This window comes from Eubalaena glacialis, chromosome 3 (genome assembly GCF_028564815.1).
Source record: "Eubalaena glacialis isolate mEubGla1 chromosome 3, mEubGla1.1.hap2.+ XY, whole genome shotgun sequence".
Classification (NCBI taxonomy): Eukaryota; Metazoa; Chordata; class Mammalia; order Artiodactyla; family Balaenidae; genus Eubalaena; species Eubalaena glacialis.
In genome coordinates, this window is record NC_083718.1 from 99575254 (window position 1) to 99647342 (window position 72089).

The 72089-nt window shown below is 39.1% G+C and overlaps 1 protein-coding gene and 1 pseudogene across 1 annotated transcript; one reads left to right on the forward strand and one right to left on the reverse strand.

The window, feature by feature from the left end:
• Window positions 1–14823: 14823 nt before the first annotated feature.
• LOC133088355 (mitochondrial adenyl nucleotide antiporter SLC25A24) lies at window positions 14824–58533 on the forward strand. Its single transcript, XM_061186241.1, has 10 exons — window positions 14824–15347; window positions 27668–27794; window positions 31069–31156; window positions 35738–35849; window positions 37820–37978; window positions 40246–40398; window positions 46825–46932; window positions 48421–48588; window positions 55618–55768; window positions 57044–58533. The coding sequence occupies exons 1-10, from the start codon at window positions 15165–15167 to the stop codon at window positions 57226–57228; spliced, it is 1434 nt and encodes a 477-aa protein (XP_061042224.1). The 5' UTR covers window positions 14824–15164; the 3' UTR covers window positions 57229–58533.
• An 11019-nt stretch (window positions 58534–69552) lies between these two features.
• LOC133087114 (protein LTO1 homolog) lies at window positions 69553–70550 on the reverse strand (annotated as a pseudogene).
• Window positions 70551–72089: the final 1539 nt, after the last annotated feature.

The following is a 72089-nucleotide window of genomic DNA, read 5'->3' on the forward strand; positions in this document are numbered from 1 at the left end:
ATCTTGGTTTCTAATACCAGTCTCCAATAAAGGAAGCAGGACTCCTTGTGGAATTAACTGATTCTAGGACTGGGGAAGTAAATACCTATGATAAGCCTGAAGTGTCTTGTAATGCCAGAAAGTAAAGTGCTCACAAATCCAAATAAAACAAGAAACCCACCCACACACACACATTGAAGGAGATGTGTCAAAGGGGCACAGGAGCCCATAGAAAGTGTTCCAAATCACCAAAGCTGGAAAAATATGAGCAAAAAAATGAAGTAGTATTGGATTATAACCCAATATAAGATATTCATGAGTCCATACTAATGTAAATTAATGATTGAATAAATAAATAAATGGGGGAGACTAGACAAATCTCCTTTGCAGAAGAATTCCACGTAATTTATGTAGATACTTCTCCCTCAACTCCCCACTCATTAAGTGTGGGCTATGCATAGTGACTTCCAAGGAGAGTAATATGGAAAGGGGGAAAAAGTTACTTAGCTTTATTGGAGAAATCTGACAAACATTGCCTCAGTCAGGTAATCAAAGTCAATATAGACTAAGTTATATTGATAATATGTACTACTGATACCACGTGATGAGAATGGCACTTTACCTCTGTGTCTTCCTTCCAAAAATCCCATAATTATGAGAAAAAACATCAGAGAAATCCCAATTGAGAGGCAGTTTGCAAAATTCTTGGTTAGTACTCCACAAAACTGTCAAGGTCATCAAAAACAAGGAAAGTCTGAGAACTCTCACAGCTAAGCCAAGAGAAAGTTAAGGAGACATGATGACTGAATAGAATGGTATCTTGGGTGGGATCCTGGAAACTAAAAAGGACAGTAGGTTAAAAACTAAAGAAATGTGAATAAAGTATGGGTTTTAGTTGATAGTAGTTTATCAGTATTTCTTCTCTGTGACACATGTACCTTACTAATTGCAAATGCTAATAATAGGGGGAAACTGGGCATGGGGTACCTGGGTATTCTCTGTATTATCTTCACAACTTTCCTGTAAATCAAATCCTATTCTAAAGTTAATTTTTTATTAAAAAATAATTTTAAAATTCTCTCACAAATTTCCAAGTTGCTTCCTAGGAGCTGGTATTACTCTTATTGAACACCTACTGAGTTAGTCCCATACTTTAAGCTCTGATGTCTTCCCTCTCCATGCTCACTTAGAAAATTTGAAGGTAAGATGGAATGCATACACATTTTTTAAAGGAATAGCTAAGGACACTGTTTCACTTGCCATGGGGTTTGTGTGAAATATTTTTACTAGATAATTTGATTTTCTGCCCAGTACATAATTGTAGTGATGATACTATTAATTATATTAATAATATTGATGATGGGATATTAATAACAAACTACAGAGTGGGGTAGGGAGCAACTCCTGAATAGTTGAGAGTAATACACTTGGGGTAGGATTTTCAGACCTATTACTGGAAAGACAAGGGAAAACTGTCATTGGTGTGATTTTCCTGTAAGCAATTAGTGTAGTTGACTTTCCTTGCTGTCTAGAGTAGAAACTGAGCTTTAAGAAAAGCAATATTGTTTTGTTAGAGTACATACTGATGCCAGCCCCAGCAGATTTTTTTTTCTTAGCAAAGGTAGTTGATCTATAATCAGAAAGGAAAAGCCTTAAGAGGAAGGAATGAATTTCTGACCTGACATCTGCTATATCTCCTTTAAAATAACTATAATCACTGAAAATACCAGGAAGGAAAGGACATAAAAAAGCCCCTTCTATAAAAGCTATGGGTTCTGTGAATGACTAAAAAAAGTCTGGTTAAGGAAGACACAGGGCTGTTTGAAAATGTCAACTTTCACCTTATCACTGGAAAAGTCAAACCAATAGAACACTGGCATAAGAAAGTAGAAGATTATGTCAAGGGAAGGACCATATGAGTGTAATAACCTCATAGTACAGTAGCCACACCAGGGAAGGATAGAATAAGCATACCAAGAAGTAGTGGTGCAGCAGACACACTCTGAAGCAGAAGGTAATATAGAGACTTCAGTGGAACAGCTTATACATGTGATCCTAGAAAGAAAAGCCTACTCTAAATTTTGTGGGTCTCTAAAGTTTTTTTAAGGCATTGCGGCACTTTAGCCTGCTATAATTTTTCTTTTGCAAAAATATATATTGCTTAATGCTTTTTTTAAAAAATAAAACTTCCTACAGATTTTTGCTCATAAATTAAGGAGTTAATTTCAGAATATTGAACTATCCAGAGGAAAAATTTTCCTCAGGTTTCTTCATAGTACTGAGTTAGAGATGTCTAGCTGTCCAAAAAGTATACAATCTCCCCTTCTTCCTTGAAATACGCCTAAAGATTTCTCAGCACCCCTGGTAATTAGGGTGGACATGTGACAAAGTTCTTTCCAATGGAATGTGAGTGGAAATGATGTGTACAATTTCTGGGCCTGAAGTTAGATTTCCTGGAACTGCATGGAGGAGAGCTACCTGTGACTGGAACACCTGTGTAGTACTATTATGTGAGTGAGAAATAATTACTTTTAAATTTGGGCAGTTACAGTTTTGGGCCTATTTGTTAATGCAAGATAGCCTATCAATACATGTTTGTTGTTGAGTATTTAGTGAATTAATGAAAGAAAAATCATTTATAGGGCTAATACCCTTTTAAGATGTGGGCATTTTATGTAGGAAATATTCACTTAATGCAAGAGAAAGCAGTAAAGGAAGAGAGGAACAAAAAGGACACAAGACACCTAGAAAACACAAGTGGTAGGTGTAAATTCAGCTCTATCATTAATAACATTAATATGAATGAAACAATCAAAGCCAGAGATTATTAGACTGAATTTTCAAAAAAGATCCAACTATATACTGTCTAAAAGGAGAAATGCATTAGATCAAAAGATAACAAATAGGTTGAAAGTAAAATAATGGAAAAAGAGGCATTACATAAATAGCAATCAAGAAAGCTAAAGGGGTTATACTAATATCAGACAAAATAGACTTTAAAACAACAAATAGTAATAGAGATAAAGAGGACCATTTATAATAAATAGGTCAATTTATCAGGATGCTAGAACAATCAAAAACATATATGCACCTAACAACAGAGGCCCAAAAGATATGAAACAAAAATTGTCAGAACTGAAGAGACATAGGCAATTCAACCATAATAGTTGGACACTTTAATGCACACTTTCAATAAAGGATATAAAAACTAAGCAGATCAACAAGGGAACAGAACACTTGAACATTATACACAAACTAGACCTAACATATATAGAACACTCCACTCAAAAACAGCAGAATACACATTCTTTTTTTTAAAAATTTACTTATTTTCTTAATTTTTTTGGCTGCATCGGGTCTTAGTTGCAGCATGCTGGATCTTTGTTGAGGCGTGCGGGATCGTTCGTTGTGGCGCTCAAGCTTCTCTCTAGTTGTGGCACACGGGCTCCAGGGTGCATGAGCTCTGTAGTTTTGCGGCACAAGGGCTCTCTCGTTGAGGCGCACGAGCTCAGTAGTTGTGGTGGGCGGGTTTAGTTGCCCCGCGGCATGTGGGATCTTAGCTCCCCGACCAGGGATCGAACCTGCATCCCCTGCATTGGAAGGTGGATTCTTTACCACTGGATCACCAGGGAAGTCCCAAGATACACATTCTTAAGTGCACATGCACCTTCTCCAGGATACAGCATATGCTAGGTCATAAAATAGGTCAATAACTTGAAAAGGATTAAAATTATACAAAGTATGTTCTCTGATCTCAGTGGAGTGAAACTCGAAATTTCACTCCATTGTGAATATCCTAGGCTATCCTGAAAAATTTTGAAGAACAAAGTTTGAGGACTCATACTATGTGATTTAAAAACTACTCTAAAGCTACAGTGACAAGACAGGGTGATATTGGCATAAGGATAGGTATTCAGATTAATGAAACAAATTAGAGATCCTAGAAATAGACCTACACATATATGGTCAATTGACTCTTGATAAAGTGCCAAGGTAATTCAATGGGGGAAAGGACAGTCTCCTTAACAAATGGCTCTAGAACAATTGGATATTCATATGGAATAATATGAACCTCAATGCCCCTACCTTACATGATACACAAAAAGTTAGTTGAAGTAGATGACAGCTTTATGTAAAAGCTAAAACAATATTACTCAATGTATTGTGGATTAAAGTAAGACACAGATTTCACCTCTTTAATTATGGAAGTTTATAATATTCTAATACCCAGTACTTGCATTTTTTAATTAAATAATCTCATACACTGTCTATGGAAATGTAAATTAGTCCAAACTTACTGAAGGACCATTTGACAATACTTAGCAAAAGCAGAAAAAGCCATAACTGAGCAATTTCATTTCTAGAAATTTATCCTAAGGAAACCATCATGGCTGTTAAAAAAGATTTATCTTTTAGAGTGTTTATATTTTCCATTGTTTATAATAGTGAAGAATTGTAATAATGAATATATTTAACAAAATATTAGTTTAAATCTAACACAGTACAGTATTAAACAGTTCTTTGAAATAATGATATAGGAGAATGTTAATGACATGGGAAAATGTCTATACTATATTAACTAGGAAAAGCAGTATTCAAAATAGTATATATAATCTGAGATTATTTTAATAAAAAATGGAATACGCAGGGACTTCCCTGGTGGCACAGTGGTTAAGAATCCACCTGCCAATGCAGGGAACACAGGTTTGAGCCCTGGTTGGGGAAGATCCCACATGCCGCAGAGCAACTAAGCCCCATGCGCCACAACTACTGAGCCTGCGCTCTAGAGCCCGTGAGCCACAACTACTGAGCCCATGTGCCGCAACTACTGAAGCCCGCGTGCCTAGAGCCCATGCTCCACAACAACAGAAGCCACTGCAATGAGAATCCCTCACACCGCAACAAAGAGTAGCCCCTGCTCACCGCAACTAGAGAAAGCACATGAGCAGCAACGGAGACCCAATGCAGCCAAAAATAAATAAATTTATTTAAAAAAATGGAATATGCAGTAAAGCAGTTATACAAAAAAGAAGAGAGAGAGAGAGAGAAAGTGAAAGGTTTCACATCTAAATTAAATCTCTGGATAGTGAGATCATGTGTATTTTTTTTCTTCTGTGATTTTCTGTATTTTCCATACAATAAACATGTATCATTTTGTAATCAGAAATCAAAGTGTATAGGTCATTTAAAAATAGCAAAAGAAATTGGTATAAAGGAGAGAATTTTAAGATGGCTGAAAAAATTTTAGTATAACACAGGTAGCTAATGAAGCCTTGCATTTAAGATTAAATGCCTTAATGCATTTAAACAGAATAAAAATGTAAGACTAAAATAGGCATATTTTAATACATTTTTAAAAACTTAGTAATTTTATAATAGTTGATTTTCTTAGTCATTCTCTCTTTCTTATGAATAACCTTTGTTTTCCTAGGGAGAGGATGGTAATGCCTCAATGCAAGTTGAAGTGTTGTTTATAATGTTGTTTAGTTACTCACCCTGTCAGATCACAAAAGGCTACCAGGAAGTCGGTGCAGGATGTTGTGTGGGCAGCAGGAAGTTCTTCTGAGGTTTAACAAATTTGGCCAAAGAAAATTCAAACAGGGGTACAGTGGCCAGCCTTACTCCACTTCATTCATGTGCAATCTGGATTACTTCAGCCAAGATAATTAGGTTGGGCATGATTTGTATAATCCAAATACATTTTTTGATTCAATGAAACAAATGAAAAGGAATGGTTTCCATTCTCTACTTCTGTTTTTTCCTGGTAGTGGCGTTATGTTTTTAGACCAATAAATTTATATTTAAAGCAAGCATTTCCATTTTGAAATTTTTTTCAGAGAAGATAAAATGACTTTTAGTGTAGTTTATCACAAGCAATTTATGAGTATGATTTATGATCCCCCCATATGATTACCTCCAATACAATTCTTCTGTCTGCAGAAGAAGGAAGAATAATGTATTGTTCCTCTCCTCTTTGTAGTGTATTATCTCATGATTCTTCCAATAACCCTGGAAGGAGGGAGAACAGGCATTTTTAATCCAATCCTGGCCACAAAGAAACTAGAGATCAGAGATTTCAGATAAATTTGCTGCAAGTTAAAGACGTTTCTAAGATGCATATGGGAACTAGGGTGATATTTAGAAAGGACATGATTGTTGGAACCAGATAAACATGAATATGAATCATGACTCTGTTATTTGGGAAAGTCACTCAATCTTCTTGATAGTCAGGTTTCACATATGTAAAAAGAAGGGAGTTATTAATTCCTACTTTGGAGGATTGTTATGAGACTTAAATGAGAATAATATATGTAAAGCATCTAGAATTTAGGATGTTTCTCTAACAACTGCCTCCATTCATTTTGAAACCAAGCAGGACCCTGCAGGGCCCTCCCAGATACAGCCCTTCCATGTCCCCTGCCTCTTATTTGTAGAAAATCTGTAGTCTCCCAGGCCTCCTCTGAGTCACAAAAAACAGGCTCAAGCAGTTAATGATTAGGCAATAGAGTCACAGACTCTTTAGTTCCTCCCTGAAGGACATAGATAAGTGTCTGATGCACATTCCTGCGTTGCTTTGCAGTTACTATAACTGCCACCAGAGAGAAAAAGCTAACTGCATGATGACCAGACTGTAACCATGACATAAGCTTGTCCATCTTGCATAATTCCAAGAACTGGCCTCAAGAAAATGGAAACAAACCAACCCTAGAATTGAAGATTTTGCTTGAAACAATCAGGGTGATGCTTATCAGGCCACAGCATGACCAATTTCAAGATGATTGTTGGATCTGATTGTACTGCTCTGCATGAAGCCCCCCACCCCACCTGTGTACCCCTGAAACTCCCCTTTAAAAGCTCTTGCCCCCTGATTGGCAGTTGGGATTTTGTTCTTTGGGACATGAGTCCACCTCCTCCCCAGGATTGTGGTTTCCTCATTAAAGCTATCTTTCCTTTCACCCAACTCTTGTCTCTCAGTATTGGATTCTTGAGTGATGAGCAGCTGAACCTGAGTTTGGCAGCAATTCCTCTTAAATATTATACAGTCTCTGAGATAGTTGTAGCTGAATATTTTTAAAATTTATTTTTTATTGAGGTAACATTGGTTTATAACACTATATAAGTTTCATGTGTACAACATTATATTTCTACTTCTTTATGCACTATAATGTGCTCTTCATCAAAATTTAGTTTCCATCTATCACCATACAGTTGATCCCCTTTACCCATCTCACTCTCCCCACACCCACTTCCCCTCTGGTAAACACTACTCTGTTCCCTGTATCCATATGTTTTTGTTTGGTTTGGTTTGTTGAATTATTTTATTTGTTTGTTTGTTTACACTCCACATATGAGTGAAATCATATGGTATTTGTCTTTCTCTGTCTGACTTATTTCACTTAGCATAATACATCCATGTTGTTGCAACTGGCAAGATTTCATCTTTTTATGGCTGAGTAGTATTCCACTGTATATATATACACCACATCTTCTTTATCCATTCATCCACTGATAGGCATTCAGGTTGTTTCCATATCTTGGCTATTGTAAATAATGCTGCAATGAACATAAGGGTGCATGTATCTTTTTGGATTGGTGTTTTTATATTCTTTGGATAAATACCAAAAAGTGGGATAACTGGGTCATACGGTAGTTCTATTCTTAGTTTTTTTGAGGAATTCCATACTGTTTTCCTTAGTGGCTGCACTAGTTTACATTCCCACTAATAGTGCATGAGGGTTCCCTTTTCTCCACACCCTAACCAACACACGTTATTCTTGCCTTTTTGATAATAGCCATTCTAACAGGTGTGAGGTGATATTGTAGCTGAGTATTTTAAGTATGGAAACAAGCATAACTTGTGGGATGTAATTACTAGAGTTTTGTAACTGTTTCCCAGAGTCACTCTGAACTCATTTTGTGAGGCTGGTTCTTCCCTTGTTCTAGATGAAATTTAGGGCAGATCGCACAACTTACCACTTTCAGTTAATGAAAGGTTCTTCAAGGAAGTAATTAGTATGTTTGGCCCAGTGTAGTCATCAAAACGTCAATCTCAATTTAAAGCTAAAATTTCTTCCTCTACCTCTGCTCAGGCCTGTTGCAGACAAAAGGCCTGTGAGGAGACAGATGGGCATTTTGGGCTTTTCTTTTTTTCCTTCTAGGATTCATTTTCTCTAGTTTGCTAATCCCATCAGAGTCACAATAGAATAGAAAGGAGAGGAAAGGGCCAGTGGGCCAGTTCTTACCTAAGACCGTTGTGAGCAGCACTGAGTTTTCTGCCTTGATATCTTGTGAAACTCTTTCTTTCTCTTATCAGGTCTTTTGCAGGTTCTTTGGAGACCCACCAGTTACTAGGAAACTCTTTTCTGTAGTTTCTTGGTGGATATCATGTATTCTCCCTGGTTGGTCACTTATGTCTCCTTCTTCAATCTCTAGACATCTGTTGGTGCCTCCTCCTTTTTTTCTGCTGAAGTTCATTTATCTCTTCAGACAGCCCTTTAACCCTTTTAGACAGGATCTAAGACAACTCCACCTTGGCTTTCTTTTCACAGCCCACATCTTTTCACAGGGGAAATATTCACATATTCCTTGTTTCAACAAACTCTGAGAGTGTAACTTGCCTAAGGCAGCAGCTTCTTTCACTTTATTGTGAGAATGGTGAGCACACATTTCCTAAGCATGAATCAGATACCAGTTCACTGTGTCTTCAAAACCGATGAGATTTATATCAAACTTTTCAGGTAGTCTCACTAAAGTTCCTTGCCCTAGGCTGCAGGTGAGGGACAGGTACCCTTTTCCCTGGGTGGGAGGTGGGGCTGAGTCAAAGGGGCACTCAGTGCAGCAGCAGCTCTCTCTCAAAATCCTCTTCTAATTGAACCCCTTTTACCCTCAATGTGCGTGAGAGGGGTTCAAGGGCCACAAAACTGACTTCTACTACTACTTCCTTTGAAAATTCTGCTTTATGGCCTTGCATTTAATTTTGTCTTAGGATATATGCTGTCTTGGTATCTTAGTTAAATTTCTATTTAACAGCCTGTTAATTCTGCATTACTTTATATAAAATGTATGTTCCTACAAAGTTGCTTATAAATTTGGTTTTTAATTGAATCCCATTTTGCTATTGACTTAAATAAGTCAGTTTCAGAGATGCTTTATTTTTCTGATTTGTTTTCAAGTGGAACTGACTTTTGAACATTTGACAAATTATATATAATCTGATACACTGAAACCTAAGTCAATTAAATTTAATAAGACAAATCTATTTGTACATCTAGATCCTCTTCCAGAAAATGCACTTCTCCACTTTCTTATTTGGATTCACTGGGAACTGCAATGCATTGACATAATCCTGGGCCCATGGACATTGTTAATTTCTCCAGTGGTGAGCACCTAACCTAACCTAAGTCAAGGAGTCCCTCCTGAGGATTTAGAGAACTTAGTACCAGAAAGAGCATTACAAAAGGCTGTCTCTGGTGCCTGAGGTAGTAAGATATAAAACTGGGAGCTGTTAGTTACAACCATGTTTCCTACTATGTGAGGAAAACTGATCTGCACTGTGGGAGAAGACAGAAGCAGGAGCACAGATGGGAGCAGAGACACAACGTTCAGAATCTTGAGGCTGTTCCAGTTCGTGCTTCTTGTTTTACCTGAGTTCCAGCTGTAGTCCTTCTCTTCTTGCATAAGTTAGCTCAGACTGGGTTTCTGGCAGTTGGAGTCTCCAAACACCTTCTCTTTAGAGCCTCCTAAGTTTCCTCAAATATTTTTTTTGAAAATAGAAAATATGAAATTAGGGTATAATATGACTAAATTTATGTACACACACATAATATAATGACTTATACAGACTCAACATCTAGAAGATGTTTGAAGACATTAAAGGGGAAGGTTAATTAAAATGAACAACAATAACAAAGAAGAATCAACACTACAACAACTTTAAAAAGCAGTACATTTTGACAACAGAAGGTTTCAAGGTTTACAAAATGAACTTTAACCATCCCTTGCCCTTTTTTTTGTAGCACAGTTACATTATATACTTCAGGGCTTAAATAGATGATTGAGTCACTGAGAAATCATTCACAGGGATTATAAAGTTCCTGACTCCATACAAAACTTTGACTTTGTTATTGATAGTAGGATGCTGATGCAATAGATTGTGTTTGCAACATATAAAATAATTTTTAAGATAAATACATTACATTTTTTCTGTTGATTTACTTTAGTTTTATTGGAGAGCATAGTGAGTGAATATGGACAGAGAATATTTTTTAAAAAAGAAAAAAATATGTTGTGTTATACCCAGGTTTTAAATAATATTGTAGTTCTGTATTTTTTTGTGAGTATATTTTAGGAATCCATAACTATTATATTGATGACTAAAAAAGTAAAGACCCACTAATCTTCCTTCTTTCCTTTGATCTCCTCCTGCCTGCATTTCCCTCTCTGTTTTTACTAGTATTTATCCCAAAGCTATTCTTCATCTTTAAGTTGCAGCACCCTCTACTGAGTTGGTAGCAACATTACATTGTGGCTATTTTTCCAAGAGTGGATCCTTTTCCTTCGAAAGGAAAAATAACACTTTGAAAATGTACTAAAAAAGATGGACTTTCTGCAAATTGAATTGCTTGCAGACTATTTCAAACTTATTAAAAAGATACAAGTACAGTCACATTAATACAAAGAAACAAGTGATCATGAGTTTGAAGGTATTATGAAGACACAAGCAAACAAGTAAAAGACATTTAATTTTTGAGTATATATAGCAATAAGGTATGAATGAAATAAAAAAAGCAAACAGTCCCATTTTAAATATGAGTTATGAACACTTTAAAATGAAAAATGTGCATTTGAAATTTCTCTCTGCACAGTAAAACTGTTAAAATGAATGTTAGAGGAGCAAATTTTTATTGTTCTGTAGATTCTTAGTTTTATTGTTATTTATATGGCCCAAATTTCTTCCAGTTACAGTATCCTGGAGGTATGGTTAAGTTATTTTGTCTCCTCTGACTAAATTGTATGCTCTGTGAGTACAGACACCCCTCTATATTTCTGTATCTAAAAATATTTAAAACCATGAATTCACACCAATACCACTAATTCAAATCCAACACTATAGGGTTCATTCTAGCTTTCCTCTTGGCATATTTGTAACTCACTTCCCTGACAACAAGAAGCCTAGCTCTTGTTATCCTCAGTATATTTATTTATTTGCTCTATCCTCTTGTATGTAACTAGTCTCCCAACCATTAGACTGCTGCCCTGCTCAGCTTCCTTTTTTCCTTGAGCTTTGATCCATGCTGGGCAGCTTTCCTCAAGCCTGCCTAATAGCTTTTAACTGGTGATACCAGGAGGAAGAGAGGGAGGGAGGGAGGGAAGTAGGGAAGGAGATGGAGGCTTTACATACAAAAACATAAGTATAGAATATTGATACAATTTCCATGATTATTGATTCTTCAATAGATGTGCAATTTTTTTCCCTTCACTTTCAATCTATTCGTCTTCAGGACAAAATTTACACAAATGTTCACAAACTGAAGATGGTCTGAACACAGTCTTTCACATAATTATTTTCAAAGTGATGAGGTATGTGGTTTTGAATCCAGTTTGAACTTGACACAACTGGTTTGAAATGGGAATTATTTACATGATTTAATAATAATGGCAGTTTTTCAGTAATTAAGTGCCATGTTTTTGTGATTGAGAGTTGTCTGCATTTACCTTTTGGGGGATTGGAGATAGTGGATAGCCCGAGCAAGAGACAGAATTCACCTTCTTATCTGGATTTCTGTCTCCTAAATGCCTTGGAAAACCTGGGGAGAATACCACTTATCTTAATGTTATAAATGAGTCAAAACTTAAAATGATTATTGTTCCCCTAAAGACTACAAGAACATTCAAATGTAAAACTCATTGTATGATAAAATTGTCTTTCCAGTGATGGTTTTACAGTGAGCCAATCAAACTCTTGGCCCACTTTGTGATCACTTAAATTTGAGACAGCAATGACCAGGATTTTGAAATAGGATCAGGTCTTTGTGGACCAGCTGAGACTTTGGTCTTATTGGAACTAAGTGTTCCAGTAAATAAAAGGGTAAACTTGTTTACCAGCTAAAACTCTGAAAATCTAGAATGATTATTCAAGCAGATCCCCCTAACTATATGGTATTCAAAGTAGGTGTTGAAAGAGGTCTTTGAAGACCAAAGTAGATGAAATTGATTAAGTTCAAAAGTTGTTCCAGTGGAAGACAGTAGTACTTGAGAAGCCTAGATGCTGGGAAAAATGGAAGCAAGCTGAACCTCAGACTTCTGTCCTGACCATGGAAATAAATTGGGCTAAGGAAGCGAATGAGTTCAGGGTTTCTGCTCTTGACCTCTGTAGGAACACTGGTCTTTGAGAATTACCAGCATACAAGTGGGTAGGGATGCCCTCTCTCATGCAGATGTTTAAATATCTATGTAACACTTTCTTTTCTCATGCTTAAAGTTGCTATTGTTAATTATACCTTTATTAGGTGTGGTAACAGTGTTTTCTTAACTCATTGCAGACAGTTACTTTTATTTAAAAAATTAAAAATGAATTATTAGAAAATTGAAATAAAAAGACAAGCCATGAGGTTTTCTTTTTATGTACTAGATTCAACAAATAGGAAATTACTCTATCAAACTGCTGTAAAGTTTCTAAATGCTTCCTCTTAATCTGACTTACCTTGTTGTGAACAGGTAACAGCTTGCAGTCTGGCACCAGTGTGCAAACTACACTTTGAGTGGTATTACTTTACACCAGCAGAGCTTCTTAAACCTGAATGTGTGAAAGATCACCTGAGGCTCTTGTGTAAGTGCAACTCTTATTTAGTAGACCTGGGGTGGTGGTGCTGAGATTCTGTATTCCTAACAAGCTCTCAAGTGATACTGATGCTGCTGGTCTGCAACCACGCTTTTGTGTAGCCAGTCTTGAAGTTTATGTACTTCATAAGCTACTTTGATTTTCACAGTGACCTTTTGAGCTAAGAATTCTTATTCCATTTTACTTATGTTTAAGTCAGATTTATTGAGGTATATTTCCAGAGAGTGCATAGTGCTGTGCATTTTAACAAGCTCATACAGTTGCATAAACACCACCATAATCAAAACACAGAACAGTTCCATCACTCCCTCCCTGCCCCTCAGCACCTGACAACCACTGATCTGTTTTCTGTCTCTATAGTTTTGCCTTTTCTAGAATGTCATGTAACGTATGGTTGCATGCATCAGTTCATTCCTTTTTATTGCTGAGTAGTATTCCATTGTATGAATGTAACACAGGTTGCTTATCTATTCACCCATTTAAGAAATTTTGCTTATTTCTGGGTTTTGGCAATTATGAAGAAAACTGCTATAAACATTCTTGTACAAGTTTTTGTGTGAACATAAGTTTTCTCAGTCAAAATTTTGACGGGTAATTCCTCTATTTACTCCAAAGAAAGAAAAGAAAGAAAGAAAGAAAAGAAAAAGAAGAAGAAAAACATTTAAGTCTGAGATGACCACTTCAAGCAGCTTCTCTTCAAGTACAGAGTGTTCATCGCAGGGATTGAAAGAGGTTTTTAAAGATGTATAGAAAATTTGATGACGTTTGAAAGCCTTTCCAAAGGAAGAGGATAATTCTTAACAAAACTGGAAATTGTAAGTAAAATAAGCAAACAAATTGGTTTCAAGATGATTTTACTAAACAAGCAGTCCTCAGTTTACAAACTCTAGATTTGCATGTCTTAAATATATAAAATAGTATGAGGGGAAGTAAATTCAAGGTCTGAGTTCCTGGATTTTGTTGGAACTAGTTTTTGTTTAGTGTTTCAGAAAACGTGGGCAGATCCTTATTTATAGTACAAATACAGATCTGTATCTCCTGCAGGTAACAGGAACACAGTGATAGTTTCTATAAGCAGCTGTGGATGAACAGAGAATTATTACAATTAATATCTCATCTGATTGGCACTTGAGAGTGTTAAGATCTTTCACATACAATATACAACCTTGTTGTTATGAGGCAGATATTCATACTCTCATTTTACTGATGAGAGAGGCTACCCAGGGAGGTTATGCCACATCTCCAGGTTTACACAGCTGAAGGATTAGGACCCTGTCTGGTATTTTCTTTGGAGGTCCACTGTTCCTTCGCTTATCCCATGTTATGCAGTAAGAAGTTCTGTCTTTCCTGGGCAATAAACCCCAAGCCTTGTAACTGCATCCATCTTGAGAGGGAGGGGCCTGAGGTTTTTCTAATAAGTGCTGATGGCAGATGCTCCCTAAGATTTATCGGGGCAGATCACACTAACTAAGCTGTAGAGCGAAGTAATCCCTCTTTTTACCGCTGCCCACCTGGATGGATGTTGATAGTTTCTGCAAAAGACCCTTGAGTGCCCCCCAACCCCGCGGCCAGTTTTGTTGAGCTATAATTATATAATACCGTATTAGTTTTAAGTGTTCCTTTTTGTTTCTTAATTGCTTTCAGATTTAACTCCTCTGCTTCTTAAAGCTTAATTCCCATCCCAGGTGAGCAGCCACCCAACTCTCTCATTTTTTGTGAATAGAAAACAGTCCCAGAAATGTGTAGTGTCCGCGGAGTTGCACGAAAAAGTGCGAGATCTGTGCGAGACAAAGCCCGAGAAGGCCCAGTGTCCCTGCAGAAAGGACGGTTTCTGGGCAGTTCGCCAGGGCTCCAAGCCCGAAGGGAAGGGAGCTTGAAGTTAAGTAACCTGAGCTTCAAGCTGCTCCCCCAGTACTCCCGTTCACACCCCCGCCCCCACCTCCGTCCCCCGCTCCACCTTTAATACGCTGATGCAGAATCCCACAACCTCCGGGGACTGGCTCCTCGTGCCGCACCCCTGACAGCTCCACTAGGGACGCCGCAGAGCTCACCCCCCAGGTCCCACAGCCCCTCCCGGGCCGCACCCTGCAGCCCTTTCACTTCCGGCCCGCTCCAGGCAGCGCCTGGCCCGTCCCCCGCGCCTCTCGGGGAGGCGGGCGCCGGGCGAGCTCCTCCCCAGGCAGCAGCGGGAGCGGCCACGCCCTGTGCGCCGAGCCGGGCTCGGGTGGGGACTTGGCTTCTTTCAGCTTGCGCGCCGCGGGCCTCTTACAGTCAGGCCTCGCGCCCGATCAGCCCTCGGCCCCCCTGACCTCCCTCGGCTGGGCCGGCCTGCGCCGCCCGGACCATGCTGCACTGGCTGCGGGGCTTCGTGCTGCCCGCGGCGGCCTGCCAGGACGCGGAGCCGCCGACGCGCTACGAGACCCTCTTCCACAAGCTGGACCGCAACGGGGACGGCGTGGTGGACATCTGCGAGCTGCAGGAGGGGCTCAAGAGCCTGGGCATCCCCCTGGGCCAGGACGCCGAGGAGGTGGGTCGCTGCGGGGCCCGAGGGCCGGGAGGGCTGCGGGGACTCTGGGCGCTGCCAGGACGGAGAGCGACTGCCCGCGCCTCTGCAGGAAGTGGCTGGAACTGTGGCTTCCAGCCCGCGAGTGGCTTCAGAAGCTCGGGAATGGGGCCAGGTATCCCGGAACGAATGCGCGTCAGGATCTGAAAGGCTACCGGTACTTTTCCAGAAAAATTAGTGCAGTGGACACTCTGGCTCACGCTAAGAATTTAAAATCCTGTGCCCAGTACGTTTGGTCTGAATGCATCCCAGGCCTTTTTAAGCCTATGCAAAAATTTAGCCACTTTTGGTTGTTGTTTTTTTTTTTTTTAGCTCTCACACTTCAGTGGGCCCCAAGTTCTGTAAAAAGTCTCACATTTTGTATCTCTTCGAAGCTGCTTTCTTACACCAGCTAATTTGTCTACTGTTTCAAAACTGTTTGAAAACCAGTGGTATGTTTCCCCCAACTTCCCGTTGAGGAGGAGAGGCGACATTCCATTGTTTAAGACATTCTTAATGCCCTAAGTACATAAGTTGACCTGAAGGGTTGGCCCGTCGTATGAGCAATTTCAGCTTCTCTGAGTCATTTTAATTGTGTCCCTGAAGTGCAGCCTCTATCAGCAGAGATACTTGGAACCTCTCCAACTCCACTGAAATGTAGGACACTTTGGCATTCCCTATCCCAAGAGGGAAAGTGATTAAGCTATAAGAGCCATAAACTGTTTTATAGTAGTTATATTTTAAGCTACTCATTCAATGTCTTTAGTAGTTACAGGCCTCTTCAGGTTACTATTTCTTCTTGAGTCAGATTTAGTAAGTTACAACTTTTAGGAAACTGCCCATTCTGCCCAAGGCTCATAATATTTATATTCACTTGTGATTTTAAAAAAGTTCTGACTGTATCTGTAGTTATGTTCTCTGTTTTATTCCTGATATCTCCCCCCAACCCCCGCTTCCCCTTCAATCTTGCCAAATCTTTTTTTCTTGCCAATCTTTTTTTTTTTCCCCTTCAACCTTTGTCTCTTTTATTCATACACTGAAAGAACCAACTTTTGGTACTTTTTGCAGATTGTCTCCGTTTTTAAAATTTTCTTCCATTAACTTTTGTTTATTTCCTTCTACTTTCTTTGGGTTTACTCATTTGTCCCTTTTCTAATTTCTTGAGTTATTAATAAATGCTTGATTTATTAATTTTGAGCTACAATATCACTTTAATCACTTCTTTAGTTGCATCCCGTAAGTTTGTACTTTTGTTGTAATTTAGTTCTAAGTATTTTCTAATTTCCAATATGATTTCATCTTTGATCCATGAATTATTTAAATGTGTGCTTTAAATTTCCAACTATATGCTTTTTTGGTTGGTTCTTTGAAAATATGAATAAAATAGACAAATCTCTGGCAAGACTGATTAATAAAAAGAGAGAGGAACTCAGGAATAAAAAGGTCTTCAATTTTCCAAAATTTATATAAGAACAAATTATAAAATAAGTTGTATAAAACTGTGTGTATGCAAACATATAGAACAGGATGGCGTATATTTGTCACACACATAATATATGTATTCTATACATATACATAAAATATATTTTATACCTACATACATATACATAGTATCACTCTGTGCTCATGCCAGATATTAACTATTCCCAGCACTCTTTTTTGATGGGTATATTCTTCAATTAAAGGTTAATAATGATTACTTCTGGATGGTAGGAGTTAAATTACCTTGTTACTTTTTTCTTCACAATTTTTGTATTATTTCAATTTTTTAAAATGATCATACATTATTATTTTTATGATTAGGAAAAAATAGAGTTTTTTTTTTTTTTTTTTTTTAATAAATATCACCTCCTCTGGGATGAGGTTTTCTGGACCACCCTGTATAGAAGAGTTGGTCTCACCCTGCTATTTGTAGATCTTTGTCTCCTATATCGCTACTGCTATAATTTTCAAAAGGTACTATTTTTATTTATTGACTGTGCCTTCCACTAAGACCAAACATCTTGAAGATGAGGGTCATGTCTCAGTGATCTAAGCACAGTGGTACAAAAAGATTTAAGGCTGTGATTTGAAATACCCTAAACAAGACAGTGGCTCATTTGAAATAATTAAAAGAAAAAAAAATTTAACTGTAAAACAGTTGTTAGTGCTTTTATTTCCAGCATATGTAGGACAAGAAAACCAAAAACTCTCCTGTTGCTAGATACCTAGAAATGTTGGATAAAATAAGATAAATATATAAAAGACTTTTTTTAGAGCAGTTTTTTGTTTACAAGAAAATTGAGAGGAAGGTACAGAGATTTCCCATACACCCTCTGCCTCTAAAACATCACATACATAGCCTCCCCCATTGTCAACATCACTCATCAGAATGGTACATTTTTTACCAAAGGTGAACCTACATTGACACCTCATTATCACTTTAAGTCCATAGTTTACCTTAGGGTTCACTCTTGGTGTTGTATGTTCTATGGGTTTGGACAAATGTATAATGACATGTATCCATTATTATAATATCATATAGAGTATTATTACTGCCCTAAAAGTCCTCTGTGCTCTGCCTATTCATTCCCACACCCCCGACCACTGATCTTTTTATTGATTCTATAGTTTTTCCAGATAAACATCTTTTTACATACATAGATGAGCTTGTAAGAAAATAAGAAAAATCTAGTCAAATCACCTGGGTTTAAATCTTGGTTCTGCTACTTACTAGTTAACTTTGGGCCATTAAAAATATCTCTTTAGCTTCAGTTTCCTCATCTGTGACAGAAGTAACATGAGTACTTATCTCATAGGGTTATTGTGAAGAATAGATGAATTAAAATACATAAAGTATTTAGAATAATTCATGGTACCTAATAAGCAATCAATTAGCCTTTAAATTATCTAAAACTGTTACTACCATCACTTTTGAAAGAGGGGTGTCAAAATTTCCTCTATGATTGTACATTTGCCAACTTTCCTTTATAATTCTGTTGATTTTCCCTTTTATTTTAAAAACAGACTATATAATGGACTATACTGCTGGTGTATTCAAATTTAGCATTGTTTTAGCTTCCTGGTGAATTGCTCCTTTCATCATTATGCTTTCTTGCCTACTCTTATAGCATGGTTCCCCCCATATTTTACAAATGCCTGAGTCATTGCACTAGCCAGGGTGTTCCCCTCAAACAGGTTGTTTTCCCAGGGCACCGCTGGGAAATCTTCAGCATTTGGGCTCCCACCTTGTACAAGGCATCATCCTTGCCCCATGTTCCACTCAGGGCTCTTTGCCTGCTGGGCAGTGAATGAGCCAGTTCCCAAACCCCATGTTCTCACCTCTTGTCTTGGGCTACTGCTGGTGCTAACTGCGTCATTTCTGGTTCTCCTAGGAGCAGAAACCAAGATGGGATTGGGTGTGCAAAAGAAGGGTAAGGGAGAGGAGACAGGAGTGAGTCGAAGTGGGGGTCTTCAGACCACGATACAAGTTTAACCCCTGTTAGAAGAGTGCAAGAAAGAAGGAGGTTTAGGAAGAACTTCAGACCAAAGCATAGTTCTTAGAAAGTCTCAGCTAGGCTCACGGGGAGTCACTGAGGAAAGGTAATCTGTTAGGAGAGTCCTGCAGTGGCTGCCCCGTGCTGTACTAGTCATTGGTTGGAGCAGCCCAGGGGAAGCGTGGCCTTGGAGTGAGTGCTGCAGTGGGTCCAGAGGTCCAAAGGTGTGGCAGGTTGGCTGTCAGTCACCTCTGCTCCTGCAGCAGGTTCGCCTGTGGAGCGATCTGACCTGGCCTCCACAGGCCACTCCATGGCTCCCACAGATGTGCTTCTCAGCATAGGTTTGGGGAGTGCTGTCTTATTGTTCTCAGCCTCTCTTCCTCAGGGAGGACAGTGGGACAAACTACAGTCCCCATTGCTTCACTTGGTCACAACTGGCACTCATGATTTCCCTTCTTGACTGTCTATTTTAAATTCCACTCACATTGAGCTAGAATCTCTGCAGGTCTTTGTGACTTACCTGGTGGTGTGACCCAAACTTTCCTTTCTGCAGTGTCTGAGCTTCTCAGGCCAATGTTGCTGCATGTGCCCATTCACAGTTATAACTGGGCATCCCTGGAGTCCACATGGATCATCTGAGTTCCATAAGTATTCCTCTCTGTCTCTGTGGTGTGGAAGCAGCCCTGCTTCCTGCTGATCAGGGCCAATTTACACCTACTGAGAGGATGACTTCTATTCTTGCCTGTTGGTCCCTGGACACAAGGAGTTACAAATGTCCAGGTGAAAGTTACAGCTTGTAGTTCAATGGGAGCCTCATTGTGTTCCCTGACAAGAGTATATCTATCCTGCTTGGGGACCAGAAGCTAACCCTGCAGAGCCCAGAGTTGTGGGGGCGGGAAGCAAAATGTCCCCAGTGGGTCATTGGGAGTGATAGTAAGTAGGACCGCTCCTGCTTCCACCTCTTAGTTCCTGGACTCATGTATTCTTCCTTTTGGGGGCACAGAGCCACATGGTAGGTCTCTGATTTAGTGTACATAACGGCATCCCAAAGGGTGGCAACCCATTTTTGCCAAATATTGTCTCTTAGGTGGTGCTTCGGCTGTGCTTTCAGTAGGACATTCCAGCATTCTGTGAGGTTGGCTGCTTCCAGATGGTGTGGGGTGTGAAATGGCCAGTGGATCCAGTGGTCTTGGGTCCACGTCCACACCTCTTACACTATGAAGGGATCCCCTGGTCAGGTGCTGTGTTCTGTGGGGATTTCATGCCTGTGGCTCAGGCATTCCACAAGCCCCCAGATAGTGGTGCTATCTGAACCTTTGTGGGCAGGAAAGGGAAACCCCTACCTTCCTTTGAGAAAGACCCAGTGCCCCTTACACCACAGGAGGCACCCAATATAACTGACTTTCCACCGAGTGACCAGTTGGCCTTCTTGAGGATTAGTGTCATGTCAGGGCCAGGCAAGGGCCAGATCATGAAAGGCATTGAGGACCTGCCAGGTGGTTTGGACTTTTATCATTTAAGTGATGGGAGCACTTGGGAGGTTTTAAGCAAGAGGGGACACAGGCAAACTTATGACTTAGGAAGATCACTCTGGTGGCTGTGCAAAAACAGGAGGAAGAGAGGGTGTGGAGGCGAGCCTGGGCGGCAGTAGCCAATCAAATACTTGGAATTAGGGTTACATGGTCAGTCTTTATGGGGGAGAATTTCAGAGGCATAGGTCAAGGGTTTGTATAATGTCAAGGATTGGGGAGATTACCCACTTGAGTATCTAGAAATGAGAACTATGGGGTGATTCTTCAAGGGAAGGTTTCAGGATAATTTGCATCTAAAACAAATACTCAACCTAAAGTGAAATCTCTATAAATTTCTGTCTGACTTGATCTCATCTCCATGTTGCCAAGCTTTTGTAATGAATTTGGCATGTAGAAGAGAGCAAATTTCTGTTTAAGTTCCTTTAGGCCTTAAATGGAAAGAATGTGGAACATAATAAGGAATACAATAACTAATTGTTACTAAGTGTTCCAAAAGTATACAGGGAAGGGAAGAGACATCAAGGCAAGTCCTGAGACAAAATTAAGGACTAGCTAGAGGCGAACTCGCTATGGTTTCTTCTGATATGAATGACCCTGCTTTTCCATGTGTTTCCAAATCTCCTCATTATGAAATCAGTGTTTTAGAAGAGATAAAATTCACATTAAGTTCTCCTACGACTCAGGAATTGAGAGTAGAAGGTAGTATGAGGAACAAGGAGATACAGTAGTTATTACTCATTTTCCCATAAGAATCTAGTAATCCTGTCTGCTTTTTAGAGTATTGTCCATCGTTTCCTCCCTCCTCCCTCTTTGCCTTCCCCTCCTCCTCCTCCTCCTCATTGTTTTTCATCAAAGGCCACATTAGAACATTTTAAAAGGCAATCCCAATGTTTGGATGTCATTTGAGGCACTCTGAGGAAAAAAATTTCAGAACATCAAAGAGCAGAAGAAATAATCTGAATTTTAATTTACTGAAATGGAAATCAGAAAAATAAACTGATGATGAAGAGTCAGCAGTTTTAGCTGGAAGTATGCTTATTTTGGTTCAATTTAGGCTTGGAAGACTTCAGAATAGTGTAGGACCAAAAAAAAAATAAAATCTGGATTTAGAATTAAAGGAATAAAATGTTGAGGTGATCAAGTCTATGTTTTGCTCTCTTCTATCAGTTCTATAAAATGCTGTTAGTCTGTTTTCTTTATTCAGAAGTCTGGTCTTTAGACTCTTGTGCCTGCCTGGATGTCTGTCTTCTATGACTCTTTGTGACTACTTGCATTCTCTGCAATGCCCAGGGAAGGATCATTCCCTGTGGACTGTAAAATTCTCTTTTGTTGGAGAATTCCTTGTTGATTGGGCCACAGCACATCTTGTGAAACAACATTAGATGTTTGCCACTGCTCAACAGCTCTGGGGAGGAACGTTTATTGCGAAGCTTGCAGTAGTACTTATGACTAACCATGGCATAATCTCTTCCTGGCAAACCCATGGGTAGTTCAAGGACATGGGATGGTCCTTTTTGTGTTTTCGGTACTTGACATGATGAGTAAACAGAACAAAAACTGACAGATAATGGCTTGATTAGATTACCTTTATGAATTAAAAAAATTTTATTTTGGGGGAGCAGTTTTATGTTCACAACAAAATTAAGAGGAAGGTCTAGAGATTTCCCATATCTCACCTGCCCCCACGCATGCATAGCCTCCCCCATGATCAACATCTGACACCGAGTGGTAACATTTGTCACAGCTGATGAACCTACATTGACATATCACCCCAAGTCCATAGTTTACCTTAGGTGTTGTATATTCTATCGGTTTGGACAAATGTATAATGATGTGTATCCATCTTTACAGAATCATACAGGGTATTTTTCACTGCACTAAAAATCCTCTCTGCTCTGCCTATTCATCCTTCCACCCATTTCTCCAACCGTCTGGCAACCACTGATCTTTTTACTGTCTCTATAGTTTTGCCTTTTCCAGAATATGATATTGCTAGAATCATACAGTATGCAACCATTTCAGATTGGCTTCTTTCACTTAGTAATATGAACTAAGATTTCTCCATGTCTTTTCATGGCTTGATAGCTCTTTTCTTTCTAACACTGAATAATGGTCCATTGTCTGGATGTACCACAGTTTACTTACCCGTTCACCTACATCTTGGTTGCTTCCAATTTTGGCAATTATGAATTAAGCTGCTACAAACATTTGTGTTTAGATTTTCATGTGGACATACATTTTCACCTCCTTTGGGTAGATACCAAGGAGCATGATTGCTGGATTATATGGTAAAAGTGTGTTTAGTTTTGTAAGAAATTGCCAAACTGTCTTCCAAGGTGTACCATTTTGCATTCCCATCAGCATGAGAGTTCTTGTTACTCCATATGAATTTTAACATTCAAGTTTTTAAAGAATACTCCATATTTTTAAAAGTAACTTATGTAAAAAGTGGAATTTTGACTGTGAAACTACACTTCCACATTTCCAGTGGAGCCAGATGAGGGACCACAGGTATGTGTATAGGGAAGCCAGCGCTCTCAGTGGTTACGGAACGTGGTGATTAAGAAGACGCCATAAACATTGTTTATGAGTATCTCCTGGACCCCAGTTGACTTAACTTCTGCCCATTTTGAGATTATCCTCCCAAGTGTGCTGCCAAAATCTGTACAGATGGAGATGGGACTCCTTCTGTTCAGCAGCCTTGCTCTGGAGCCACTGAAGATACTGAGTGAAGATAAGGAACTGGGGGAGAGGATCACAGAAGGAAAGGCCCACATAGTCAGATTTTCATTCTGGTCCCAAGCTTCATTACAGTAATTCCCAAGTGCCTTAACCTTAGAAGAAAAAGTCTTAGGTGTGACCAGACAACTTAAAAAAAAAAAAAATGTTGGACCAACACCACCAGTCATTATGGCCTCAAAGTCCATGTCTCAGAATCCCCTACCCACTTTTCTCTAAAAAGAAGTCCTACCTTTAGAGACAGACCTGTGCGGAGGTCTCTCAGGAAGCTTCTGGAGAAAAGGCTCTTCCTGGAGTGAGGTGGGAAACAGGGAGTCTGATTGGCTGATCTGGGAGTGAGGCCGGAACTCCATGGCCTCTCACTCCAGGCCTGGCCTCCAGCACCAACCCCTCCGAGGCTCCCAGCGCATCTCGTGCCTCTGCTCTGGAGTTGTTGCGATGAACCGTCCCCTTTCCGTTCTGTACCTGGCCCAGGGGCTTTGGCTTTGGTAGCAGAGAGGCGGCTGCTACCTTAGGTCTTTTCCAACTCGGCCTGTGGTGGGCAGAGATCACCATCCTCCCTCTCACTTCCACCTCGGGGAGACTAACGGGGGTCACAGCGTGGACCACCCGAAGCACTTCTGCCGCCAGAGACATCCCAGATGGACGCCTTCTATGAAGAACTGTTTTCGTACCTAGACCATAATGAAGATGGGACCCTGGACATCCTTGAACCTCAGGAAGGCCTACAGGACGTAGGGGTCACTCAGGATGAAGGGAAGGTGGGCTTCAGTGGGGCTGTGGGTGGTCGGAGAGACGTTGGGTCTGAGAATTCTGGAGGGGCCTTGGGCAGAGAAGGGTAAAGCCAAATTTACACGTTCCCAAGCTTGATGCTGGGCCCCACTATAGTTTTCAGGTCTATTACCAACGTTACTGTATGAAGAATAACAACGTTACTGATACTCCTCTCAAGCATTTTTCTCAATTTTCTCCCTGGCTGTAATAACACTTCTAAATTCAAATTGCTCTCAAGATGTTGGCTGCAACCTTGTTTTTGGAGTCACCTTGTTCAATGTACTCACCTGTTATTAGTAGCCTAGATGTGCATTTAGGCCAAAGATGCTCTCTTCCCACTTTGGGGAACTGGCATAATCACTGTGTGTTTTGGGAGTTGTGTGGTAGTTGGAAATTCTCTAATAGTGTATTTTGGTTTCTGTTCTTGGAAGGAGGGCAATCAGTCTGAGTGGCTTGTACTCTTGGCGTTTCTCCCATGCTGATGTTTCCTCATAAGGTGCCTTTATCGTCAGACTTTTGAAGAATGAGCTTGGGCATTGTTTCCTTTGCAAATCTTTTCCCCAGCACCCTAGATGAGAGGATACTTCTCAGTATGCAGTGCCTAATGCATATTTCTATCAGTGTATTTCCAAGTTATTTTCTGTTTGAAAGTTATTATTGAGTATAATTATTACTTTCCAATTATCTTTGCTCTTTGGATGTTTAACCCAATAGCTGGAGATCCATGAGAGTTAAAGACTGGCAAATTCATTGAAGATAATTGGCACTTCATGCTCAAAAAACTGTCAGATGAGTTCTGTCATGTTAAGATTTGGTAAAACTCTTCCTATTAGCCATGTGAACTTTGGGAGTCTTTATTTTGATCATTCACTTAGTCATTGATCAGTTGTATTTTGAGCACATTCTACATGCCAAGCACTGTGTCCTGGTTTCCTCATTTGTAACATCAGAGGCCTGGACTGGATGTTGTCCATGGACCAGAACAGTCCAAAATATTATCTCTGTGAAGTTTACTTGGATTTTTAAATTGTGTTTTTCCTTTTAAACCTAAATGTCCTTCATGCTTTTTTTTTTAAAATTAATTAATTAATTAATTTATCTTTGGCTGTGTTGGGTCTTTGTTTCTGTGCCAGGGCTCTCTCTAGTTGCGGCGAGCGGGGGCCACTCCTCATCGCGGTGCGCGGGCCTCTCACTATCGCGGCCTCTCTTGTTGCGGAGCACAGGCTCCAGACGCGCAGGCTCAGTAATTGCGGCTCATGGGCCCAGTTGCTCCGCGGCACGTGGGATCTTCCCAGACCAGGGCTCGAATCCGTGTCCCCTGCATTGGCAGGCGGATTCCCAACCACTGCACCACCAGGGAAGCCCCTTCATGCTTTTTTAAAGCTACTCTTGTACTTAGATTTTCACATGTGACTTGTATTGATATTTGTTTATTTGATACAAACTAACCTTTCATAAGAAATTCAGGATTATGCCATAAACAAGTTTAACCCTTTAAAACACATTTCTTCTTTATCAAAACAATTTTTTTTGCATATTTGTCTTTTGTTTTTGGTAAGAGGTGGTGTGAGCCATATAAAGGCTTTTTATGACTGATGATGTCTCACATATCAAAACTCTGGCAGTCTCTGCACCAGCCACATAGAACCTTATATTTCAGGGAAACTGATGTGGCTTTTCCTCAGGTGCTGGTGACATCTCTAGGAAGTTCTGATGTGAGTTTTCTCCCCCATGTCTCCAGCTTCCCTAGTAGAAGTTTATTTATATAGATTGAGAATTCAATTGATTTTTTAAATATAGAAATGGTACTTACATACTGCTAAGAAAGAAAAGATACAATTTTTTATTCTGATAACAGATTTTTTGAATGATATTTGATTTGGTTTGTTTTTTTGCTGTGAAAGGTGAGAGACTGAATATGCAAATAGACAGTGGTTAGACCATATTTAAAATTGAACTTTGAATTTCATAATGTGTGCAAATGTCAAATCACTATGTAGTACACCTGAAACTAACTTAATACTGTACGTCAACTATATTTCAATTAAAAAAAATTTGAACTTTGACCTAAGACCTACCCAGAAAACTACCCCTTATCTATAATAAACAATCCAGGAAGCCAACCCGCCATAAGTCAGACACACTGGAAGCCAGAATGCTATCTCTAGTGACAGTCCAGGAGGCTAAACAATAACTTGTGTAACAGTCAGCCCCAAATGGCCAGAAATTAATTGATAACTGACATTTTCCCCAATCTTTGTCTCTGCTTCCAACTTAGGACCAACCAGAGAAAGCCAAATATGCCCCCCTAACCAATCACACAGGATGCCCCACTTTTGCTTTAGCCCACCTACAGTTTTCCCAGGCCAACGGTCTCCAATCAGGGCACACCCCAAAACTCCTTTTTTTTCTACTATAAAGCTTTCTCACTCTTCTTCCTGCTTTTGAGCCAAAATACAAGTGACAGTGGTTGACTTCCTTGCTTTAGTAATCTCAGAATAAACAGCCTTTCCTTTTCTCCTTTGACTGGTCTTTATTTCCACAGAGGAATAGGCAAGAAAACTCAAAAGTCAGAGTCATTAGACAGTTGTAACTCTGGGAATCTTTATTTACCGTAACAAAGGCTAATGAAACATGGGTAAAAAAATCAGGCTGTTCAAAGATAGCGTTAGAGATGTCCTTTAACTTGTAATTTCTAAAATGATAGTTGTTCACTGTTATTTTCATTGACCAAAATATAAACTTCTTACATGAAACTTCAGTACATAAATGGGGCCACAGAATGCTGTGACATTTTCTCTTGGATTATGCAAATCTCAGTATGTGTGTTGAGTAATCAGAAAATAATTTCCAGATGAAAATCATCCTCAATCTAATTTGTGAAAGTAATTAAATAGCAATAATTATTTTTCAGTGACACTGCAAATGTATTTGCTTTTAAAACTAAGTAATAATTGATGGCATTTAGGTTGCAGATAAGAGAATCCTAGTCATACTTGTTTAAACAAAAAAGGATAGAATTCTTTGTAGATACCCTTTATTAGTTTGAGGAAACACCATTCCTAGTTTGCTCAGAGTTTTTAGTCACAAATGATACTGAATCCATCAAATGTTTTTCCACATTTATTAGGGTAACCACATGACTTTTTTTTTTATTCTGTTACTGTGGTAAATTACAAGATTAAAAAAAATATGTTAACCTAACCTGGGATACTGGAATACATTTATTTTGTGTATGTATGTGTGTCCATATATAGTGTTATGTATATACGTATTATGTACATATGTATATGTAATATATAGTATTATACATGTACATATGTGTATGTATAATACGTATAGTATTATATATGTATATATATCCATTTATATATTGTTGTATTCATATAATTATATATATATAGTATTATCAATTTTATATATTGTATCCATATATATTATATATATATGTATTATGTGTGTGTATATATCAATACATATATTTGTGTGAAATAATATATTATTTCTTTCTCAAAGGAATGATTTTTCTAAATAGAGATAGACAGTTTGATATGACAGCTTTTTATAAGAATCATCTTTAGGAAAAGATTATTTAATTTTGGAAATTAAAGGAAAAAATACTATTTTAAACGTTTAAATTTAGGTCAAGATTTGTCTTCTATCTTGGGATTTATAAAATACAAGTCTTAATAGGAAAACAGCCAATCTGCTTGATGTGTTTGTACAAAAAATCTAGTATTTTTAACCCATATAAAAATATCTCTAATTTTTTCCTTTTTTGTAGAAAATTTTTACTACTGGTGATATCAACAAAGATGGAAAGCTGGATTTTGAAGAATTTATGAAGTACCTTAAAGACCATGAGAAACAAATGAAATTGGCATTTAAGAGTTTGGACAAAAATAATGATGGTGCGTCTTTCTTTTCTATTTATCACCAGCTATGAAGAAGCACATCTCATGCTTCCAAAAGTCTAAAACAATGTATATTTAGTCAGTCTACTTTTAGATGATAATTATTACTTGTGTTAATACTTGTTTTTCTTAGTAATGTGATTTTTATATAGAATGTTTTTAGTGAAGAAAAGTTATATGTAGCTTTGCCCAATGAATCATAAACTGTGAGTAGGGCCTTTGTAATATATTAATTATGGAACCTTATACTGATTTGACTTAAAGCTATGGGTTAAAAATAATAGTTATGTTTTTTTGCTCTCTGGGCAAGAGACTTATTTTTATTCATACTAAGCATAAGTATTATATATTCTAAAATTTAAACAACTTGCAGATTATCTTATATTTGATAGTCTTTTTGAAAGAATTACATGTGATCAAAGAAGATGCTCTGATTCTGAAAGTTAGAAAACAGCAGATAGATGTTTAAATATATACCTTCTGGTTGGGATTATAGTTTTTCTATTTAGATTAATAGCTTGGAGTCCCAATCATGTGGAGCAAGAAGTAAGGGCCACTGTAGGAGAAAGGGAAGAGCTATCAAACCCTTATCACCAGAGGCAACCTTTGATAGGAAGAGGGCATTTATTTTAAAAATGTATAATGCAGCCTCAGACCCCTCCCCACACATGAGTGGTCAAGGCCATTTCATTCAAGATTTGTTATTCAAGAAACAAGTTAAACAAATAAATTGAGAGAAAATATGGTTCATACCAGGGATAGGCGAACTTCTTTGTTTTGTAAAAGTCCAGATAGTATTTTAGCTTAGTGGGCCGTGTGATCTCAGTTGCAGGTACTCATCTCTGCTGTCACAGTGCAGAAACAGTCATAGATAATATGTAAATGAGTAGGCATGGCTGTGTTCCAATAAAACTTTATTTACAAAAGCAGGCAACTGGCCTTATTTGGCCAGAGGGTTATAGTTTGCTGATCCCTGATTTTTACTGAACATTAACTTCAGTTAGACTCAAGGCAAGTTCCTTCAAACAAAGAAACAACTAAACCCTTTGAATGGTTTTGATGATCGTTCAAATCTGTGACTTGGCTAGGAAGAGCTGAGTTTGTGGTGGAAAGCAGTACCGTTAGAATATTTGTTACCACCCATAAACCTTACATTGTATGTTCCAAGTCTACCTTAGTCCAATCTTGTAGCAAAATTCAATTCTTACAATCAAATTTATTTCTTCCCACAAACTTTCATCCCACCCTGACCCCTCTAAAGTTCAGCTGCACAGAAGGGGCTGTCTATATACTGTTAGGGCAGGCAGTTGCGGGGAGATGAAGCTACCTCAGGATCATCTCCAGGTAAGTAGAGGCCAATCGTTCAGTATGTACAGTATGCACGTATCAATGGTCCATTTCAGAAAATTCTAAATGAACCAGAAGAAATAATTAACGGTGAAATATTTTTATTTTATTTTTTATTGAGGTATAGTTGATTTATAATGTTGTATTAAAGATGAAATTTGTAGTAAATACAAACAGTTTCCCCTCAGTTTATCTTGTTTTTGTATTTAAAAACACTTTTTCATTATAGGTTCATACTTTTGTTTATTAGACTTTCTTAAAGCAAAGCATATACAGTCTATCCTCATTATTCATGAATTCTGTATTTGAGAATTTTTCTACTTGCTAAAATTTAACTCCATAAGTAACCCCCAAATCAATACTCACAGTGCGTTTGCAGTCATTCATGGATTTGCACTGAGCAGCCACAAATTTCATTTGCTTGGTGAGCACATTTCTAGCTGAGATAGAAAGAGGCGATGCGCTGTGTTCTTGTTTTAGCTTTTTTATTGTAAACAAGTCCTTCTGCAGTCTCCTTGGTGCCATGTTTTTTGCATTTTTGTGCTTTTTATTGGTGATTTCACTATTTGCAATGGCTCCCAAGAACAGTGCTGAAATGCTGTCGAGTGTTCCTAAATGCGGGAAGGCTGTGATGTGCCTTTGGAAGAAAATACGTGTGTCAGAAAAGCTTCACTCGGGCATGAGTTATAGTGCTGTTGATCATGAGTTCAATGTTTATGAGTCAATAATATATATTAAACAAGGTGTCCTTAAACAGAAACACACAGAAAACAAGGTTTTGTATTGATTGGTTGATGAGAATATTGTGACCAGAGGCACAGGAGCCTAACCCTGTATTTCCCTTAGGAACAGTGGTTCGGTTCTTTAGTTCTGTGTTCATGGTGACCTTATAGAAAGTAACTACAGTGAATAATGAGGATCAACTGTACTTCTTTGAGAGTGCAATCATAAAGGAGATTGTTCAGAGTGGTATTTGAAAAATTTCATCGCTAACAGGGTGACGCCTCTAACTGCTCTTACATTGTCCAGATTCTCAGGCTGTTCCTTTCCTCTCCCTGGGAGAAGCCTCTCCAAACCCTGTCATTCCTTCAGAGTCCTTCCGTTAAAGGGAGTCTTTCCTTTCACCACTAACAGTAATTTTTGTGTTCCTCTTTTCCTGGAGAACTTTGCTGTTAATCCTGGTTTGGCATCAGACCCTTTGGTTTGTTTACCTGTTCCATGCGTCTTCGTCTTAGGATCCTCGTGAGTCTGTGGGATGCTTGAGGGAAATGCAATCTTACATTTATTGCTTATGTTTTCTCTTTCTTCTTCTCTTCTGATTCTTCTCCTTTCTATAACATGCTCTAATTGCTCTTATAATAATCATTTTCCTACTTCCATCATCCTACATCATCCCGCTTTATTTTTATTGCCAGATTTCTCAAAAGAATATTCTACACTCTTTGGCTTCCTTTAGTCATTTTCTACTTTCTTTTAACTCAGTGCCTTACATCTTTATGTATAATAAATGCTTAATCGTTTATTAAAATGTAGAAATGCATACTTTAAAATTAGTAGATCCTAGCTTAATTGAATTTACCTTAAAGTCAGAGTATCTTGATTTGAATCTCAGTTCTGCTCCTTCTTAATGTCGTTTCTTGGTAAGGCCATGTAAGCTCTCAGTCTTTTCTTTAGATGGAATGTCATTATTTACCTACAAGGCTGGTATGATTTTTGAATGAAATAATGTGTGTATATTTGTTTAATGTATTTGTTGAAATTTGAGTTGGTGTTGCAATATGTACTTAAGCAAATCTATAGCTCATCTAAATTCACAATTTTACCTTAATCAGTTCAAGGCTCTCCCTTATAAAGTGAGGGGTTTGAAATTCATGATTTCTAAGGTCCTTATCAGTTCTGAGTTTATAATTTTGATTTTTTAAAGGAAGAATTGAGGCTTCTGAAATTGTCCAGTCTCTCCAGATACTAGGTCTAACTATTTCTAAACAACAAGCAGAGTTGATTCTTCAAAGGTAAGCTCTTCCTCTATTGACAGTTTTTTTTTTTTTTTTAATTTTAGTATCCTGTATTAGAGATCTGCCTTTGTAACTGTGGCTTAAAACAAATCCTTGTACCTTACCATTCCTCACTATGTACTTTCGATATCTTTCTCCCCTTTTTCTCGCTTTTCATTTTGTGTGTACACATATACCTAAAGTGTAGGAATGGGAAAACTCTTTCAAGACCTCCAGGGCTGGTGCAGTAGAAGAAGCTCTGTTTTCCCTTTTACGTGACTCCTTTACCACTCACACAAAACACTTCACTTCTGAAACTTCTGGTCACTGAATATGTGGGGTTTTTTCTCCACAACAAGCAATTCTAGCTGACACTAGCTGGGTGTCCTACAACGTAACTCAATTCTAACATTGTCTACCTGGAGGTAGTGTCAGATCCCACAGATTAAGGACTCAGTTTCACAAGACTGCTCTCCACTTCAGATACCAATCGCAAGTAGTAGGTCCCCAGATTACCCATATCTTCTGCCTGACTTGACTACACATCAGAGGTTCCCGTGACCTTCTCCCCCTTGGGTTCAGTTACTTGCTAGAGGAGCTCACAGAACTCAGGGAAACATTTACTTATGCTTACCAGTTTATTACAGGATATTATAAAGGACACAGATGAACAGGCAGACAAAAAGATACGTAAGGGGAGGCCTGGGAGGGTCCTGAGCACAGGTGTCCTTGTGGAGTTAGGTGTTTCACTCTGCCAGTGTGTGGATGTGTTTGCTAACCAGAAGCTCCCTAAATCCTGTGCTATTGAGATTTTTATGGAGGCTTCTTCATGTAGCTATGCTCAATTATTAACTCCATTTTCAGTCCCTCTCCCCCTCTGGAGAGTTGGGGTGGGATGGCGGTGGGAAGGGGGCTGAAAATTCCAAGCTTCTAATCATGACTTGGTTTTTCTGGTGACCAGCCCTCATCCAGGAACCATCCAGGAGCCCACCCAGAGTTGCCTCATTAGAACAAAAGATGCCCTAGTGCTCTTATCACTTAGGAAATTACAAGGGCTTTAGGGGCTCTTGCCAGGAACAGGGAACAGAGACCAAGTTATATATTTTCTGTTATCTCACAGTGTTTTAAAAGGCAGAATCTGATTGTGTTTTCAGTAGTGGAAATCACAGACCTTCCCTTGAGTGCTCAGCCGTCAGTGTGACTCATATACCTCCAAATGTCAGCTTCCTTTCTGCAATTTCACTGTCTCTTAGTATACTCAAAACTGAATTCATGGGAGAGAAGTCTGCAAGGTGCTGATTGAAACAGCTGAGGCTGAGTCATCAGAGTATGAGAATAGGAATCAGTTGGTTGAAATACAGCCTCCTAGTTCTACTTTTTCAGTAGAAGATATGGGTGGGGAGTAGCTGAAATAGGTAGGCAGTCGCTCCCAAACATGTGTGCTTCATGTATCTTTATCTTCCGCTCTCAAGTAAAAATCCATTTTCCTTTTAGGCTTTCATCTCCATCCCTCTTTCCTCTAATTTTCTTATCTCTAGTTCCCTCTCCACATTTATTGAGGACCTTGGCACTTGTCAAATAGTCATTTTCTCTTTAAGTCCTAGGAAACTTCAGTATTTGTGCTGGTGACTCCTTTTTCTAGCGTCCGTGTTCCTTGCCTTCCTCAACACACCTGAGACTTTTATTCCGTTTTGCTTCAGCAGCCCACTCCCTCTCAGGATTGTATCATAGCTTGAAGCCACTCCTCATCTGAAGTCTTAAAAACCTGTATCCTACCTTCTGACCCTTCTTCCTCCAGATTCTACACTGTCTTGCTCCTATGGTACTTGCATTTTTTTTTTTTTATTATGATGTGTCAATGTAGGTTCATTCTTTTATTAATTAATTAATTAATTAATTAATTAATTTATTTTTGGCTGTGTTGGGTCTTCGTTTCTGTGCGAGGGCTTTCTCTAGTTGTGGCGAGCGGGGGCCACTCTTCATCGCGGTGCGCGGGCCTCTCACTGTCGCGGCCTCTCTTGTTGCGGAGCACAGGCTCCAGATGCGCAGGCTCAGTAGTTGTGGCTCACAGGCCTAGTTGCTCCGCAGCATGTGGGATCTTCCCAGACCAGGGCACGAACCCGTGTCCCCTGCATTGGCAGGCAGATTCTCAACCACTGCGCCACCAAGGAAGCCCGGTACTTGCATTTTGACTTACGGATCTCTGGCCCCTTCATTTCCACCAGTCCGTCAATCTCCTCTTGATCGATTCCTTCCACCACTCCTACTTACTTTCCCCCAATCCTGAACCATCCTCTCAGTTGTTCTCTTTGCCCCAGCATTTGAGCTATGAAACATTTCTAGAGAAAAATGAAACTATACAGGCCCAAGAATAACCAAGACATTCTCGGAGAACCATAAGGAGCTGGGGGCCTGCCCTATCAGAGATCAAAGAGTTGTTATAAGCTATAATTAAGACTTAGTGGTATTGCTACACAGATAGACAAGTTGACAAATGGAACATACCATCCCAGAAACAGACCCATCCATATTTGGGATTTGTCACATGAGAGAAGTAGCTTTGCAAATCCCTGGGAAAAGGAGAGACTATGCAATAAATGGTTCTGGTGCACCTGGTTATCCATGCAGACAGAAATACAGTTGGGTACCTGCCTCACGCCATGCACAGAAATCACAGACATAGAAAACAAACTTATGGTTACCAAACGGGAAAGGGAGGGTAGGAAGGATAAATTAGGGGTATGGGATTAACAGATAGAAACTACTATACATAAAATAGATAAGCAACAAGGATTTACTGTATAGCACAGGGAACTATATTCAGTATGTTATAATAACCTATAATGGAAAATAATCTGAAAAAATTATACATATAACTGAGTCACTTTGCTGTACATCTGAAACTAACACAATATTGTAAATCAACTGTACTTCAATTTAAAAAAAATCAAACTAAATGTGAAAGTTACACTGCAATACCTTTAGAGGAAAAAGAAGCAAATGTCTATATCTCAGTATAGGGAAGAATTTATTTTAAAAAAATACAGAAGTCAGTAACCATATATGAAAAGATTGTATTATAATTAAGAGCATCTATTCATGGACACTATAAATAAAATGAAAAGACAAAGAGAAGGTACTTGCTAATTTATAACTTGAAGGATTAAATCAACTATATAAAGAACTATACATATTTAAGAAAAAGACGCAACCCGTTAGAAAATGGGCAAAAGATATGAACAAGCATTTCACAAGGGGAAAAACATGAATAGCAGATGAATATGATGAGATGCTCAACTTTGTTAGTAAGTTGAAGAGAAACGCAATTTAAACCCCCAGTGAGACTATCTTATTTAAGAAGTTTGTCAACACTATGTGTTCTGTGGCTTTAAGCTGCAGAGTTTGGAATTCATTTATTCACTCAACAAATATTTGCTCTGCGCCAGGCACTGTTCTAGACACTTTGGTCATATCAGTGAATAAAATAAAAAATCCTTGCCTTGTGGAGGATGCTTGCATGCGTGTGTGGGGGATTGAGGGGTAGGGTCAGACAATAAACAATTGCATTGAAATAGAAAATAGTGATTAAAAAATAGAGCTATAAATATTTTAACCCAGAAGAATAGTGTCATAAACATCAGTAGTAACTAGGACTCTTATGCAAATATGGAATGTTAACACCTGTGTGCTGGGACAATTGAAAGTTTAAGTGTAATTTCATGTATGCAATCAAAGTTAAAAGTGGCACTGGAAAATATAATCATAAATATCTGAAAATAACATTTTATCTGACTGCCATCTTTATGCATCACTTTCACACAAGTCGTAGAATAAATATAAAATTCAGAGGAGACACCAAAACTGTTTTTTCAGATATATTCATTAATTCAATAAATAAATGAGCACTTTCTTTGTACTGCCCACTTTAGATGCTGGGTCTACAGTAGTGAACAAAACTGTCAAAATCCTGGGCAGTTTAAAGTTGCTTTTAGGAAAATAAACAGGTACAAATGACATTATTGCCAAGAACCTACTAAAATAAGCAAAAAGTTAATGAAAAATATCCAAGGCTACAATATGTTAATTTTAAATGTTGAAGATAAGGTACCAGGATTTCTTAAGACTCAGAAGGCCCAATCACCAAGTTTGATTTTATTTTTTACAATCATTGGTAATTTTCTTAGCTTAGAGAAAATTGGAGAAGGAAATTGATAGTGTATTTTGACTATATTCTGAAGTCACATCCAAATGTTACAATAGAACATTAAGAACTATCTTCTTGAGCCAGTGTAAGAAAAAATGGATCATAAATTCATTCATTGCTACCCCCCAATTTTATCTTCCAGCATTAGTGTTTGATAGCTCATTGACTTGGAGTTTGACAGAGCACCAAAAGTAGCCTTTAGTGAGACCTGTAATTTGGGGGTCTATTTTTATCTAAATGATTAAAACAGATCATCAAATGCTTGTTGCCATTTCCAAAAACCTTTTAAGAATATTAAGTTTGAAGAGAAACTGTCATTCTGCAACATGGCCAATAATGTTAGTTTTATTTATACATTTTATTTTGTTCTTTAATCAGCTTCTTTTTATTTTCAGCATCGATGCTGATGGGACGATGACAGTGGACTGGAATGAATGGAGAGACTACTTCTTATTTAACCCTGTTACAGACATTGAGGAAATTATCCGTTTCTGGAAACATTCTACTGTGAGTATGCTTTATGTATTAATTTATACTTATTTGGAGCTGTAAGCAATTGGTATGGTTATCATCCAAGAGCACTGTGTAACACTTATGGGCCATGGTACCCAAGTCTCAATAGCTCTTTAACTTGTAGAGTTCTACGTATTCTGTTAGGTGTATACTCAGAGTATATTAAAGCTTTTTTTTTTTTTTAAATTAATTAATTTAATTTTATTTATTTTTGGCTGTGTTGGGTCTTCGTTGCTGCGGGTGGGCTTTCTCTAGTTGCGGCGAGCGGGGGCTACTCTTTGTTGAGGTGCGTGGGCTTCTCGTTGCAGTGGCTTCTCTTGTTGTGGAGCACGGGCTCCAGGCATGCGGGCTTCAGTAGTTGTGGCATGCAGGCTCAGTAGTTGTGGCTCGTGGGCTCTAGAGCACAGGCTCAGTAGTTGTGGTGCATGGGCTTAGTTGCTCCGCAGCATGTGGGATCTTCCCAGACCAGGGATCGAACCCATGTCCCCTGCATTGGCAGGAGGATTCTTAACCACTGAGCCACCAGAGAAGTCCCTGGGCTTTTAATTTTTATAGATAATATATTGCCTAAATAATCTCAGTACCTCGTGGTTGATAATGACCAAAGATCCCTTCTGAAACTTGCTTGTTCAGTCAACCACTTACAATTATCTCTGGCTTAAGGCACCTATAATAATAATCATGGAAGGTTAAAAAATCTTTGGCTCATCTGCTTAGTATTGCACACCTATCCATCTGTATTCTTCTAAACTTTCAAATTTTAATTAAATTTCATTAATATCCTACTGAAATATCCTGGGGTAAATGAAATTCATTTCATTCTGCAATCTGTTCCTGAAAACAATGGGAACTCTTTGAGGGAATTTTTATTTTTCTAATGGGCTTGACTTCTATACGTATTCCTGGATTTCAGTACATTTTATATGCACTAAATGAAGCCTAGAGTTCACATTGTTACTAGTAACAATGCCTAAACTTACCTAGAGCATTGTAGAATTATTGGTGACTAATGCCTTTTCAACTATGAGTATAAAATAATACTATATTTGTAGTTCAGTTGCCTTGATAAATTTTATACTTATGTGAAGTCATATTTACATAATCAAATTCTTATTGTATCTTTGGAGATAGTAATAGTTGAGGCTACAATCATGTATCCATTTTATTGATAGTAAAATGAAGAAATAGAGGGTTAACTACTATAGCAAAGCTCCTTACCCTGACACTCTTACCTATAAAATCTTTTACACTAGAATCATTTAGATAATAAAGTTGTAAAAATATTATTATAGAATTTTGTTTCTGTCAAGCTATGTTTGTAACCTATAGTAATATTTAGAGAAGATTGGAAGGTAGATCATTTTAAACAATACCTCCCTGTAAGCTAAATTTTATATAGAATCTATTGCATGTTTTAAATGACAAGTCAGATTTATAAAAATATTTACAGACAGTCTATATAGGAAATGAGTTTAGGGGTACTCAAATTACAGTTTTAATTTAATTTTTATTTACATATTTAGAGCATATATCATGTTATAAATTATAATGTGGATGTAATTTTGAGATAAAGTGTGTATCTTTGAAGAACTGACAAATTATTTTCTTTCTGTAGCTAAGGATTCACTACCTCTGATCAAATGCTGCTCTTTCATTCTGATTTAGACCTAGAAGAGAAAAGTTATTCTGAATCTATTAAGAAAAAAGTTGTAATTGTTGGTTTTGTAAATTTGTAATTACTGTTAATTTTCATTTCTTGTGGACTGATACTGTACTTAATTTAGCGTGAATAGGCTACTTATAATTGCCTATATGCTCAGATTGGTTCAGTATAGTACTTTCTAAGGATTGAAGCTGATCTTAATTATAAAATAATACATAATTCTTCTTTCAAAGAAGCAAACCTTCTGGAATGATCTGTCTTTAATTGATGGAGCCTGGGGCTCTTTCTTCCATTTTAACAGGGTATTGACATAGGAGATAGTTTAACTATTCCAGATGAATTCACAGAAGATGAAAAGAAGTCGGGGCAGTGGTGGAGGCAGCTTTTGGCAGGAGGTGTTGCCGGTGCCATCTCTCGAACAAGCACTGCCCCTTTGGATCGTCTGAAAGTCATGATGCAGGTGAGCTTTGCGAATCTTCTGTCTAAGTTTGTCCAAAATATTCTGAAACAATGAGAAATATGGTGCTTTGAAAAAAGTTTAAAAATTTCACAGTGATAGTCATACCTTTAAAAAGAAATCTCTCAATTTTATTGCTATTAATCCTAAATTCAGTCCATGTTAAGTATTTCAGTGTTTGACCAAACCTTAAATTGTTGGTACATGTGTGTGACGAACTTTTAATCTTGACTTTCTGTGACTATTCAAATGTTTAATTAGAAAAGAAAATCTCTAGCCATTATTGTAGGGTTCTCCTTAAATTACTTATGTTTTCCTTATATTTTATGTTCTTTCTCAAAAGAGGGTTTTTCTGAAATCTAGAATCTTGGAACAAGGATGTAACTTAAAAAATTATTCTAAAGCTGAGGTTGGCAGGAAAGACCTGGGTTTATAAGCTGACTTTCCTATTTACTAGCAGTGTAGGCTTGGCTGGTCAGAGTGGAAAGAAAGAGGGAAAGGAAAGGATTAATATTTAGTTGGTGCTCATTATGGTAACCCATTTAATCCTCTAGTAACCCAGCATGGGGGGATTTTATCCTCATATTATCTGTGGGGAACACAAGGCTCAGAGAGTTAAATAACTTTTCCTTTACAACAAATTAGACAAGGAATGGAGTATTTCTGGCTCTAAAGCTCATGGTTCTCACACTGCATGAAACCCCTGAGGCCTCATTTTCCTTCATTCTAGAATGGGAATAGGAATATCTAACAAGGGTGGTTGTAAGAATTAAATAATGTAAGGTATGTGAAAATGCCTGGTAGGCTGGAACACCCTGCTAGAATATACTAGCTGCTTAAAAAAGGTTTTTAAAAGTTGTGTTGTTATACCTATGGTCAGCACTTTTTATATTTGCCCTTAGATTTCTGTACAAAATGATTTCTGACAATATTTTAAACTAGCATCCATTGAGAATATACCTACATCTCAAAATATGTTTAGGGGTAAAGATACTGCTTTAAAAAAAAAGGAGAGGGAATTGGCCTGTATGTTTTTCTTTAGGAACAATAGTAAATTGACTTTGAGAGAGCTTGAATAAGCATTCATCTTTTCCTTCGTCATATTTTATTGTGAAGTTTATTTAAAATAAAATGGATATATTTAGACTTTAGTTCCTGAAAGTTCAGGGGTTTCCCCAAACTACCTTCAGATTCATTAATTCACAGAACTCACTGGAAGCTTTTATACTCATGGTTATGGTTTATTACAGTGAAGGATATACATTAAAATCAGCCAAGGAAAGAAGAGCATAGGGCTTCCAGGGAAGTACCAAATGCAGAGTTTCTGTTGTTTTCTCCCCAGAGAGTCAGAATGTATTATTTCCTGACATTGGCGTGTGACAATATGCACAGAGTTGCACACCAACCAAGGAGGCTCACCTGACTCTTTGGTGTCCAAAGTTTTTATTGTGACTAGATCACATACTGCCCTCATGGCTGATCTTTAGTCTTCAGCCTCTCCCTTCCTCCCTTCTTGGTTTTTTTTTTTAATAGTAGTCACTCATTTTGTGTAAGCAGAAACAATCAGAAGAATAGCTGACTTCTTTAATTACTTTTGGTTTATTAGATTTAGTCAGTTTTATATAGAGGCAAGCATAATGTCTAGTTTATTTAAACAATTATCACATCGATAGTATGAGCCAGGTAATTCATCGATATTCACTGGGTTAGGCAGTTGGTACATGAGACTTCGAGATAAGCTGTAGAAGTTACAATTTTTATTTTTGGTGTCAGGCTGTGTGTATTCTATTCTCTATGGCTCTGATAAACATAACATCCAGATTGTTTTGAGTCCCATTTATATTTCATGTCAGTATTACTTCTCAGGGGGAGGGATAATATATTACATTCAGTATATTTTTCTAATTTTTCTTACACTGAACTTGCTCATGTTCCAAAGGGTGTTCCATAGCCTAATAAATAATAAGTTGGTTCATTTTATCTTATGAACGTTGTTCATAATTTTACTTTTGATCATGCCTTCTCTGTTTGCTTTCCCACACTGAGGGTTACGATTTTTCTTAGTTTTAGATTCAGAGTCAGGATTCTAAAATGATGGTAATAGTTCTTCCCATTATATATTTTCTCAACCTTTTATATTCTATTTTCAAATACATCTTCATGCAGTAATAAATAATACTGAAGAAAAGAGAGTGGATTGTATGGTTACTTTAGAAATAGTAATAATAACATCCCACCAGTATTTAATATCGTTTTGCTTTTGTTTTTAGGTCCATGGTTCAAAATCAGAGAAAATGAACATATATGGCGGCTTTCGACAGATGGTCAAAGAGGGAGGTATCCGCTCGCTTTGGAGAGGAAATGGTACAAATGTCATTAAAATTGCTCCTGAGACAGCTGTTAAGTTCTGGGCATATGAACAGGTAATAGTTATTACCTGTGGAATTTGTTAACAAAGGGGAGTGAATGAACTGATTCAATAACAATTATCATACAATGCTTTTTAGATTATTATTTTAATACATGATAATTTTCCACATATACTCTATGAGGAATTTCTCTTATAAGAGATTAGACTAGATAACCTCAGAGATCCCTCATGACTCAATTCTGGGATTCTGAATTTCATATTACTTAAAAAGACTTTTGTGTTCTTTTCTAAGTAGCTCTTAAAGGAAACGTAAGATTTTAGCTTATTCATTTTGAATTCAGAATAGAAGCTGCACACTCACATAAGTTTTTGTGAAAGTATCCCCACCCAGCATCTGGAAGGAAAACTTTTAAGTTGAAGTCCTTTGTGTAATTTGACATTGCTATAAAATTGAGTTGAATTTAGAGTGAAAGCTCCATGAAGGCAGGGGCTTGGCTTCTTCTCCATGCACTCCAGCATTTAGACAGAGCCTGGCGTGTGATAAGTGTGCTCAGTAAGTGTAGAATGAGTGAGTGAATGAGTAAATGAATGAATGCATTTTCCTCTGAATCAACTTCTCTGTTGACTTAGATCGTTTAGGATGCTTAGATATTAGGATGCTGCTTCAGCATAACTTGGTGTTAAGAGGAAATACAGTAGTGGATTTTAGAGTTTGGCTTCTCTTTGTCATTAGCAGAATTGTCTAGTTAAGCACGCACAAAATTATTCTTTCCACTATTTCTTCCATCATTGTTAACCATAGACGATAAGAACCTTGAAATTTAACCCCACCTTACATTTTGTATTATTTCAAATAGATTTTTGATAATTTTGGAGAACATTTTGTTCTTGAGCAACAGAATACTCTTGAGAAGATTACAAAGTCTAGTGGTGTTTTTTTCTTGGCTTAGGAAATAAGAGAAGCAAAGAAAACACTGAAGAAAATCTAGCCTCCATGACTTTAATTACAGTTTATCTTTGGGAAGTATATTTTCCTTCTGTGAATGTTTGAGGGTACATATCACGACTAGTAAGGGCTAGCATTTTAGATACCTGTAGGTTATTCTGATCACATACTTGGATTTTATGATAGGAAAACCAGACCCTAAAATAAATAAGTATTCAAGTATAAAACCATTATTCCATATGCAGGAAGTCAGTATTTTTGAAAGTCCGTATTATTGCAAGCAAATGTAGGTATTATACTTTATGCTACTTAGCAGATTCTTACCTTGAACACTACCAACAGGCATCCAGCCAGGCTCCTTTCTCAGGCCTCTTCCCAATATTTTAATTTCTGCATGCTAACTTTTCTTAGAGATCAAGAGAAAGCTCTCTGCACAGTGTGGTATAGTGTTCTTGTGGTCTCTGGGACCTATTATGCCTGTCCATTTTCTGCCCCCTGCTGAAGGTCCTTTCATCCCTCAGGGCTCTCTTAAGCCCAGCTTCCTATGAGAAGCATTTCCTAAGCATCCCAACCAAAACCGATGCCTCTCCTGCCTGGTTTCCTTAGAGTACTATTTTACAGAATATCCAATTTTCCACCGGATAATGGAAAACCCATTGTTTTTCCCAGTGAGTTGTAAACTACCTTGGGATAAATGTTATGCCATATATATTCTCAAATTTCCCAGAGTACCTAACTAGCTCACTTCTGTATTCAGGTAGGTCTTGTTCATTGAATAACTAATAGCTTAGAAAACGAAGAAAAGGATATTTTCAGCCTGGTACGTAGCTCTCTTAAACACATCAACATGGGATAAAGCTGTGGTCCATTTGGGTCCTCTTTGCCATAGCAGTTCAATTGTATCAGGAACAGGGTGGCAGTACGGTGTTGTGTTCTCATGGTTTCAGCTGCCATCTGCATTCTAACTGCTTTCCATTCTAACATTTTTCTCTTCATCTCTATACCTGCACATCCACCTGAGCACTGCATATCTGTGCATCTCCGCTTACATATCCCAGGGGTACTTTACAGTCATCCCTCCCCCACCCCCCACTCCAGTGACACACACACACACCATTCCTCTTCCTATAGGTCATATGGTGGTGAACATCTTTCAAGACTTTGCTCGGGAGTTATTTCCTCCAGGACACCTTCCCTTTGTTTCCCTCTGTTAGCACTCTCACACTGAATTCTGATGATCTCAGTACTTATCTCTCTTCTTAAGGAGACTGTGAGCTTCCTTAGGCAGGATCTGTTTTCAGGTGTGTGTTCCCAGCACCTTGCCCAGTGCCAGTAAATCCTCATTGAAGGAGCATGAGTCTTTCTTTTTTTTTTTTTAAACTTTGGGTTTTATTTATGGCTGTGTTGGGTCTTCGTTTCTGTGCGAGGGCTTTCTCTAGTTGCGGCAAGCGGGGGCCACTCTTCATCGTGGTGCGCGGGCCTCTCACTATCGCGGCCTCTCTTGTTGCGGAGCACAGGCTCCAGACACGCAGGCTCAGTAGTTGTGGCTCACGGGCCTAGTTGCTCCGTGGCATGTGGGATCTTCCCAGACCAGGGCTCGAACCCGTGTCCCCTGCATTGGCAGGCAGATTCTCAACCACTGCGCCACCAGGGAAGCCCCTGAGCATGAGTCTTAAGTCCATTAAGATGAAGGGGAAGATGGGTATTTGAGCAGAAGCAGCAGCCTGTGGACAGAAATGTTGGCACAGGAGAGCATCACTCACTAAGGAAGCTGAAGGTGGTTCACTAGGCTTAAGTGGAGTGGAGTGTGTGTCCGGGAAGATGATGATGAAAGCAGGCTGGACAGATAGGAGCCAAATGTGATAGGAGTCTAGATTTTATCCTGAATGTGGTGAGGGGGTTATTGAAGCATCTTATGTAGGGAAGTGGAATAAGTATATTTACATTTAAGAAAGATCAATGTGGAAAAAGAGTGGAGAGGTATTGGAAGAGAGTGAGGCTGTACTTGAGGCAGGGAGACTATTTAAGGAAATATTTCAGGAATTCAGGTAAGAAATGATGAGTACCAGTATAAGGAGATGGCTGTAGTGATTGAAGAAAAACTGAAATGAACTGAAAACTATTTTGGGAAATAGAAACAACAGAACTCACTGAGTGAATGTAGAGGTGGGAAAGAGGAATCAAGGGTGATACTCTGGTTTCTAACTTGAGCAACTAAGTATGTAGAGAATACAATAAGGGGAACAAGAGGAACTGATTTTGAGGTAAAACGACAGGTTGCATTTTGGACATGCTGGGTTTGAGCTATTTCTGTAACACGTACAAGGAGCTGTCCAGTAGGACAGGGAGGTTGTGATTGAGGTGAAGCCTTTGGAATGGAGCCCACAGGAAGGCTGATAGAATGAGAACAGTTCTGGGGATATGCCCAGGGATAAGTAGGAGAAACTTGTAAAGGAGACTGAGAAGGAGCAGCCAAAGAGACAGGAGGAAATCCAGAGAAAGCGATGGCCCAGAAGTCAGAGGAAGGAGAGGGTTTCATGAAGGGTCAAATACTGCAGGGTACTAAATACAATAAAAAGCTTATCTTTCAGAATTTACCAGCTCCGAGATAGGAAAGCTTGGTATAAGTGTTTCAGTGAAGTAATGAGATGAGAAACCAATTGAAATGAGCTAAAGTGAACAGGAGGTGAAGAAAACTGGACAGTAGACACCTTTGTCAGGAGCTTGACTTCAGTGAAGGGAAGGAGAAGAGAAGAGGGAGAGAGTGATAGGTTAGAAGGATGTTGGGTTTTGATAAGTTTTATTTTAATGACATGCCTGTGGCTGAAGGAAGCATGTCAATACAAAGAAGGAGGTTAAAAAATATAAGTGAGAGAGACTGACGACAAGTGCAGCAGGTATTCAGAGGAAGTATGTGTGTGGAGTAGGGAGTGGGGGTGGAGGGGCTGGGGGAGAAATGGGTACTAACCAGCCTGCTGGCAGGATTAGCCTTTGACTGTGTGGAGGACTCTTCTCATGTCAGCTCGGGAAGAAAAAGATATAAGTGGATGCGGGTGATTTTGTGGGAAGTGGGCAGGAATACCAAGATATCCTTGCCTGGTGGCCTCTCTGTTCTTCCTTGAGTTCCCAAGAAAGGACTTTTTTTGAGAATGAGGGAGGAAGTGGTAATGGAAGCTGGAAGAGAATGGAGAAGGTTGAAATAGGTATTCTAACAAATGGAGAGAGAGTTGAGATAGATAGGATGGATGGAAAGAAAGAAAAAGAAAGAAACAAACAAAATTGAAAGAAAGGAAAGGAGGGAGGAAGGAAGGAAGAGAAGGAAAGAAAAGAAAAGAAAAAAGAAAAGAAGGAAGGAAGAAAGAAAGAAAGGAAGGAAGAAAATTGAAATCCTGAAAAGGATTTCAGGCTGGCTTTGAGAGCCCAGCTAAGTCATCTTTGAGAAAGTCAAATTCTGTGGCCTTGAGCAAGCCACTTAAAGTCTCTGTGACTGTTACCTCCTTTCTGGGGTAGGAATTAAGCTTGGTGACATAGTGTTAAGCACCTGTCCCTTTGCCTAACCCTGTACAGGCTCTGTATCCTCAACTCTTCCCTTTGTGCATTGTATGTTCTGGGATGCAGGAGCCCCAAACCCCTACACTTTAAATATTTATTCACCAATCACTAAAGAGTACTTTTGATAGGTGCTTTTGGGATGGGGGTCCACGATGTAAACGATGTCTCCGAGGTTCCTGTTCATATGCAGGAAGGTTTTCAATAAATTATATTTAATGATTGTGATAATCTGATATGCAGGAAAATTAATAGGGCCTACGCAGAAGGGAGTTTTGGTTAACATTCTGGTGCAGTTCAGGAAATAGAGCCTGTGGAAACATTGATCTTTGGGGGTAAGTGGATATCTGCTATTTGGGGAACTTTGTGAAATTATAATATATTTAATTTTTATCATGAGCAGAGAAACACAGTTTTACTAGGAGAAAGTATTCCTGTGTTTTTGCATTGGGCTCTTTGGATCCCAAGGAACAGAGACTGGCTGGCTCAGGGAAGCAGGCTGGAGGTGGGGGTCGCTGTGGAGGTGCCTGCGGCATTAAGGGGAGGAGCCTCAGGAAGTGCAGAAAGTGGAACCTCACTGACCAGTCCCTTCTCCATGTGTCTGCTTCTCTTTTGCTTTATCCATTTCTCCCTCAGGTGTCAGTGCCTAATTACACCTGTAGACCCACCTCACATTTCTAGGAGAAGGAATCTGGTTCGCCTGGCTTATAACCACAGTCTGTGTTCGGACAGAGATTTTCTCTCCAAGTTGTAGAAGGATAATATTGAATATATTAGTAATAATAATAACAACAACAACAACAATAACATTTATTGAACATTTGCCATTTGCCCAGCACTGTGCTGTGTTACATGTATTATCTTATCGAATTCTTTCAACAACCCCATGAAACTGGGGTTATCACAGATGAGGAAACTGCATGTGGACATGTTCATAAACTTGCTCAGGGCCACATAGACCTAGGGTTCAAGCCCAGGTCTGCCTGACTGTGGAGCCCATGATGTTAACATCCTGCCCTATCGCTATTTCGGCTGCATTTGTGCCAGATTTCCCCATTTGGCCAGATTAGCCATGTCGGTTGCTTTAGTACTGGTGGGCCAGGCAGGCTCTGGGGTCGACATGTTAGTATAGTTGAATGTATTACCTACAAAAACTGTTTTTCTAAGTTGTTTTGTTAATATTTGTCACTTATTTATTAGTTTTACTTATACTGGTGAAAATAAACTCATCTTAAAAAAAGGAAAACTATGGGGAAAATATCTAAAAACTGTGAACACTTTATTAACCTGTGCATCTGAGGAAGCATGTTGTTATGAATCTGTTTTAGCAAAGGAGCTACCGGGTCCCCTCTGTGGACCATCTGTGTTTTGTGGAATTCTAACTTGAAAATCACTGTCCAGTAAACTGAATGTATTAGCATTCAAACCTTGCTTTTCTGTTAGATATTGTTAATGCAGTGTGTGCATTTTGAGAAACATCATATTGTCAATTGATTTCTAGGAGCTGATTTGTATTTTTGTATTGTCTTAGCTTGGCTTGCCATAACAAAATACCATACGCTGGGTTGTTTAAACAAAAGAAGTTTATTTCTCACAGTTCTAGAGCTGGGAAGTCTGTCATCATGGTGCTGACCAATTCGGTTTCCGGTGAGGGCTCTCTCCCTGGCTTGCAGATGGCCACCCTCTCACTGTGTAGTCACATGGCCTTTCCTTGGTGCATACAAGTTGGGGGGAGAGAGAGAGAGGGGTGAGGGGTAGGGAAGGAAGGAGGGAGAGAGTGAGCATGTGTGTGAAAGAAAGAGAGAAAGAGAGAGGGGCCCCACCTCATGATCAAACCATAATTACCTCCCAAAGGCCCCAGTTCCAAATACTATCGCATTGGAGGTTACAGTTTCAACATATGAATTTGTCGGGGGGGTGGGGGAAGAACACAGTTCATTCTGTAGCAGGTATTAATGTGCATTTAAAACTTTATTTACACAGTACAAGAAGTTGCTTACTGAGGAAGGACAAAAAGTAGGAACCTTTGAGAGATTCGTTTCTGGTTCCATGGCTGGAGCAACTGCACAGACATTTATTTATCCTTTGGAGGTAAGTACCATTGTGAAGTCTGATTGCATTAATGGTGTTTGTATTATTATCTATTGCTGTGTAACAAGTTATCCCAAGATTAACAGTTTAAAACAACAAGTATTTATAATCTCGTGGTTTCTGTGGGTCAGGAATCTGGATGTAGCTTAGCTGGGTTCCTCTGGCTCATGGTTTCTCACAGCCTATGGCAGGGTGTCAGCCAGGGCTGCAGTCACTGCAAGGTTCAACTGGGGATGGATCTGTTTTCAAGCTTATTCACATGTTTGTTGCCAGGTTTCCCTGGCTATTGGTTGAAGATATCAGTTCCTTATTACAGGGTCCTCTCCATAGGATGCTTGAGTATCCTCACAACATGGTAGCTGGTTTTTCCAAATCAGTTATCAAAGAGAGCACCCAAGATAGAAGCTGCAATCTTTGGTCACATCTGCTCTATTCTGTTGGTCACAAAGACCGCCCCTGGTAGAGTGTGGAAGGGGACTACACATGGTGTGAATACCAGGAGGCAGGGATAGTTGGGGGCCATCTTGGAGGCTGGCTCCCATAGTGTTGATAAGAATTATAACACCCGTTCCTCTCCAAAGAGTTTCTGTACCATAAAGTTTGTAATGGAACCTTAGAATTTGATTAAGTGATGGTAATCCTAACTGGACATCCTTTTATTAGAGCATAGGTTAGCAGACCATGGACCTGTGGACTGTTTTGTACAACCCTTGAGCTAAGAATGGTTTTTATATTTTTACCTTTTTAAGGTGGTTTAAAAACAACAACAACAAAAAAAACAAAAGCAAAGAATATGCAACAGAGACCTGGTATTTCAGTCCTGCAAAGACTAAAATATTTACTTTATAGAAAAAGTTTGCCAACTCCTGCTTTAGAGCAAGAATAATATTGTTGATGTGGATATCTTTATTGATATGACAAAGCATTTTTCAATAACTGGTAAGACTTAAGAAATACTGTTAGTTTTCACCTTTGTGGTATGCATATTAATACAGCTTTCCTTGAAGGCATCTTAATATGATTGTTCATATTACTCCACACACCCCTCAAAAAATATCCTAATTCAATACCTAGGCTTCCTCTTATATCCTCCATCTCAGTTAATAGCATCACCTTCCCCCTTCTCTGCTGGCCCCATCCCGAGTTCCAAGCTAGAAACACTGGGATCATCCTTTACGCTACCATTTCCCCCACCCTCCATATCTAATTCGTCACAATTTTGTTAAGATGTCAATATATTATCTTCTCTCTACTTCCTCTGCCACTGCCCTAATTCAGACCATCTTTACAGCAAAAGGGGTCTTCTTGGCTCTGGTCTTAGGCCCTTAAGAGAGATAATATGTGAGAGAGAACACATCAACAAACTGGGCAGTCATTTGAGTGACAATATAGGCTAGATATTTGTTCTTTGTAAAGTTACTTCTTTTGAATTCTGTGATGATAGCATTGATGTGAATAATAATATTCGTTATATTCTTTCATAACCAGGTTCTGAAAACCAGGCTGGCTGTAGGCAAAACTGGACAATACTCTGGGATGTTTGATTGTGCCAAGAAGATTTTGAAACATGAAGAAATGGGAGCTTTTTACAAAGGTTACGTTCCCAATTTATTAGGCATCATACCTTATGCAGGTATAGATCTTGCTGTGTATGAGGTGAGTTTGTAGCAATCTTTTGAATCTGAAAATGTAGTTAAATAGTTCTCATTGTTAGAATTTGGCTTTATATAGAGAGGTACATATGTACCAGGAAACAGTTTGTAACCAAAAGTAGATTCAAGGGTGTGTTCTTTGATCTTTCTTTTCAAGTTCCTTGAATATGAGACCCCATATGCCTGTGGTCAGTTTTGTATTAGATTTCCCTGTTAATTATTTTTATTAATGAAGAGAATACTCTCACATTCAGATATAGTTGTTCACTTCTCTAGCACCATATACACAAATAAAATCAAAATAGATTAAAGGCCTAAATGTATGACTGGATACTATAAAACTCCTAGAGGAAAACATAAGCAGAACACTCTTTGACATAAATCACAGCAGTATTTTTTTGGATCTGTTTCCGAGAGTAATGGAAATAAAAACAAAAATAAACAAGTGGGACCTAATTAAACTTAAAATCTTTAGCACAACAAAGGAAACCATAAACAAAACAAAAAGACAACCTACGGACTGGGATAAAATATTTGCAAACGATGCTACCAACAAGGGATTAATTTCCAAAATACACAAATAGCTTAATATCAAAAGAACAACCCAATCAAAAAATGGGAAGAAGACCTAAATAGACATTTCTCCAAAGAAGACATACAGATGGCCAACAGGCACATGAAAAGATGCTCGATATCGCTAACTACTAGAGAAATGCACATCAAAATTATAATGACGTATCACCTCACACAGTCAGAATGGCCATCATTAAAAAGTCTACAAATAATAATTGCTGTGGAGAAAAGGAATAATAATGGTGTGGAGAAAAGGGAACCCTTCTGCACTGTTGGTGGGAATGTAAATTGGCACAGCCACTATGGAGAACAGTAGTGAGGTTCCTTGCCAAATTAAAATAGAACTGCCGTATGATCCAGAAATCCCACTCCTGGGCGTATATCTGGAGCAAACTCTAATTTGAAAAGATACATGCACCCCAGTGTTCATAGCAGCACTGTTTGCAATAGCTAAGACATGGAAGTTAACCTAAGTGTCCATCAACAGATGAATGGGTAAAGAAGATGTATTTATACACAATGGAATATCACTCAGCCATAAAAAAGAATGAAATAATGCTATTTGCAGCAACATGGATAGAACTAGAGATTATCATATTATGTGAAAGACAGAAAGACAAATATCATATGATATCATTTATATGTGGAACCTAAAAAAATGATATAAATGAACTTATTTACAAAACAGAAATAGACTCACAGACATAGAAAACAAACTTATAGTTGCCAGAGGGGATAGTGGGAGTGGGAGGGATAAATTAGGAGTTTGGGGTTAACATATACATACCACTATGTATAAAATAGTTAACAACAAGGACCTACTGTATAGCACAGGGAACTATATTCAATGTCTTGTAATAACCTATAATGGAAAAGAATCTGAAAACAAGAATGTATAACTGAATCACTTTGCTGTATACCTGAAGCTAATAAAACATTGTAAATTAACTGTACTTCAATTAAAAAAAAAAGGTTATTACAGATACAGTTGTTCAGCTTAGCAGATGATATTAGGGATTTTTTTGAGGAGAGAGAAGTAAGCAAAAATGGCACATTTTCTTTGGTTTGTTAAAATTTAACATTGATAAAACCAAGAGACTGATGTAGGTAGTACAGATTCATTCCTTGTACTTGTCAACCTGAAGAAACCTAGGAGGCAATAATCAAACACAGCGCATTTATTTGGGATCAAAGAATTGCAATTCGGTACACACAGATTTGGGTATCAATCTGATACAGTGTCTGCTAGGGAGTAAAAGTCAGGGGTTTTTAATGGCAAAGAAGGGAGGTTTGCATTACAAAGAATTTTAGTTGGAGCTGAAGGCAGAACCTGGTTGGCTAAACATGATTGATTGCTAAGGCTATCATTAGAGGGAGGTAAGAGTTCATTACTGTGAAAAGTTGCAGGTGTTCTTGGAGAGTCCTTGGACTATGTGTGGTGTGGCCCAGTTCGTACGTTTATGGTTCCACCTGTGAGACAGGCATAAGGTCCACCTCTTGAATGGCCTTCCAGCTTCATTTTAAAACCCCTTGACATAAGTAACTCCATCTTATGTCACATATCCCCCTTTTGATCAAGATCATTCTCTAAAAGCATTGCCAATCAACTTACAGATTTGCTTTGTCTCACATTGCTGGGATGGACCTGTCCCAGAAAGTCATGTCCCATATCGGGGGGAATTTTTAATTTCCAGTGGTTATTTCAAGGAGTCAGTGTCATAGCGTTAGACCATTGGGCAACAGGGAGGCACAGGAAATGACTCGTAGGAGATTTGGTGGCTTGTAAGGCAGTTGTCCTTGTGGCCTGATTAGCCAAGTTATTTCTTTTGGTTTCATCTGAATTTAATTTTGGATGCCCAGGTACCCTAATGATGGCTAGGACAGATGGAAGTTGGATCGATTCCAACAATTTATTGACCCAATTTTCATTCTTAATCTGGCTTCCCCCTGAGGTTAAGAATCCTCTTGGTTTCTAAAGCATGCCAAAGTCATCAACTACCCTAAAGGCAAAGTGACAATCTGTATAGGTATTCACAGTTTTACCTTCTGCTAGGGTGCAATCTCTAGTTAAACCGTGGAGTTCTGCCTGCTGGGCTGAAGTAGCGGTCAGCAGTGGAGCTGCCTCAGTTACTTCAAAGGAGCAGATGATTGCATACCCAGTACAATAGTTTCCTTTGCCACTTTTCAAACAAGAACCATCAGTAAGCCATGAAATCTCAATGTTAGCAACAGGGGTTTCTTGTAAGTCAGCTCTAAGGGTTAATAACTGATCAGTCAGGGTCAGACAGTCACGAGGAGTTTTGTCATTAAGTAAAGGGAGAAGGGTTGCAGGGTTGAAGTTGTTGTAGCAGGAAAGGGTTATGTGAGAAGTTAGTAATGATATTTCATGTGGGGTAAGACAGCTTGCAGAAAGGTGTTGAGTGTGATGAGAATTGTGCAAGCCTCCTACCACATGGGGGAACACAGATGGTGAGTGGAGAGCCCATAACTATTTCCTCAGTTGATGCTGTAAGGGCTGTTGCTGCTGAAATAGCTCTCATGCTGGAGGAAGGCCTCTGACTACAGGTCTGATTGTTGAGTGTAATATCCAAGGGGTTGGTGTTGACCTCTGTGCCTTTGAGTAAGCGCTCCTAAGCCATTTCTCTTCTTTCGTACATGAAGTGGAAAAGGGGAAGCTAATAATTAGTATGTCCTAAAGCAGGGGACTGCAAAGTCCACTTTTCAGGTTCTGGAGCCCTAAAGACGTTTTCTTCCCACTCTAAAGGATCTGGTCTTTAAGCTTTGAGAGGCTGGGCCACTAAAAAATTAAGTGTCCAGTTTCTGTAGTATCCAGTCAGCCCGAAATATCTTTAAAGTTGTCTTTTGGTCTGTGGCTATGGGAAATTTAAGACACTTTGAATCCTATTAGGGTCTTAAAGGAGTCCTTAATCCGAGATCAAGAGTCCTAGGTATTTGACCTGTGTTTGAACAAGTTGTAATTTCTCTTTAGAAACCTTTATGACCTGTAGTTGCTAACAGCTTGGGGAGATGGACGCTATCTTGCTCACTTGCCCCGTTGGAAGAGGAGCAAAGAAGGTCATCAACCTATTGAAAAGGATGGACACTTACAGAAAAATGACACCTGCTAAATCTGCTTTTAGGATCTGTAAAAAGTAGGAAAGGCTTTTAGTCTAGACTTGTGGCATGACAGTCCAGGTGTATTGTCCTTCCCACATGAAAGCAAATAAAATTTGACTTTCACAATCCACAGAGATGCTGGAAAAGGTGCTACAGAGGTCAGTTATGGTGAAAAGTTTACTCTCTGTAGGTATTGCCATTAAAAGGGTATGAGGGTAAAGGGCAACTGGATGATGATTGATGACAATGTTATTAATAGCCCTCAAATCTTGGACAAATCTCCGTTCTCCTCTGTGGGGTTTCTTAATAAGGAGAATGGGTGTATTACAGAGACTAGTGTAGGGGACTATGAGGTCTTGTGTTTTGTATTCCTCTGTGATTGGTTTAATTCCTGCTAAGGTCTCAAGATTTAAAGAATATTGTTTAATGTTAGGAAGAGGCTGACCGCGGTCAGTTTGAATTTTAATTGAGGGAGCCAAATGAACCTGCCCAACGTGAGTTGTGGATTTTGCCGAGTCTCTCAGGGACTTTTTTGAGTTTTCAGTTTACGTTACCTTCCAAGCTTGTCTTAAGGGCAAAAACTGCTGATAGGGTTGAGGAGCTTGGAATGCCATCAGTTGTTGAGGGGTTGAATTAATTTCAAGGATACTTTCCCTTCTTGGGAAAAAGGGATACAAGTATTGATCTCTCTTCAAGTCTCTGCTTTCAGTTCCTTGGGTGTATACCTATCAGTATACAAAATTGCTGGGTCATACGGTAATTCTGTGTTGAGCTTTTTGAGGAACAAACTGTTTTCTGTAGAAGCTGCACCATTTTTCATTCCCACTAACAGTGCGTTTTTCTGCATCCTTGTTAATATTTGTTAGTTTCTGTTTTTTGGTAGTGCCCATCCTAACAGGTGTGAGACAATATCTCATTGTGCTTTTGACTTGCATTTCTCTCATGATAAGTGATGTTGAGCATCTTTTCATGTGCTTGTTGTCCATTTATTTATCTTCTTTGGAGAAATGTCTATTCAAGTCCTTTGCCCATTTTTTTAATTAGGTTACTTTTTATTGTTGTTGTTGAATTGTAGGAGTTATTTATATATTTTGGATATTAACTCCTTATCAGATATATGGTTTACAAATATATTCTCCCATTCCATAGGTTACCTTTTCACTCTGTTGATTGTTTTCTTTGCTTCACAGAAGTGTTTAAGGGGATGAAATCCATTTGTCTATTTTTGCTTTTTTGCCTGTGCTTTTGGTATCATATCCAAGAAATTGTTGCCAAAGCCAATGTCCTAAAGCTTTTATCCTGTGTTTTCTCCTAGGAATTTTATAGTATTAGGTCTTATGTTTAGGCCCTGGATTTATTTTGAGTTAGTTTTTTGTATATGTTGTAAGATAAGGATCCAACTTTATTCTTTTGCGTGTGGGTATCCAGTTTTCCCAGCACCAATTTTTTTTTTTTAATTTTTGGCCCCACTGCACAGCATGTGGGATCTCAGTGCCCCGACCAGGGATCGAACCCATGCCCCCTGCAGTGGAAGCACGGAGTCTTAACCACTGGACCGCCAGGGAAGTCCCCCCAGCACCATTTGTTGAAGAGACTGTCCTTTGCCCAATGTGGGGTCTTGGCACCTTTGCCGAAGATCATGTGCCCATGTATTCAAGAATTTATTTCTGGGCTCTCTATTTTGTTCCATTATTCTATGTATCTGTCTTTATGCTAGCACCACACTATCTTGATTGCTGTTGCTTTGTAATATACATTGAAATCAGGAAGTGTGAGGTCTCCAATTTTGTTCTTTTTCAAGGTTATTTTGGTTAGTTGGGGTCCCTTAAGATTCTATTTGAATTTTTTTTCTATTTCTTCAAACAATGTCATTGAAATTTGAATAGGGATTACATTGAATATGCAGTTTGCTTTGGGTAGTGTATTAGTATGTTTGGGCTACCATAACAAAATACCAGAGACTGGGAGGGTTAAACAAAAGAAATTTACTTTTTCGCAGTTCTGGAGGCTGGAACTCCAAGATCAGGGTTCTGGCTGATTTGGTTTGTGGTGAGGCTCTCTTACTGGCTTGCAGACAGCTGCCTTCTTGCTATGTTCCCAGAGGGAGAGGGAGAGAGAGTTGAGTGAGTGAATTCTCTGGTATTTCTTCTTATAAAGACACTAATCCTATTGGATCAGGACCCCACTGTTATGACCTTGATGTTGCCAGAGAACCTTCATAAGGTGATAGAATTTTGAGAATATCTATAAATTGAGGGGTACAAAGCCAATAAAGAGGGGGAGACAAAAATAAGTAAAATAAATAAGCAAAAAAATATATATAGTAGGATCTGAGAGGCAAGGAATGATAATGGATCCTAGGATGTAGAAGAAAATGATTATGGGACACAGAGAGAACTTATAAGATCATGTATATTTTATAGGATTTTAAATTAATTGTTTTAAAAGTGCATTTTCCTATCTCCCCCCCACCCCACCCCATTCTGGTGTTAATAGTGTAAATAGTTGCTTAGTTTCTAGTGAATCACTTCTCTTTTCTCATTTTTGTAGTTCAGACATGGTTGTCTTTAGCCTTATTGACTTTATTTCTTGTCATATTACAGTACTAAATGGACCTTAAATAAGACACTTAAATATAATCTATGTTTTCAAATTTATAGAGATATTCTTGTTATATAATTGTAAGGTCCAAGTATGCAGTTAAATTTTATCTTAAAATATTTAAACTAGAATATAATTTCCCCCACATATTAGGATATATTTTAATACTTCAGATATTTTTTATTTAAAAAGTAGATTATACATTTCTCTCAATTAATTGCCTTCTAATGGAAATACAAAGACCCAGGATAATAGGGAAGAAGCATGGCCTGAGGATCCGTATACTTGATTCAGCACCCTTGTTTAGAAAACCCCACTGAGACTAATTCTCCTCATTTCTAAAATCAGAAGAATAGCTCCACCTCAGAGCTTTTGTAGAAGGACTGAATGAAATAACATAAGTGTAAAGTACAAAATTAGATGCAGTTTGTAGTATTATATTATTTTCATTGATAAGCACCATAGGAAATGTTGTTTAGATCCTGGTCTGGTGTGCTGTTGATCTTCACATTTAGTTAGAAGAAGATGAGCACCCAGTCACACCTCTCATGTTTTGAATCCCCTGTGGCTTCCCCACCTCTCTACAGAGCTGCTGCTTCCTACAGTGGCTGTGCCGCCCAATCTTGCAGAAATGTATCCTGTCTCATTAGGATGAGAGTAGCTGTGAGAACGTTCACGTTGAGGGAAAGCAGTTGTAAAGTTAGTTGTTTATTATTTTTCTTCTTTTCTGTTTCTCTGGCAGCTCTTGAAGTCCCATTGGCTAGATAATTTTGCCAAAGACTCTGTAAACCCTGGAGTCATGGTGCTGCTGGGATGTGGTGCCTTATCCAGCACCTGTGGTCAGCTGGCCAGCTACCCCTTGGCTTTGGTGAGAACACGCATGCAGGCTCAAGGTGAGTTGTGGATAAAAGGATGGCACTGATAAAGTACTGCATCAGTAACATGCTTTTGGAACTTCAGGTTCCACTGAGACAGCAGAGTGTGGTTTTAAGATAGTATTTCTCAACCTTTTTTGCATTATTGCCTCCCTAAGGAAGCTTTTTAGAAATTCTTTTCCAAATCATTTCCTCTTCATGAAATTTTAATACCACGGATACTCTGTGCATATATTGTATGTATATCTGTGGTTTATGCACAGGGTAAGATTTTCATGCTCCCGTTGAGAATGCATGTTTTAAGAGTACAGTTGGCCCTTCATATTCGTGGACTCTGCATCCATGGATTCAACCAACTGTCGATTAAAAATATTCAGGAAAAAGACTCCCAAACTCCAGAAAGTTCCAAAAAGTAAAACTTGCATTTGCCATGCAGTCCACTGTTTACATTTGTATCTACAGATCATCTACATTGGAAGTACTGGTTAATTAATGATTGACTGCTTGGTTGGGGGAGGGTGGTTGGTACTTGGAAGAGAAATCGGGGATAGAGGCATCTCGATGCTCAGGGAGTACTGTTTAAAGAAATGGTAGTGGGTGAGATTGGCCAGGGATAAAGCAGAAAACGAAAGAAAGGCACAGAATGAATACTACTTTAGCATAGCAATAAAAGCCAGCAAATCATAAGAAAAGAGAATACTCAGTCAGACGGCAGGAGAGCCAGGAGCGCGCTGTGTAATCAAAGTCGAGGAGACAGTGTCACAGTGGGGAGGAATCACAGTTCAGAAGTTGTAGGTCCCATAATAACAAACAACTCCAGCCACCATTTACCGAGAATTTGACAGATGCCAACTGCTTTACATATGTTGCTACTGATTCTTTCAACACTGTGCAGTTTTCATTCCATTTACAGAGGAGAAAGACCATCAGCTTTCAGCTCTCCCACTTGCTAGCTAAGTGTGTTGGGACAAGTTTCTCTATCTTTTTAAACCTCCAATTCCTTACTTATTAAATGGGTATAATAACACTTACCTTAGAGGATTGGTATATAAAGTAATTAACTCAATATCTAACACAGAGTAATCACTCATCTTTGTTATAATCAGGGCATTCACTGTTAGGTGCCATACAGGGAGAATTATATAAAGGGGGCACTTTCTTGGGCCCCTTGGAATAAATTTTATCCTTTTATTCTGTTCATTCTAGAAAATCATTCTGAATCATAATTGCATATAGTCATAATAAAACATGCATGAATATTAAATTAGCGTGGTTTCTTTTTTAATTTTCTAGCCATGGTAGAAGGAACCCCACAGCTGAACATGGTTGGGCTCTTTCGACGAATAATTTCTAAAGAAGGATTACCAGGACTTTACAGAGGCATCACCCCAAACTTTATGAAGGTGCTCCCGGCTGTAGGCATCAGTTATGTGGTTTATGAAAATATGAGACAAACTTTAGGAGTAACTCAGAGCTGAATTTTTTGCTTTAGCATGATTATGGAAACTTTCAACCATCTCCAGAGTGACCTTTTCTGCTAGAATTGCAACAAGTCCATGGCAAAAAGAAGCTGTATTTTTTTTTTCACAAAAGGGAAGAGCATATCATTGGTAACTTCAAACATTTGGACTCAATTTTATACATTCAGAAATGGTAAAAATCATTGTTTTGATGAGCTCATACAGTTTTGAAAAGGCAATAAAATTATATTTTTTCTTATTGGTCCTTTCTACAAATCTCTGCCTGGAATCCTAAATCTGAAAAAATGTACTTACTTGAACTAAATTTGCTTTGTGTGAATTATAAATCTTTGATCTTTATTTTGGTTGGTGCAAGTTTATGCCAGTTCCTTTATACTTAAATACCTTTTTCTTAAAAACAAAATGAGCGGAAAACCTAGAAACTTAAATTGTTTATATATTTTGAATGTCTTTATAAACTTCTTAAAATTTCCTTGTAGGACCATTCATGGAGAATCATTGCATGAAAACATAATCTTACAGCAGCCAAATAGGTGTAAGGTCTATATTCTTTCTTTAAGCTGAATAAGAATGAACATAAGCGGCAGAACTTCAAGGCATGTGAATACCCTAGTCCACTCATATGATTTTTGTGTAAAGAAGAGTGATAAAATATTATTTGTTTCAGTGAGCACTTCTCCATTTTTCTTGTACTGTTATTTGGTTCCCAGGATGACACACTGATTGTCAGTATATTACTGTTAAATTATCAACACAAGGCAACTTAATTGAAGAATTCTGTTTATTGTCATTGCTTTGAAAAGCACCAGGAAACAAAACCCTTTTACTTGTATCAGTTTCTGAAGAGCATCTCTCTTCTCTTTGTCCTTTGTTTCCTACTTGAATCAGGCTTCCATTTTAATCAGGAAGGCTTCTGGGGACCATTCTTGGTTATCTGAAATTTCTTAATTACATGAAGTAGGTTGATCATGGGTGAATGGCATTCTCATTTCCCCCTCACTTTTAATTTATTTGACCCTGCAATTCTCAATTTGGGCAGCACAAAGCTAGGAGAACAGTATATATTAATAGTAATATATATTAATTTTATGTATTTGGTACTATAAATGAAAGGCCCAATTTACAAACATGTACATTCATATTTTCTCTTGCCCCCAGCTTAGAAACACATTATGATATAGAAAATTTGATTTATAATATTGATAGCATGTTTTTATTTTACTGAAGCCATTTTTTGTAATCAACTATCTTTTCTGATTTGTGTGATTAGGACTTAGAAAAATATTTATTAGTTGAAGTTATTCTTATCACTTTTCAATTTAGTTCTTTTTTTTTAACATCTTTATTAGAGTATAATTGCTTTACAATGGTGTGTTAGTTTTCTGCTTTATAACAAAGTGAATCAGCTATACATATACATATATCCCCATATTCAATTTAGTTCTTAAACTCGTTTGATTTCTAGTAATTTGTTATAAATTGCCAACATTTTAATGGAAATCTAGTGACCTAATAGGCATTTACTTTATTTGAACCTACCTCTCATATTTTCTGAACCAGAGAGAAATGTTGGACTTGTGTTTGTGAAACATATCCTAACATATAGTTTTCATTATATTAATTATACCTGATAAATGTCTCAGTATTTTTATAATACATATGATAAGAATGGGACTCTATCTTCAGGGTGTTTGTACTTTTGAGTAATACATAAATGACAATATTAAGGTACATGATTAGCTCTTTTTTCACTTGTAAAATTATGGAATGAGTAAAATTTCAAGCTACTGAAAAATATTCATTGTTCATTATGAATTTAAATTGTTTGCTCTTTAACATTTGTAAGGAATGAATGTGATTTATCTGTGTATCTTGTATCTTTTGAAAAGAGCCTGGAGTTGAAGATAGTTTATTTCTGGCATTACTGCATATTTACTTTCTGTTTATATTAAAAATACATATATGTTTGTTTTTGAAATGTCTTGTTTCCTCATTTAAAAAAAATAGTGTAACTAAGGCAAAAAAATGGCTGTGTCATGCAGTTTATATCACTGGCAGCAGTTTGAATAGTCTGTATAGTATTTACTGAATAAGACTCACTGTAGTCTTTCCAAATATTTTAGCCTTTTCTGAACAGCCATAACAGTTATTACCTCTGTCATACCTTTTGGTATAAGATGATGTTTTTCGTGATGTCCAAATTCTACATTTACCATTTAGGGTGATACCCCCGGGGCTCATAGTGCCAAGGAGAGTCCAAAGTCACAGGGCTCCTTGGCACATCTTGGTGGAGTACCAGTTTGTCTTGAAGTTGTAGGAAACAAAAGCTAAGTAAGTTTACTGGTAAGTAATTAAAACAATTTTATAATGCAGATTATACAACTATAAAGATTATAAAATTTGATTTTAAAAAATAAAATAAAACATAAGACTGCAAAGAAATTCTATTTTCCAACTTGAATGCTACCCGGCCTCCAGGAAAAACGTATTTGCCCTCCTTGGCTCTCAGGGACCCTTTATTAGAAAAATGTCGCCAATTTGTTTCTTACACATTTGTCTTGTATCCCCATCCAGAGAGTAAGCTTCACGTGAACAGGCATAGCATTCTATACTATTTTGTTTTTTGAGCTTTACATCAGGTCACATATATAAAAGTATGGCATAGGTTCCCTATGCCCAAATAAGAATTTTCCCAGCTCTTTTGTTCTCATGGAATTTCTTTGTTTTGAGAAGAGCACCAAACGAGTAATAATATATGTGAAGAGGAGCAACCAATAACCTTCCTTTTCCTCCTTTGCCATATTCCCTGCTTGGGAGAAACACAGGGCAGACTGAGCTCATCAAATCGCCCTCCGGGAGAGCATGCCCTGCAAAGTTCCGTCTGCCCTCCTGCTTCCATGTAGGACAGAGCTGTGCTGAGGTCCAAGCTGCCTGGGCCTGGACCTGGACCTGTTGCAGCCCTCTGACCACAGTGCAATTGAAGACACCTGTTCACAGCCTTCTGGTTTTTTTGTTTTTGTTTTTTGCTCGTTTTGTTTGTTTGCAAATTTGCATGTTCTCTGGTTGTCACTGGGCTCCACAAGCCTATGCTCAGATGCTCGGCCATAGCCACTGCAGCATTGTTGTGAAAGCAGAAGTGCCCCAAGCCTGGGCCACTTGGCATTTATTCTGTAAACATTCACTTGCTCATTGGTTCTTTCGGTGAGAATTTATTAAACACCTACTGTGTGTCAGATACTTTTAGAGGCTGAGGACACAGCATTGAACAGGACTCCATACCTTTCCTAATGGAGATTATCTAGTGGAGACAGACAACAAACGAAGTAAGTAAAATATGTAATACGTCAGATGTTGATAAGTGCAGAAGGCAATGCTGGGGCCGAGGTGGCAATTTTAGGCAGAGAAGACCTTGCTGAGAAGGTGCTGTTTGAATAAAGGGCTGAAGGGGGCACGGGAATGGGCCACACTGGTGTCTGGGAAGGGCATTCCAGGCAGAGGGAATGCAGGTAAAGGCCGTGAGTGGAGGGAACATCGGGGGGGTCAGTGTGCCTGGAGTGGGGTGAGCTAAACGGAAGGTATTAGGCGATGAAGCCACAGAGGGCTGGAGGGAGGCCTGTCTGCTGAGCGCTTCTGGTACTGCAATAACCACAGTTCCTTGGTAATGTTTCCTAACCAAGATTCAGATGTCTCTTCTCTGGGGCTGGGAGTCTCAGTAGTGGAAACATCATTGGAAAACCTTGCAGTTTCTGTAACTGTCGTGTCCATCACACACACAATGGTTTTCCCTGAAACTGCTGTCCCAACATAGCGGCCCTTTCCCCAGGTGGCATGTCTATTGGCTACTCTTCTTTTTTTTTTCTTTTTTTAAAAAAATTTATTTATTTTTGGCTGTGTTGGGTCTTCGTTTCTGTGTGAGGGCTTTCTCTAGTTGTAGCAAGCGGGGGCCACCCTTCATCGCGGTGCGCGGGCCTCTCACTGTCGCGGCCTCTCTTGTCGCGGAGCACAGGCTCCGGACGCGCAGGCTCAGTAGTTGTGGCTCACGGGCCCAGTTGCTCCGCGGCATGTGGGATCTTCCCAGACCAGGGCTCGAACCCGTGTTCCCTGCATTGGCAGGCAGATTCTCAACCACTGCGCCACCAGGGAAGCCCCTATTGGCTACTCTTTGCCTCTCCTTCTCTGGGGAGGATTTTAATTTTTAAAAAGACAAATTAACGTAGAGACCTTAAAATCTTTCTAGATATTTTCCTAAGAATTAGAGAACTTGAATCTTAGCAAATCAACAAAGCTGTCATTGTGCTCACTTCCTTCTCTGACCACTTTGTAACTGCCCAGGATTTATTTGTTTGTTTATAATTTATACAAATTGTACAATATTGAAAACAATCCTTTTATTTATTTTTTGTTAGTTGATATTGTCTTGCTTTGAATTTACTTCCACCAAGTCAAGATAATAGTAACCAAAGAAGTGATTTGTATTTTGTTACTTTTAAAAGAGGGCCAGGGATTTTAAAGCATTGTGAATTACTCTTTCAAACCGAACCTTATCGCAGATCCTTGGTATTTGCTGATCAGGTGTGTTTTCCAAGAGTTTACACTCATCTTTTTACACACCATTCTACAATACAGTCACGACCATGGGTTCAGGATGAATTAGCTTAAATTCCAGCACCTGTAATCAATGTCAGCCGCAGGTATACATCACTCAACCCCCAGGGGAGGTCCGCACATGAATCTTAGTGTGACAACTGGGATGTGCAAAAAATGTGACATTTCTGAATTTTCTTTAAATTAGCTTAAATCCAGCTGGAAGCTCCTATACCACTCAGTGTTGTGCCAGTGACCTGGGATCTTGGCCACCTAGCGACACTGGTCATGGTCTACCAGTTGCTGCTAAAGGGCCCTTTGTTGCAGCCTGTATGGTCCCTTGGACCCCATGGCTGTGCTGTGCTTGGCATGGGGGTAGTTGGTAAGACATGGGGCATCTGTACCTGGGGTCTGGCCTTTCCATTCTGCAAGGGTTAGGAGTTGAATGTGAATCTCTCCTTACCTTCGGACCCACCAACCTATGTCTCCTTTCCAGGCCCTGGGTTTGTCCCTTTTTCTTTTTGCTCTTAAAGGCACCCATCTGCTCATCCCCTGGGACTCCTGGCATCCTCTCTGCAGGTAGCTTAGATGCTTGCAAAAGACAGAAGAGCCTCTGATTGAAAGTGACTTCTGTTTTCCACTTTTAAAAATCACTGAGGGAAGGAGATATTAAAGCCCTGCCTCCTTGTCTGAAATGAGATGAAAGGGAACATATAAGGGGAATAAATACAAATTAGTCTTTCACTCAGTTATCTTGCTGTAGGCTCTCAAACCACCTCCTGCCCCTTGTACTCTGTGTCTCAGGAATGAGCATTATTGTGCCGCAGAGTGGTGGGCTCTGCTCACATGAAACAACACATCGCTCAGCCTACTGAATCTCTAAATCCCCAGAACGTTACTGATATGTGGCAATGTAGCCTCACAGCCAGATGGTTCAGTAAATAGTGTCCTGAGTGAAAAGTCAACAGTATAATTGAGAGCTGACACTTTTCAAGGAGATGGAAGGAGATGGGAAGGAGAGGAGATGGAAAGAAGAGGGTAAAATTAATTGTAATGTGGAAAAGGATGATAAGATTCTTCGGAGTTAGAACTGTTTCTAAATCTGTTTTGTTCTTGGATGATTTAGGGAATATGAGTGTAAGCCCTCAGAAGACATGGGTGACAAGGTGCAAGTGTAGACTTACAGGTAATAATGACTCGGGTGCTTGAGGCTTTTACAGTAGAAGAATCTGCAGGCAAACTAAAGGTGAGGAAAAGTTTTAAAGTCCATCCGTTTGTGATTTGTTCCTCCTCTGATTTTGTTCCCTTCCCTCTTTACTCTTTATAAAGATGTCCCTTCTGGAGAAAAACGAGAAAATCTTCCATAAGGTAATAAAACTATATCAAGGAGAGGAAAAAGTCAGTAAACAACTGAAGAATTTTGCTGTAGTTTGAAAATTTTCCTATTTCATATGTTTGTTTTCTTTGACTAGTAAAAGTGTATGGCTATTGTTTTAGGGAATACTGACCAGATTATGAGAGATGCTCCTCTCTTTGCCAAGCCTTAATCATTCACTTATTTTTCTTATAAGGCAATGAGCACAAAGATTCAGAACATCAAGAGCCATACGTTGGCCAAGAGTGTTATTCAGCAAAGTTCTTTCTATTTTTTTATGGTACTATTAACTTATAAGCAGATGGTGACTCCTGGTGAGGTATTTCCCTCCCCTTTTCAGAATTCCCAGCAGTGGCGTTCGCCTTGGTCAGGAGGGGCAGGAAGAAGGACCTGGAGAAGTTGGTTCAATGCAGTGCTGTGGACATGCCCTCAAGGTGAGAAGTGAACCGACAGCCTTATTTATCACCATGATAATTGCTCATGATGTTATTCAACTATAGATTTGCCCATTTGGGGCACCACGGGCCATAAATATGTTCTCTAGTCACTAATATAGACTTTCCAAGTATCAAGCATGCCTAATTTCTGAGAGAGGGGGGGGGAATTGACTGATGAGTTTTTTTTTGTTTTTTTTTTTTTAATAAATTTATTTATTTATTTATTTATTTTTGGCTGTGTTGGGTCTTCGTTTCTGTGCGAGGGCTTTCTCTAGTTGCGGCGAGCGGGGGCCACTCTTCATCGCGGTGCATGGGCCTCTCACTATTGCGGCCTCTCTTGTTGCGGAGCACAGGCTCCAGACGTGCAGGCTCAGTAGTTGTGGCTCACGGGCCTAGTTGCTCCGCGGCATGTGGGATCCTCCCAGACCAGGGCTCGAACCCGTGTCCCCTGCATTGGCAGGCAGATTCTCAACCACTGCGCCACCAGGGAAGCCCAGACTGATGAGTTTTGCAGCCTACTTCATGCCTACCCTTGTTGAGCTTGTATAAATTCTCTCTTTAAAAACCAACAGCACAGCCTTTGGGAACACTTGTACAATCAAGCTCTTCCTTTCCCAGGTGGTTGGATAGTCGTATAGCAAATGGCTAGGAGCCTCAGCCCAAAGGGACAGTATTTTCCAAGGATTTCTTGCCCTAATTTACCCTTTGTCTTACTGACTGGCAACAGAGGAGTTACAAAACTCTTTAAGTAGATCCTTGTATTTGTTGCATCATCCAATCAATGCAAAGTGAAATGGGAAGGCTGGTTTTTACCTGTGGTGGTGATAGCACAGGACCAGTAAAATAGTGACACCTGGCCCACAGAGCAAGGCTTCGAGGGTGCTGGTCATGGGAGCTTTACCCACAGCAGCCCAAAGACCACCATTCCCAAAGTATAAACCGTTAGTGCCTAGTTATTGATTTAATTTTAACACTATGGCCTATCTTGCATTAGCTTTTCACTTAGGGCCAGATACGATTGTTCAGTTTCAGATGATTCAAATTAAGATTATCTACAAAGTGAGGTAAGGCCAAGTTTACCTCAGCCTGTTGGGTCCAAAGTTTACACTCTTGACTCTCATAAAGTGTAATCCAAATGGTATATGCTCCTTCGAGGGGCATCATTTTTTTGCCAGGCAATAGAATGGTGACTTTAACTGGGGTGGGGGGTGGTCTCTGTATCCTTGTTGATTGCGGCCCTCATGAGGATACTGACAGCTTTGGTTGGGTAAATTAAATGGACACATGTACATAATTGCCAATTTAATGTTAGAATGAACTGTCCAGGCTTTTCCCTGCTACGGGAGGAGTCATCTATTTCAGTGCATATTTCTACTTAGAGCAAAGCCAGGTATTTTTATGGAACCTCCAGGATTTCCAAAGTGAGCCAATAAGTATGTACCTTATACCAGTTGCATATATAATATGTACAAAGTAATACAGATTAAGGAGGAAGTTACAAATTTAATAAAATTGTTTGGAAGAACAAAAGTAAACTAATTTTTAGTAAGGAGACATTGTAACTTCTCAAGCAGATCTTCTTAGACGTAAGTTGAGTCTTCGAAAGTAATATTTTTTACATAGCCTTCTTGACGTATAATTGACATTCGATAAACTACTCATATTTAAAGTGTATAATTTGATGTGTTGACGTATCTATTTACCCACAATCAAGATGATGAACATACCATCACCCCTAAAAGTTTCCTGTTGCACAGGAAATCACTTATCTGCTTTCTTGTTATCACTATAGATTAGCTTGCATTTTATAGAATTTCATATAAATGTCTGGCTTCTTTGACTCCGCATACTGGTTCCTTTGTGTTGTTATATGTGTCAATAGTCCATTCCTTTTTATTGCTGAGTAGTGTTCCATTATAGGGATATTCTACTATTTGCTTATGGACACTGACCTACTGATGAGCATTAGCGTTGTTTCCAGTTTTTGGCTATTACAGATAAGCCGCTATGAACATTTATGTACAAGCTCTGTATGGACATATGTTTTTAATTTCTCTTGGGTAAATACCTAGGAGTGGCATGATTGTCCCACTTGTTCCACATCCTTGCCTTTGTGGATATTTCTCAATTTTAGCCACTCTAATAGGAGTTATGGTATCTTATTGTGGTTTTAATGTACATTTCCCTAATGATCTGTGCTTTTTCTTGCCACCAGTTTTGGTAAAAACTGTGTTTATGAGTATATACATATGTCAAGGCTTATCAAATTATAAGTTTCATCATGGTTAAGTGTCTTTTCAGATATTTTGACCATTCTGGGGGGTTGTTTGCCTTATTTTGGAGTAGTGAGAGTTCTCTCTCTATATTGTGTATGAAAATCCTTTTTCAGGTATATCCCAACCTGGTGCTTGTCTCTCCACTCTCTTAGCTATGTCTTTGAAGAGCAGTTTTTAATTTTGATGTAGTCCAATTTATCAATTTGTTCATTTTGAATCATAGTATTATATCTAAGAAAAATTTCTTAGCTTTTAAGATTTTCTTAAAATTTTAAGAACATTTTCTCCTGTGTTTTCTTCTAGAAATTTTGTAGTTTAAAGGTCTTGAATTTATGTCTATCATCTGTTTTGAATTAATTTTTGTGTATGGTGCAAGGTATGGATTGAAGTTCTAGCTTTTGCATATGAACATTCAGTTGTTCTGGTACCATTTGTTGAAAGGACTCTTCTTTCTCTACTGAATCACCTTTGTACCTTTGTTGAAAATCAGTTGTCCGTGTATTTGTGGGTCAATTGTTGGACCCTATTCTGTTCCGTTGATCTATTTGTGTATTTTAATGCCACACTGTCTTCATTACCGTGGCTTCATAAGTCTTGAAATCAAGTACTGTAAATTATCCAAACCTGTTCTTCTTTTTCAAAGCTGTTTTGGCTATTCTAGATCCTTTGCATTTCCATATGAATGTTGGAATCAGCTTGTCAATGTCTACAGTGAAGCCTGCTGGAAATTTGATTGAGATTACATTGAATCTATAGATTAATTTGGGGAGAAATGACGTCTTTCTTAAGATGTCAGAAGAGAAGGTATCTCTCTCCATTTATGAATTAAAAAAATTTTTCTTGATAATATTTTGTAGTTTCATAGCAATATGTGTGAATCTAACAAAAAGGTCATAATATTGAGTAAAAATTGCAAGTTGTATAAGAATACTTATGATATGTCACCTTTCATATAAGTTTAAAAAACCCACCACAATTAGTTACCAGTATAGTATTTAAAAATAACATATAGTTTAAAATACAGTTTTAAGAAAAGCAACATTCAGATTAGTGGTTGTTGTTGGGTGGGAGGGGGTTATAATTTAGGGGGCTTTCTGGATATTTCAGCAATACTCTTACATCTTAGGCTGAGTAATGGAGACACATCATATTTTATATATATATATATTTTTATATAGAATATTTCATTGAACTATTTGAGTCAAAACTGTAAAATAGCTGTGTAATTTCTAATCTACTTAAAGAAGACAAAGGAAAACATGAGAACTTAATCAGCCTGACAGAATTGAGCAAAGGGGATGTAAAAGAAACAGTGAGAATGTGTTATGTACATATCACATGTGCCTGTGTCTATAAAGCTTGTAAATGCACAGATAGGATCTCTACTGAAACCCACAGTGTTATTCTCTGGGGCAGGGAGTATCATGGGTGGGCTGTGCGTGAGGACTTTCACTTTTTAATGGAGACCTACATATTGTTTGAATTTGTACAACTAGTATGTTTTACTTTTATAACCTTTAAAACCATAAAAAGCAAAGTGAGATTGTATTCTATGTGACATTTTGTCATCTTAATTGCCCTGGTCCTGGGCTTGTCTGCCTTCAGATTTATCCCTTGCCCTTCCCCTGCCCTGCTCTGTATTCCTGGGTGTGACTCCTCCAGGTAATGTTTCCCAGGCTCTCAGGTCTGCTGCTCCCAGGGGGAGCTGGCCAGTGGGGGCACTGGCAAGAGACTGGAGGGCAGAGGAAGAGGGAAGCCAGGGTATTTCTCCCCCTGCCTCTGCCTTTGGAAGCACCTCTGGCAGCACACACATCTAGACCCACCATTGCAAAGTTCAGAACACCAAGGGTAAAGAGAAAAGATCTTAAAAGCTTCCAAAATGGAGGAGGAAACACAGACCATCTGCAAAGGAATAAGAATCAAAATGCATCAGATTTTGCAGCTGTATCCCTAGAAAGTAGAAAAGTGATAATCTAGAGTCAAAAGCAACGCAACTCTTTACTAAGCTGAAGATGAGAACAATAAATTTCCAAAGTGGAAGGAAGTTTACTTCCCACACATTATTTCTTAGGATATATTCAAGTAAAACTAGGGAATAAATATACCAAGAAAAAAAGGAGAACGGGATATAGGTAACAGTGGATCCAACCAGGGAAAGCAGTGTCAGGAAGTCTGAGGCTGACAATAGGTGCAGAGAGAAGGAGTCCAGACTGGAGCAGCACCATGGAGGGCACTGCAAAGAAACTCTACAGAGAAAAGGGGTTCAACAGAACACCTGATCCCTGATGGGTAGAGGAGGTTAAGGAAAAAAGTCATTATGAAACAAAGGCAAAAAGTGCAAGAACATTAAAAGACAGAAACTTCAGGAAAAATGGAAAAGATTGAATACAAAAGAAATGTAATTATAGTGAACACTAGCTCTGCAGTGAAAAATACTGTGTAGTCACATAAATGCACTTTTTTTTTTGCTTTAAAATATGCTGTTTATTTTTTTCTCCAATTATAAAAATAATACATCATCCAAACAGATAGTTTAGGAAGCACAAAAATCCACCCAGGAAAATGACAACAAAAGCCCCTCCATCCCACCAGCCAGAGATAAGCGCTGCTGGTGTCTGTGACGAACGTGCATCTGAGGCCGTGCGGTGTGTACAGATGATGCCTTTTAAGTCCGGGCAGAAGACAGAAGAACTCACACTAAAAGGAAGGCTGCAGTAAGGCTCCAAAGTTTCTGCACATGGAACGGTGGCCTTAAAGTCTCCTCCTCTTGACCATTTTTGATGCTGCAGAGCCCCACCCACCTGGGGACACAGGAAGAGCACGTCCCAGCTCCCTGGGGACAGGGCTGGCCTCTCCTCCTCTCAGCCAGATGCCCATGTCCATGGCCACAGGGGACGACGCCCCAGGACTCCATGGGGCATAGCGGGGACCTGCAAGCAGGGACCCCGAGCCTGTGGGTGTGACTGTGCGTTCCAGAGCGGGCACCAGGAGACAGGGCTGGAGTCCCAGCTCTGACGCCCAGTGCCCTTGGACCAGGCATTCTCTTGGGCCTCGGTTTCCTCGTCTATAAAACGGGAATAACGCCCACCTCATGGGTTCCTGAAGGGACTAAATAAAACATGAGAAGCAGGTCACAGCACTGGCACATCTCAAGGGTCAATAAATGTCACAGAACCCATCACTCCTTCCCATTAACCTGCTTCATGTTAACCCTGTGGCTCTCATTTTTTAAAAAACTGTCCCTCTGAGCACTGACCAAAGCCCAGGGGGTAAAGGGGAGGTTTATCCTATCCAGAGCCAACCTGAGTCTAGATCCAGCCAGGCCTGCCAGGTGATGAGAACCCGTCAGCCAGCGGCCTGGACCCTGGACCAGAGAAGAGCAGCCCCGCGAGGGCTCTGCCAGGGCCATGTTCACACTGCAGAGCAGACAGGGCCCAACAAAGGACGGGCTTGTGTGGAGGGGCCCCATGGGGGGCACCGAGGTGACCCGGCAGACCCCAGGGGAAGGAAGCCCGTTCACCGGCCAAGCTGGAACCCTCCCTGCAAAACAATGAATCCCCCATCATTGTTTTGCCTTTAATCACATTTTTAAACACTTAACATACGAACATCTGTTCCTTGATGTTTCGTCTTTGTGCATCTGTCATCCTCAATATGAAAGTCTGGAACCTTCTGCACTAATTTTAAAGTTGGGCTGAACATTTAGTAATGAACAAAGCTGCTTAAATTTCCCTCTAATTCTAAGTCTTCGTGAAGTTTATCATAAGTAGAGTCAGCATAAAGGAATTTCTGAATCATTCCAATCAACGATTCTAAAACCTTCATCTTTTTGCTGTCTTTCTCAGTGGCGGAACCGTGCAGGAGACATCTCCAAGCAAAAGCAAAACCTTGGTAGCACCCGATCTCAGATCCGATTTTAGCTCCATGTAACGTGCCGTACTGACTTCCTTCAATCATACCCAAACTACTTCCTCTTCATAGCCTTCCTGATACCCTTCCCCGTGAAACCTCTCATCCGCCATCACGATGGCATCGAACACGTCCTGACTCCCGGCGGTGGCGGCAGCTGGCCTGACCCCAAACCCCGCCCCTCGAGCTCCGGCGCCTCGCGCTGCGGCCGCAGACCCGCGAGGCTTGGGCACGGACGCCTAAATGCACTTTTAAAATTAAACTATAGGCTGAACTCCCAGGACTTAGTATAGCTATAGAACAATGCAACTGAGAAAGAAAATATAATCAGAAGTTGAGAGGTGGGAGGCTGGGGGGTGGGGTGGTGTCTGATAGTCTTCATCTTAAGAGGATGAGATGCTGCCTATTGTGGACGGAACAAAATAGAAAGCTGTTAGTAGATACTGAAAGTTATAAGGATTTCCAAAGAAGGATTAAAAAATGGTGGAATTGGGAGGATGGGAAGGAGAGGTAGGGTGTGTGCTAGTGACTTGCTCATCTAGGTACGATGGCTGTAATGGGTGCAACCAGTGCCCTGCCCAGACACCTGGTCCTGCCCATGGCAGCACACAGCGGCTCTGTGTCCAGTTGCCAGCTTCTGAGTTTCTTTGCTCCAGGGTTTTGCCTGCCAGAACTCACTTTGCTGACAGGAGCAGCCCTAAACCAGTGATCCTGGGCTCCATTGTCCACTGGCTCCATCTTGCCCTGGGGTCTGGCTCCAGGTGCCCACAGTGGCAGCTGGTTTGGTGATGTACCCTTTCCTGGCTGCCTTCCCCACCTCATCTGACTTCCCCATCCTGCCCCTGAATCCTTGTCTCATGGTCTACTTCTGAGGGAACCCAAACTGAGGCAGTCTGCCCCCCACAGATCTGAAAATAGCAGCAGAAGCATTTTATTCAGAGAAATAGCTGACAGACGTACAGGGAGTTACCTCTGCCTGGACCAGGACTGGAGGTGGGAAGGGGTGGAACTGATGCCTTCAAATCGATGCCTGTATGTGTACCTGAAAACAATCATTTAAAACATAAAGCAAACTGGAATAATGTGACAAAAGAAACCAAAAGAAGAGAGCACAAATATATGTGGGCGGCCTGGCCTGGGCTCTAGGTCCAGATCCCTTAACTTTTTTTTTTTTTTTAACATCTTTATTGGAGTATAATTGCTTTACAATGGTGTGTTAGTTTCTGCTGTATAACAAAGTGAATCAGCTATACATATACATATATCCCCATATCTCCTCCCTCTTGCGTCTCCCTCCCACCCTCCCTATCCCACCCCTCTAGGTGGACACAAAGCACCGAGCTGATCTCCCTGTGCTATGTGGCTACTTCCCACTAGCTATCTGTTTTACATTTGGTAGTGTATATATGTCCATGCCACTCTCTCACTTCGTCCCAGCTTACCCTTCCCCCTCCCCGTGTCCTCAAGTCCATTCTCTATATCTGCGTCTTTATTCCTGTCCTGCCCCTAGGTTCTTCAGACCATTTTTTTCCCCCTTAGATTCCATATATATGTGTTAGCATATGGTATTTGTTTTTCTCTTTCGACTTATTTCACTCTGTATGACAGACTCTAGTTCCATCCACCTCACTACAAATAACTCAATTTCGTTTCTTTTTATGGCTGAGTAACATTCCACTGTATATATGTGCCACATCTTCTTTATCCATTCATCTGTCGATGGACACTTAGGTTGCTTCCATGTCCTGGCTGTTGTAAATAGAGCTGCACTGAACATTTTGGTACATGACTCTTTTTGAATTATGGTTTTCTCAGGGTATATGCCCAGGAGTGGGATTGCTGGGTCGTATGGTAGTTCTAGTTTTAGTTTTTTAAGGAACCTCCACACTGTTCTCCATAGTGGCTATATCAATTTACATTCCCACCAACAGTGCAAGAGGGTTCCCTTTTCTCCACACCCTCTCCAGCATTTATTATTTGTGGATTTTTTGATAATGGCCATTCTGACCGGTGTAAGGTGGTACCTCATTGTGGTTTTGATTTGCATTTCTCTAATGATTAGTGACGTTGAGCATCCTTTCATGTGTTTGTTGGCAGTCTGTATATCTTCTTTGGAGAAATGTCTATTTAGGTCTTCTTGCCCTTTTTTGCCGATCCCTTAACTTTGCTTGAACATGGCAGTCACTTTTGAAAGAGAGCCATAAACTGAGGTACATTATTGCATGGATCTGAACAGATGAAAAATATTCTCTGCAGATACTGAAAAAGTACAACTTT

Coding starts and splice junctions, on each gene's coding strand:
- LOC133088355 (XM_061186241.1), top strand. CDS start 15,165: ATGCTGCACTGGCTGCGGGGCTTCGTGCTGCCCGCGGCGGCCTGCCAG. Junction 27,795..31,068: donor TTTGGACAAAAATAATGATG/GTGCGTCTTTCT, acceptor GATTTTTTAAAG/GAAGAATTGAGGCTTCTGAA. Junction 46,933..48,420: donor CATTTATTTATCCTTTGGAG/GTAAGTACCATT, acceptor TTTCATAACCAG/GTTCTGAAAACCAGGCTGGC.